The sequence below is a fragment of the Miscanthus floridulus genome, chromosome 19 (assembly GCF_019320115.1).
Source record: "Miscanthus floridulus cultivar M001 chromosome 19, ASM1932011v1, whole genome shotgun sequence".
NCBI lineage: Eukaryota > Viridiplantae > Streptophyta > Magnoliopsida > Poales > Poaceae > Miscanthus > Miscanthus floridulus.
Genome location: NC_089598.1, coordinates 88556103 through 88628191, shown reverse-complemented (window position 1 = coordinate 88628191; position 72089 = coordinate 88556103). Strand labels below are relative to the sequence as shown.

Sequence of the window (72089 nt, the reverse complement as noted above, 5' to 3'; positions counted from 1 at the left end):
TTGTTGGCTTTCAAACATGCTGTATATGGCTCACACTGTTCCAATTTCCACAGCATGCATGTGTATGTCATGAGAGCTATTTTATTCAACAAAAAAAATTCTTTGACTTAAGCATTTTTCATATAGGACAATGGTCATGTTCGCTTCTCTTATAATCCGTACTTTTCAGCTTGTTTTTTCAGTCAGAATAGTATTTCAGCTTATTTTTTCAGCGAAGCGAACGGAGCCAATGTAGTAGTCACGATGCACATTAATTTCTACATGGTCCAAGATGCATTCACCTGAATTTTTTTTTTGTTTGTGATTACCGATTATACGATTTTTTTATGTGTGGCATGAGAATTTGCACTTTGTCTCTTGGGGCTTTTGTGTTGCATATATATACATCATTTTTGTATGGTTCGCGTCCTCTTCTTCCTTTCTTTCTCAAATGCATTAGTTAGTTGTATAAGATACTGCGATGCCATTTTGGAGCCGAATATGTACCAATCTGTACCGTAAACGCAAACCTGTTAATGAAGTGTAGAATGGAGATGATCAACTGGATGATTTGCATTGATCGTATACGACGGGAAGAAGCCCTCACAATTCTGGCGAACGCTGATGCCGAGAAAGTGATGGACTTGTCCCATGTCCTTCACGGCGAATGCGTCGTGAAGCCGCGCGATGACATGCTGAAGTAGGCGTGTCGACGAGGCTGAGAGGATCATGTCATCGACGTAGAGCAGGAGATATGCCGTCTCGCCGTTGCGGTGGTATACGAAGAGCGATGAGTCAGCCTTCGATTGGGCGAAGCCCAGCGATGTCACATGGGCGACGAAGCGCTTGAACCACGCCCGTGGTGCTTGTCGGAGCCCGTAGAGCGACCTGGAGAGGAGGCAGACGTCGTCGGGGCATTGTGGGTCGACGAACCCAGTGGGCTGCTGACTGTACACCTGTTCCTGTAAATTGTCGTGAAGAAAGACGTTGGAAACATCAAGTTGTTCATGGCCACCAGCGTCAGCACTGTACGGATGGTGGCCGGCTTGACCACCGGGGAGAAGGTCTCTCCAAAGTCGACGCCAGGTCGCTGATTGAACCCACGAACAACCCATCGAGCTTTGTAGCGCTCGAGGGTGCCGTCGGGATTCATCTTGTGCTTGAAGACCCATTTGCCGGTGATGATCCGAGCACCTGGAGGTCGCGGCACAAGAGTCCATGTCCGGTTGGTCTGCAACGCATCAAACTCCTGTTTCATTGCAGCGTACCAGTTTGGATCCTTCACGGCGGTGCGGACGCTCCGAGGGATCGGTGAGATGATGGCCACCGCCGCCAGTGCGTATTTTGGATTGGGCTTGTGGATCCTGGCTCGCGCCCGAGTCACCATCGGATGGCTAGTATGGCCGGCGCCGTTGGAGGGCGTGCTGGGCGATGCCACAGCAGGTGAGGATGCAGACAATGTAGAGGGGTCCACGATGTTGTGCGCAACAGATGTTGCTGATGTCGCTGTAGTGCCGGGAGCTGAAGATGTGCGATGCCGACGCACGGTGCGTGCATGTGTCGGGTGAGGCGTGAGCTCGGCGACGAGGCGGGGCGATGACTGCGTCGGCGAGACATGCACGACGCCGTGAGTTGGCGAGGGGGCGGGCAGTTCACACAGCGCGAAGCGCGGTGCGTCGGCGTTGGCCGCGGCGTTGTCGCGGAATGGGAACACTGCTTCATCGAAGACGACGTGCCGTGACGTGATGACATGGCCGGTGGCGAGGTTGTAGCAGCGGTACCCGCGATGATCCGCTGGGTAGCCAATGAAGACGCACATCGTGGAGCGTTCGGCGAGCTTGTGGCTCGAGGTGGCGATCAGGTTGGGGAAGCATCGGCACCCGAACACGCGAAGCTCGCATAGGAGGGCGCCACACTGAACAGCATGGCGTACGGCGTCGTGGAACCGGTGGCTCGGCAGGGACGGCGGTTGATCAGGTACGTTGCCGTAGCAAGCGCCTCAGCCCAGAACGTCAGGGGAGCTGCACTGTGAATGAGCATGGTGTGCAAACAATCGTTAACAGTGCGGAGAATTCTTTTGGCTTTCCCATTTTGCTGCGACGTATACGGGCAGGAGAGACGTAGCTGGGTGCCAAGAGAAGAAAGCAGGAGACGCATGGCGGTGGAGTCATATTCCCATCCATTGTCAGTCTGGAAGGCTAGGATGGGTAGGCAAAATTGAGTATGAACGTAAGAAATAAACGCTCAAATGGTGGGGAAAACATCAGATTTATTGTGAAGTGGAATTGTCCATAGGTAATGTGTGTAATCATCAAGAAAAACAACGTAATATTTATAACCAGAATGACTATGAACGGGTGATGTCCAAACATCTGAATGAACAAGTTGAAAGGGGAAAAAAGTCTGTGAAGTAGATTCAGTAAATGGTAAACGAACATTCTTGCCCAACCGGCAAGAAGAGCATGAGTGAGCATCAGCTTTATTACACTGAAAAGAAAAGCTTTGCAAAACTTGGGAGGTGACTGGATCTCCAGGGTGCCCCAGTCGCTGATGCCACAAGGATGTCGCCGAGGAGGCCGTGAGAGCTTGATGATGAGGAAGACAGAGAGGGTAGAGATCGCCGCTGCTCTCACATCGGAGCATCTCCGCTCTGGTAAGAAGATCCTTGATAGAGAAACCAGATGGATCAAATTCAATGGAAACGTTATTATCACGAGTAAGACGGCGAACAGAGATCAAATTCTTGATGAGTGAAGGTGAAATAAGAACATCATTGAGGTGAAGAGGGGAAGTGGCAGTAGGAATGAGTGTCTGTGCCTGGTGGGTGACGGGCATCCGGGCACCATTCCCTACTGTGATGATGGAGTTAGAATGCCGAAGGGTGGAAGGGGGAAAGTTACCAGGAGAAGACGACATGTGCGACATCGCGCCTGTGTCGAAGTACCAATCCGAGGCACTCATGGGATGGTGCTGGACGCCGATGGATTGGATCGCTGCGTAGAGGGCATTGTTGTCGAAGACGTTGGATGGGCCGGCCGGTGAAGGCGGTGGAAGATGGGTGGCCGCCATCGCTTGTTGTGGCTGGAACGGAGGCCGGGGTCCCAGAACATCGGCACTAGGGGCACGGAATGGCATGGGCCAAGCCTCCACCATGCCTTGCCATGGATTGTAGCCCACGGCCCAAGGTGCGGACGGGTTGTTGGAGGAGCGCGAGGACCCACCGCCATTGCCGCGGCCGTGTCGCCGATCGGAGCGGTTGTTGGATCGGTTGCCGCCGCCGTTATTGGAGCGGTTGTTGGAGCGCGGCACGTTAGACGCTGGAGAGCCGTCGTTGGTGCCGGCTGCGGCAGAACTGGAGGAGCCGTTGGATCGCTCGCCATGGGTCGCGGCGAGAGCTTGTCCAGCTTCGGCGTTAGTGTCGTGCTGGAAACTGAGTTCCTCGAGGAGGAGGAAGGAGCGGGCGCTCATGAAGTTGTGCGGCGGGGACTTGGAGGTGTTCACTGGCTTGACATAGCGGTACCGGGGATTGAGGTCGCAGAGAAGATTAAGCACCTGACTGGGCTCAGAGACAGGGTGGCCGATGTCGCACAGCTGATCGGCGAGCCGCTTCAACTTGGTGCAGTAGTCGTTGATCGACATGTCCCCCTGCTGCAGAGAACGCAGCTCGACTTCTAGGTACACGGCGCGCTGCAGCTCGTTGTCCTGGAAGAGGCCCTCGATGGCGTGCCAGAGGGAGAAGGCGGTGTTCCGGTCGCGGCGAACGATGTTGAAGACGCCCTTGGAGACGGTGGTGAGGATCCAGTTGGTGACGCATGAATCCACCATGCGCCATTCACCATTGCGCTCATCAGACGGGGTGGGCGAGCGAACGTGGCTCTCAAGGCCAAACTTGCCGAGAGTCGAGTCGAAGAAGAGACGCCACTGGCCGTAGTTCCCCTCGTCCATGTCGAGGGTGACTGGAACGTGGTGACGGATGGAGATTGTCTAGATGACAGAGGCAGGGGCGGGGGCGACGATGGAGCTGTCATCAGAGGAAGAGTTAGAGTGAATTGAGGAAGGCGCCATTGGTGCGGAAGGAGAATTCGGCAATGGAGTTCTGGAGGATCGAAGAGGAGGCTGATACCATGTAGAATGGAGATGATGAACTGGATGATTTGCATTGATGGTATACGGCATACATATATATTACAATGGCCTTGCCCATGACTACACACACAACACACGCGTGAGTGGCGCGAGCGCCCAGCGCGGAGAGTGGGCGCCGTGAAGACCGGGCGCGCGTGTGTGCACGGCAGAGCGCGCTCTCCGGAGGCAGTTGGCGCGGCGAGCGATCGGGAGCGCAGGACGTGGGCGACGCAGGAGACCCGGATGAGCTCTAGCCGTTGATCCGCTGACATGAAGGTCTCTTACAATTAATCAACGAAGAAGATGAAGCATAGGTACCATGTTATGTTTCCACATTTGCACTACTTTTGCACAATTATAGTTACTCAATTAGGACCGATTTTAGCTTTCTACTAACCAAAAAAAAGTCTGGATGCTCTCTATACTCGTTTCTTTTCAGGTATGAATCGCAGAAACTTTATGAAAGTTGTCAAGTTGTAGAGCAGCATTCTAAAGTTTCGGCAAAAGACAACCGAACCGAGGATGGTGGCGCTTTGCAAGTTGCTCCGGGAAAAAGCTTGGCATCATAAATTCAGCGTGCACAGAAGCAGACGCTGCAAAAAAAGAGGAGGTAGATTTTTCCACGCACGAGACGCAGTGTGAGTCCGTTTCACGAACCTGGAATTTCGCTCGCTGACCCCCCCGGTTCCTTTTTGCCCGTTGTCAGGCAAGCAAAGGAGGTTAAGTTGAAGCGTCTGGAGCTGCAGTCTGTGCTGCTCAGTGATTTGCATCGATTCCTCGATCCATCTCTAGCAGACTGTTCGGCTGGAGCTGAAACAATCAGATACGATCGTAGATTATTACTACTGTTTGGTTTAGTGTGAGAGAAAAATATTATTCTAATTAAAAATTTAGAATCGTTTACGACCAAACGAATATGCTTTAGATTCTGGTTGATTCGGCACTTCTCTGGTCCACACGTAAATGGCACATAAAAAAGTAATACATCTATTTTGCACTGATGAAGAGGAGTACAGTAGTTGACTCTGCCCATTGCACAAATGGGACGGAAAGGACCATGCCTGACTGACCCTGTTCTGTTCATCGACAGGCAGGCATGTCCCCGCCGCCGGCCGGCCGGAGAAAGCGATGAACCGTCAGGTCAGGCCCTGGACGACGACGAAGCGTCAGGAGGGAGGGTGCGCGCGACGGCGACGGCGACGGTGATGCGATCCGCCTTTTAATCCAGGGCAGGGCAGGGTACCTGCAGCCGTTTAACTCCCGGAAAGTAACGCGTATCCGCCGCCAAATTAAATCGCTCGCTGCTCATTCATGTTGGCTGGGTTCACTTCACCTTCTAGTTCTAGCTAGCTGGGCTCTGAAAGAGACGGGCAGCGACGCAGATGGGCCTGCAATGTGTTGCCTCGCAGGCCCAACAAGACCTCCATCCAAAAGTTTGCAAAGCCCTCTGCGAGACGTGGCCAAGCGTGACGGCGACTTGCGCTCGCTGACTCTTCGCCTCTGAATGAGAGAGAAGGATAGGTGATGAATGAGCATCGATGGTGAAAACGACATTCGATTTGATCTGCGAGGAAGGAAGCCAACGCCGGGCAACTGGCCACCTCGTCACCGTCTCCACCAAGCTTCCTTGAGCAAATGGAAACAAAACCTCGTCTCAGGGGCAGGGGCAAAAAGAAAAGGTCAAACAGAACGCCATCAATTTTCGCAGGCACCAGCTTATTTATCCAGAAAGAAAGCTTTGCTGGGGAATTTGCTGCTGTCGTTGTGATCCAGGTCGCCTAGGCAACGCCGTAATCATGGAAGGAAGCGCGAGCCCCGCCGAATTTTTTATTTTGTAGCTTTTTTTTTTGAAAAAAAATCATAAATATGTCCTTGAAGGTAAGATTTTAAAATCTAGACCATTAGCTAGCTCGGCGCCATTGTTGCTGGCACCAAGGTCTTGGGCTCGACGCATATGTGGTGGTGACTTGGCATGCAGTTTGGCGCCGTAGATCTTGGCGCTAGGATCTATGGCGTCGAGGTGGTGTTTTAACCCCGCCCCTAACCTTCCTGCCCGAGCCTTCTTCCTCTTCTTTCTACTCCCTCTCGGGTTTTCTCTCCCCACTTCGCCTTACCTCACAAATTGGCATATTAGACCTTGAAAACTTTGATTTCATCCATAGATCTTCGAAAGCAAGGTATCCTCACTCCTCTCCTAGTTTTTTTTGTATCGATTCGGTATATATTAGTCGGATTTTTCAACCTAAGAATCGTCATTACTTAGGGTTTCATGCAATTTTTAATATTTGTATTATACAACCGTAGGATGTCAAGGCATGAAAAAGCTAGCAAACCAAGTTAACCGCAACGCATGTTGTTATGTTATGGGTTCATTGTTGTGCATCAAATGGGAAACCCTAGGTTTAGGGTTTAATATTAATTGCTTTCGGTTCTTAGAACGGAATTGGTTGTATTGTAGTTATGGTCGGATGACCAGAAATGCATTCGACCTATTGCCTCTATCTAGTGGTGTTCCAGTGCACATGTGCTTTTGCGACGATCCTTGCAAGGTAGCCAAGTCTGATAAAGAACGTATAGGCAGAGGTATTGGATGTGTTCCAATTTTGCGTTTGAGCCTACACCTCGTCAGCGCCGCATTAACAAGAAGGTGAGAAATTGATGTTTGTGTCATATGACATCTTGCATGATTTTTTTTGTTTTGTAACAATTGTATTTTTTGCAGACCCCTCCACCGCTCTGTGATTTTGAGCAGTGGATCGACACTGAGATCAAGCCTGAAGACAAGGAATGGATGCAAAAACCATTGCGGTGGAAGGCAGAGGACAAGGAGATGGTGGAGAAGAGACGTGGAGAGGAGGCTGTAAAAAAAGAGTACAAGGAAGAGGAGAAAAGGAAGCGTGTTGCTACGTACAGGGAGGAGAGGGAGAAGAAGCTTGAGCGTGCACGCTGAGCGAAAGCAGCAATAGAGGAGAATCCCGATACCCTGAGGAAGAGAAAGTGGCCTCGTTGCACTCAATAGTCTCCATGACTTGCTGGTTCTATGGTTTATTCATGAACGATGTTGTCTAATGTTGGCACGTACTTCTAGTATTATTATATTGTTTAATGTGGTATAGTATTGTACTTTTCATTATGTGGTTGTTTTCATTATTTGTGGTCATAATATTCAGCTTAATTTTACGGACATAGTGAAATGTGATTACGTGTTGTAAACAAAACCTAACGAAGTAGAATATTATATAATTCAACACACAAAACACATGAAATGGCATGTGAAAACATGTACCAAATTAGGGTACAGAGTTTCTTCGACTAAATCTAACATGCCTTAGGTAATTAAACCAAACAACAAACGCATAGATGTGCCATGTGAATAAGATAAAGTCATCCTAGTAGTATGGTCGCATAGCAAATTGTGTTGCACCTTCTCCACAATAGCCTCCCATTGTTGGTGGTGGTGGTGGCGGGGGGTGACGGCGGAGGCCCCTTATTTTTGTGGTTAGGGCAGGTGCAATATGGATCATTACAGAGTGCCTCCTGTGAATCAACAGCATTATTGTTGTTGTCCTGTCCTTCATCCTTGTAACCGCTGTTAACTTTCCTTTCTAGATCGAAGATATGGTTCTACAGGTAGTAGATGTACTCCGCATGCGGATAAATATGTTGAGGATCGACCCACCTAGTGAACCCACAGTTTTCTTCGGCCAAAGAAGACTGCAATAAGTATATTATGTAAGTTGTATAAAAGAGGAACATATTGAAGAAACAAATAGTAATAACAATTACCCATGCTCGTGGGCATTTAAAGAAACGATGACCTTCATCTATTGCCTCGATGAACATCTGCAGTGTACTATGTAAGTGAAGTGATATATCGCTGTTGTCATCGTACTCCTCGTCCTTGTAACTAAAAAGTCTATTTTTATTGTCTGAAGAGCCTAGATTCGTTCGCTATTACTGAAAAGCCTAGATGCTATAGGTGTACTATGTAAGTGAAGTGATAAATCGCTGTTGTCATCGTACTCATGATATATGGTCAACATATCCATAACAATCGCATTCAATGGTGCCTCCATGACATATGGTCTCTAGGTTGTCCATCTAGTTCAAACACATAACGAAACATATGTTATTTAGTCCAAATTAGACGATAGATAGTACCTAACAAGTACTTTCTAACTATAAACTAAGTAAATAAGATAACAGCTACGTATATATATACACAGTGTACTCACAAAATAGATGTCTATGTATCTATGTTTCTATCTATCTACATATCTAACTATATCTATGTACCTATGTATCTATGTTTCTATCTATCTACATATCTATCTCACTAGATCACTAACTAAATTAACTACCTGAGTCATCACATTAACTAGTAAATAACAAATAATCGCACTACTATATTACAATCAAAGCAAACTAAGCACCTATGTTGCATATTCACAATTTTTACCTGGCGCGGACGACCGCCGAGGGCGCAGGCGTGTCCGAGGACGCCCGACGCGGGCACGGGGCCGGCGTGGCCGCGGCTACGGGGGGGGGGGATGGCCGCCGAGGGCCCAGGCGTGGCCGGGGACGGTCGACGCGGGTGTGGGCGCGGGGGCATGGGTCGCCACCGAGGGCGCGGGCGAGGTAGGGGACTACCGGCACGGGCACAGGGCCGGCGCGGCCGAGGGCGCGGGTGGGGACGGCCGCCGAGGATGAGGGCGCGGGCGGGGACGACCACCGAGGGTGAGGGTGTGACCGGGGATGGCCGACGTAGGCGGTGACGGCCGTCGAGGGGCGAGGACGCGGGCGCGGGCAGGGCGGAGCGTGCGCACGGGCGGGGACAATGCGACAGCGGTGACGAGCAGTAGAGAGAAAGAGAGAGGAAGAGAGAAAGGAAGGGAGGCCCCATACGTAAGAGAGGGCTTGGCACCAAGATTGTTGGTGCTGAGCTCGGCGCCAGGATTGTTGGCGCCGAAGATCTACGGCGCCAAGATCCACGGCGCCGCGATGGCTACCATGTCAGCGTCCGTGCCGCTAACGTGGCCCTGAACTCGGTGCCAGCAACGATGGCGCCGAGTTAAGGGTCCAGATTTTGAAATCAAACCTCTAGGGACATATTGATGAAAAAATTTCAAAAAAAGAGCTAAAAAATAAAAATTTCGGTGAGCCCGGCACCTCGGACCAACCTCGCCCTACCTCTGCCACACAAGTGACAATGATGTCTGTCTGATTTCTGAATATGAATCTGTGTAGCAGAATACTGGTGAAGTGAAGTGGGCCACTTTGAATTACTCTATAGCTTGGTAAAAAGACGGATACTTTCTTTTGTCGAGATTATCAACAGCATTGCGTGATTGTGTCACGGCTGACTGTGCCTTCTCCTACGTGGCAAATTATTTCCATGGACTCCATTGCAGGGTTGTCGTTGTGTCAATTCTATTCTCGTGGTCGTGGATAAGTATACTAAATTTGCACATTTTGTTCCACCGTGCCATCCCTTCACGGCAACTTCAGTGGCTCCGGTTGTTTATGGATCACATCTATCGATTGCATGGCCTGCTCAAGTTGATTATCTCTGATTGTGATCGGATCTTTACAAGTCGTTTTGTGGCAACTCTTATTCAAGATGGCTGGCATTCAATTGCGGATGAGTTCTGCGTATCACCCACAGACGCATGGCCAAACAGAACGGGTGAAAGCTCTAGTTTGGTTGTGGTTAATTAATGAAACCCTAAGTGTTAACCTAGTATATCAAAGTGATTATGAGATAGGTAGCACTACTCCAAGTAATGAAGCAATGATGAAGATCATGATGATGGTGATGGCATGGTGATGATCAAATGCTTGAACTTGAAAAAGAAGAAAGAGAAAAACAAAAGGCTCAAGGCAAAGGTACAAATAGTAGGAGACATTTTGTTTTAAGTGATCGAGACACTTAGCGAGTGTGATCACATTTAGGATCGATAGTCGTACTATTAACAGGGGTGAAACTCGTATCGAAATGCAGTTATCAAAGTGCCATTAGATGCTCTAACTCATTGCATATGCATTTAGGATCTAGTGGAGTGCTAACACCCTTGAAAATATTTGTGAAAATATGCTAACACACGTGTACAAGGTGATACACTTGGTGGTTGGCACATTGGAGCAAGGGTTAGGAACTTCACCGGCGGAGTGTTCGCCCGTAGAGTGCGGACAGTCCGATGGTGCCACCAGCGTCCTAGATAGAAAAGGCAGAGGTCACTGTAAGTGACCGGACGCTGGTCTCGGTAGGACCAGCGTGTCCGGTCAGGTGAAGCATGAAGACGCCGGCGTTGGTCTCTGACCGGACGCTGGGTCACTTAGTGACTGGACGCTGGAAGGTTGCATCTGGTCCAGCTGATGTGGTAGCACACAGGGGAGTTGCCGTGTGACCGGATGCTGGGTGTGTCTGGTCGAGCATGACCGGACGCGTCCGGTCATAAAAAGTCATCTATAGATGCTTACTAGAAACGACCGGACACTAGGGTTCAGCGTCCGATCACTTTGAGCTACTGTGTCTGGTCATCACTTGTCCATTGAGATCGTGCGATCAACATTTGAAGAGAGGGGACATTTGGCACGCATCGCGTGACAGGACGCTAGGGTCCAGCGTTCGGTCGATTTGACCGGAGCGTCCGATCACCCCGTGTTGCGCCTAGTGAAGGGGTACAACGGCTCTATTTCGTGAGGGCTTCTATTTAAGCCCCATAGCCTGCTCAAGCTTATACTCTTGGCCATTTGCATTGACATAGCAACCTTGTGAGCTTAGCCAGAGCCCTCCCACTCATCTCCATTATTGATTCATCATCTTTGTGAGATTGGGAGAGAATCCAAGTGCATTGCTTGAGTGATTGCATCTAGAGGCACTTGGTGTTCGTGTTTTTGCTGCGGGATTCGCTTGTTGCTCTTGGTGGTTGCCACCACCTAGACGGCTTGGAGCAGCAAAGGAGGATTGGCATGAGTTGGTGATTATTCGTGACCATCTCCGATGATTGTGAGGGGATTTGTACCTTTCCCAGCGGAGCGCTGAAAGGTAACTCTAGTGGATTGCTCGTGTCATTGAGTTACCTCACTTGTGGGTAGGTTCTTGCAGTGTCCAATTGTGTGGACGAGGTTCGTGCAACACCTCTTAGCCGCTGAACCACCAAGTGTTGGTCGACACAACGGGGATGTAGCGTGTTGGCAAGCACGTGAACCTCGGGAGAAAATTGGTTGTCTCTTGCCCTTTGATATTCTCCCAGTGATTGATAAAGTATTCATCTTGTGATTGGTTCACTCCTCTATACGGCGGTATAATCACCTCACTTACTCATTTATATTCCCACAAACTAGCTATATCAAGCTCTTTAGTGTAGCTAGAATTGAGAGCTTGCTTTGTGGATTAAGTTCATCTAGTGGAGCTCTTTCGTGTAGAAATTGTGAGAGCTCTTAGTGAGTAGTGACCTAGTGGATTGTGTGCCTAGTGATCATAACAACTAGAATTATTGGATAGGTGACTTGCAACCCTTGTAGAGCTAGAGCAAGTTTGTATTTCGCTATTTGTTGTACTAATCAAATTGCTCTAGTTGATTTGTAGATTTTAAATAGGCTATTCACCCTCCTCTAGCCATATTAGGACCTTTCAATGGGTCAACCAATGCCTTAAGACCTTCCTTCGGTGCTTCATTCATGCCTGCCCTTCGCGCTAGATTCACTAGTTACCCTTGGCAGAGTATTGGTACAATACAAGTACTCATTCAGCATTGGGCAGAACTCCTTTTGAGGTTATTTATGGATATCCTCCTCGCCATTTGGGTGTTGATGTTGCTGATGCCGTCCCTGTACCTGACCTACAGAAATGGCTTGAGGACCGCGAGCTCATAAAGTCTGGTGCGCCTTCACCTTCAGCGGGCTCAGAATCGTATGTGCCGTCAAGCTGATAAACACAGGACCGAGAGAACCTTCAACATGGGAGATTTTGTTTACCTCAAGCTCTAGCCTTATGTCCAAGCTTCGGTGGCTCACCGTGCTCATCATAAGTTGTCATTCAAGTTCTTTGGTCCTTTTCCGTATCTTGGAGCGCATCGGGGCAGTGGCTTATAAACTGCAATTGCCATCTTCAGCTTCGGTCCACCCAATATTCCATGTTTCTCAACTGAAGCGTTCCTCGGGCACCAACTAGGTGAGCTCAGCACTTCCCACTGATCTTGTTATGTTCCAGGTTCTAGAACGCATATTGCAACGCCAATGGACTTCTGGAGATCACCCGGTGGAGCAAGTTTTCGTCAAGTGGTCCCACATGCCAGTCTCTCTGGCTACCTGAGAATCTACAGACCACCTAAAGGAGCCGTTTCCGCAGGCGCCGGCATGGGGTCATGCCGCTGCTTAAGGAGGAGGGGGTGTTAGCACTACTGCTAACCCAGGCGACGGCCCATAGCAGCAGCATGGGCCGCCCGAGTCGTCAAGCCCAGGAGTGCGCCAACTCGAGGACGAAGCTTCTGAGTAGGCCGGGTCGTCGAGCCCAAGAGTGCACCGACCCAAGAAGCCCAACCCACGTTTCTTCGGCCCATCGTGGTCCAATGCGAAGTAGCGAGACAAGAGAGGACACTTGAGCGTATATGTATCGGTGAGGGAGGGACTGAGGGGATTATCGAAGAACTTGTAATCACTTTTGTAATATTACCCAAGTACTCTTCCGTCTAAATCTATCCTATGCTTGCTGCCGATTCCCAATTCCACTGATCCCAATTCCCCCATGCTGCTAACAAACCATCTAATTCCCAAGTGAGTGAATGAATGAACGAGTCCCTACCAATACGAGAACTCGGTCGGAGTTGAAATAAAAACCTTTCAACCTGTTTGTTTCGGCTGAATTGGCTTATAAACCATGGCTGACTGGTTTTATGTGAGAAAAAAATACTGTTCGTTGACTGATAAACCAAGACTTATAAGCCGAATACGAGCTGCCGAACAAGGTTCTTATCATAGAGCCGCGATCTAGGGAAGCAGATACGGGTTCCACATGGTCTTTCTTGCCTAGGAGTACGCATTTGTTGTTGGCAGCTCCTAACAATTTCGTCCAGTCATATGCATCTTGTACCAACCCTGAAACCACGTTGCCAAGGTTAAGAAGCAACTGTAGCACCACATCATGCCCTTCTGTAACGAGATGCACAGATGACTGACAAGCAGCAACTGTGCAGCTCCCGGGTCCCGGGACCTCAATCCTCTGAAACACTTGGTCTGACTCTCTGAAAGTCTGGAGTGCTCCTGGCCACGCTCGTACGCAAGCGTAAAAACTCTGTGTTTTTTCAGAGTCAGAAAAAAACACTCAAGTTCCCGGCGCGCTGTTAGTCCACAACGGCTCCCGGCGCCCGTGGATCCCCATGGGCCACGGCCACGGATCACAAGCTGCCTGTCGCCTCGGCTGCGCGTGTGACTTGCCTGCCGCTTGCCGGGTCCTGCTCGCTCCTTTTTGCGTGTGGATGGATAGACAGGTCTCTTTCTCTTCATGTGCTGGAAGCCTGGGCCTGGGAGGCGGGAGCCTGCCTGGAACCGAATCCAGCGCACCGGGTGGACGTCCTACTTTACTCGTACAGTTATTACCGGCGTATCACATGCTATGTTAGTGCTACTTTTCAAAAAAATGAATAGTGTTTTTCTTCAATAACAAATTAACATAAATATCAGCATAAACCAAATTTCAGCTAAACAAGCAAGGCTACGTAGACATAGCACGGAAGAATGTCCTGCTGGATTACATGTGTATAAAGAATATGAGTTTACAGCATGAGATTTCTGAAGAATCTCCCATTTTCCCGTCCGAAACCAAACGTTGCTCTTCAGAAATTTAAGGGGGGTGTTTAGTTCCACCTTCTAAATTTTAGTCGTTGTCTCATCGAATGTTTGGACATATGTATAGAAGATTAAATATAGGTTATTTACGAAACTAAATGCACAGATGAAGACTGTTTTGTGAGACGAATTTTTTAAGCCTAGTTAGTCCATGATTTAACAATATGGTGCCACAGTAAATATGTGCTAATGACAGATTCTGTAATTTATTTTTTTATTAGTATTCGAACACCCTATGCAACACCCACATGTGACACATCCTAAACCTTAATCACTCAATCCAAACATCCCCTAAAACGGGAGTTTACAGCAAGCATGCAACTGTCCCTACTTCTGCAAGAATAAAGGTCATGTTCGCTTGGCTTATCAGCCATATTTTTTCAGCGAAGTAATAGTATTTTTCTCTCACAATAAAACAACAAACGGTATTTTTCAACCTGGTTTTTCAGCCAAACGAACGTAAGAAAAAAAAAACAGTTGTGCTAGTTATCGTGGGGAATGCCTCTTGCCATATACAGAGTACGGAGTACGTGTCACTCTGACCATCTCGTTGCGACTTGTGAGCATAAACTCCCGCATCCTCGAATTGTGATGACAGTACTAAAATAATTTCCAATCTTTCCTAAAAATAATTATTTTCCAATCTTCCAACAGAAGGAATGATCCTAAATCTGAACAGAAAAAGGAGAGAAATTCAACAACTTTGAAGAATCTACAGGTGATTGATAGGACACTAACCAATTAATAATCCACCGCGAAAATGACGACGTGACATCGAACCGAAATGACACAGTGGTTTGAGTTGATCTTATGGAGACCCTTAACAGTCACCCTTAACGCGCCAACAAATGTGGCATGGGGCATTTGGCCCACCAGGCAACGGGCCATGACAAGGAAGGCAGCAGCAGCTCTGCATACCACGGCCTCTTGCAATGGACCAGCAAAAACCAACCTTGCCCAATCATACAACGCTACAGTCCATGACGCCGTGCCCACCCTTTTCTCTCTGCATTTCTAGGCTCTCCTAGCTGCAAGCCTTTATGGCCCCAAGAATTCCAAAACCATCTAGGCCTCTACTACTCCAGATTATTATTCCAGAATGAGCCGCCAGAAAGAAAAAAAAACAGCTGACATCTTAGGCTCTCCATCTTATGGTTCCAATAAAATGACGAAGTTAAAAATAATGCCATAAATAATCATATCTACATTGATGCAGCACGGTTCTGAATGGTTTCTACATTGCTGAAACTTCGAGAAGAGAATACAATGTGCATATTTGAGCAATAAAACAATGGAATTTACACTGATGACATACTATCTGTTTACAAGAACCCTCACCTTCGCCGCATATCAGAGTCGCAGGGCCATCACCGGCACACAATCTGCCATTTTCCCCTTGAGGTTGCAGCTTCGCTTTCGTTGCATCTCTGTCAGCTCAGATAGCCCCAAACCATAGGGTAACCGGCCTGTTCGCCCGACTTATGTTGGCTTATTATGAGAGAAAAATATCATTGGCTAGCTGATAAGCCTTGACTGAAACCAATAAACGAGCAGGCAGAGGAAACATTGTTGGGAGAGGAAAACTGTTGGGTGACTGTTTCTCCTTCGTAACATCCGGAAGGCAGAAATGCAGTCGCCAAGCCCCTCCTGAATGCCTCACAGCAATACATAGTACTGTACTTGGAGATCAGCTCTTTTATCTCTGTGGTCGAAGCCATTAGCGGAGCCAGAAGCTTTTAGAAGCCCGGGCAATTTCTATTAAGCAAAAATATTTAGCTAGAAAATTAGAGGATATAAAGAAAATTTACTTTCGAACATCAACGACGAGCCCGGCCGGCCGCCCGGGGTGGCCGGGCGGTGGCTCCGCCAGTGGTCATAGCCGCACATCGCCAATGGTATCCCTCTCGAATTCACGCACAGCATCGGCGAACCGCTTCATGCTGTCGTCGTAGTACCAGGGCGTCTTCTCGGACCATGTTAGGCCACCCTTTGGCGGGACGGAGACGAACTCACGGCACACCTCGCCGAGGACGTTGATGGTGTTGTGGTAGTGGTAGTATCGGATGAGGTGCTCCGTCTTGTGCGTGGTGTTGCCTATAGCATTCTCAGACATATGAACACCTGTGGCGTATGCGTTCTTGGCCTGAATTGCATACTTCCTGTCTCTCCTCACCCCAGTGATCGAGTTCCGGAAAACCAGCTTCTCAAATCCCCATTGGCTGCACAAGTTTGAGGTGAAGAAGAATCAGTTGCATCACTTGTTTGGTCAATAAAATGGCTTTAATGCAACTAGGATTGCATGGGCGGCAATGTAAGCAGCAATTGCCAATCGAAATGTGACTAGATAACTGAATTGGTGACTCCTAATCATGTAATTTGACTTGTCTATTCTCCGGACAACTTAAAACATGAACTAGACAGGGAAAATGAAGCTGCATTGCATAAATCCGCTTCTATATTGCTTCTATGAGAGTGGCATTGCAAGAAGGCAGCAACTTTAGAAGCAAATCCACAAACAATTGGGCCTTTTAGTCAATCAGTGTTACTCTACACAAGAAGCTACTCCTACACTGCAATTCCATACTTGGAATAGTTCGGCAATTCAAATTCAGATCGATTTGGGGGGGAAATCAAGAGTCACCTACTTGGAATAGTCGGCCTCCGGATTATTGATGCACAACTTGCTCGACATTGGGTTCTGTTCGATGGTGAACTGCGTGTACGGTTCAAGCTCGGCGAGCACATCCTCGAGTGTGCGGCCGTCAGGCAGGAAGATGTACTCGTCGACATCGAAGAAGAAGGTCCACTTGGCGGCGTGCCGGTACCGATGCAGGCAGTCATTGACGACGAGGAACTGGTTGTAGTACCATCCGTCGTACTCGGCCTGCGCGCGCACGTCCTGCAGCGTGGCCCGGCCAGCGCGCACCCAAGGCTGGAGCGCGGCGCGCACGGCGGGGCTGACGCCGCCGGCGTCGTGGAACACGAAGTGGGAGCGGGCGCCGAAGAAGCGCGCGTGGTACGCCATCCACTCCCGCACCCGCGCCGCGCTGAGGTTGCCGTACAGCGAGGAGCCGCAGTAGAGGTAGTCGTACCTGTGCGGCGGCGTCCCCCGGAACGCGGCCTCGTCGTAGGCGCCGGGGCTTTCCTCCAGCGCGACGATCCGCTCGTGGCGGGACGCGGGGGACCGCGACGGCCCGTAGTGCGCGTAGAGGATGAGCTTCCCGCCGGCGTTGTCGGCGTTGGGGACTCGCGGGAACGTGCAGTTGACGACGACGACGGTGTACACGCGGCCGTAGCCCCAGTCCGGAAGCATGTGGTACGTCTTGGCCGCGCGCATCGGCGGCGAGGAGGCGACGTTGGGCTCCCACTCGCAGCGGAACCAGGGCTTGCCGTAGACGTGCGTGGGCTTGGACGCGAGCCCGACGACCGCGAAGGTGTAGGGTCCACCGCGGTACGCGCCCATCTGCACGAACAGCGCCGCCGCGCTGCCCACGGCGCGGAACTCTCGTCGCTCGGGGCCGGGCGGCGGCGAGGAGGAGGAAGCGGTGGAGTTGGTGGTGGCGGAAGAGGAAGCAGGGGAGGCCTTCTTGGCGTGGACGGCGAGCGCGCGGGGGAGCGAGGCGCCGGCGGTGGGTTGCGGGCACGCGGCCGAGAATGGGGAAGCGAGGACGGAGTCGTAGGGGAGGAGCTGCCAGGCGGCGGCGAGGAGCGTGAGCACGGTGAGCGCGGCGAGGAAGGGCTTGAGGTCGAAGCAGAGCAGCGCGGGCGCCGAACCCGGCGCAATGCCGGCGGCGGCAGCGTCCTTCCGCATCGCTGTGTGCGCGTTGCCACCGCGCGCCGGGCTGGGCCTGGGACAGAGAGCAGCGGTGCTCCTGCGAGCATGCTCTCTCACTCTGAGGTTGGGTAAAAGCAGTTTTTTTTATGCACAGTGGGGGTCCACGTATGGGAGATGAATGTCACTGCCACCTAAAGCTTACGCCAGCACATATGCACAGTGGGGGTCCACATATGGGAGATGAAAATCTATTTCTGACCTCGGAGGCCTCCCTTGCTTCCGCCACTCTGCTTACAGACCTCACATAATTATTCTGAGTATACTTATTCATATGCTATGATTGTATCATAGTTCTGTGTCTCTTCGTTAGTGTTGGCCGTTCTTGGGTTATCTAAGTTTTAGGTGCGCTGTTATATTGAATGCATTAGCAAAAGTAGTATTCATCACCTTCATGGTATATACTCAGTGTGTATGGGGCTAAGCAAGCATTTCATCTTCCTCCACTGTCCACCTATTCTTAGCCCCCATACAGTAAGTATATACCACAAATACGAAGAACACTAAATAGTGAACACTACTTTTGCTAATGCGTTTAGCATAACCGTGGACCTAGAGTTTATATAATCTAAGAACGGCCAACACTACCGTAGAAACATAAAACTATGGTAAAACGATTACATATGTAGATAACTACGCTTGAATAACTATGTGAGTTCCGTAAGAAATTGAGCATTCTCGCTAAGAACCGCTCGTCAACTCCGTCCATTAATGTGTCCCGTGCCCTGTCTCCTGCAGTAACGCGGCCTGCCTAACAAGCGCTTTTAAGGTAAACCCAGGAAGCGCCCTGTGTCGCCGATGATGCCAAGCCATACAATGCCGCTAATTATGGAGAGCTAGCGCCGCGCGAACTGGGCAACGGACGCCACTGTGCCGCATCACGACATTTACCACCAGCTCCGGCTCAGAGGCCACACGGCACGCATTCAGTGAGGCAGGGGTGTCCCAACTCGCACGCTGGTGACTGGTCTGTCGGTCAGGATCGACGGGCGCGGAGATGTATAATGGAGTCGAGGACTGAGGAGGGCATGCAGACGCCAACCAACAGCAACAGGCATTCAGGCAAGGTGCCCCCGCATCCCGAATCGTGCCACGCGTGGCGTGCTGACTAACCGGTGCCGGGCCAAACGTGGAAACCAGCCGTGCTACTACCGATGTCAGCACCCCACGTCCCCACCCCTGCCGGGCGTAGTGATCAACCCTTTCTCCATCGCGTGCATGCCGATGCCGGGGGTAGACGCCTTACCGGCAACAGGCAAAAAGAAGTGGTAGTAAGTCGGGGCCCTTTTGGGGTAAAACTCTCATCACCGTGGCAGGCAGGCATTGACCAAACCCCAAAGACTGCCGTCCGGGTCCGGATCCGGAAGGCAGGCATGCATGGTCAGTTGCTTATTGCTTTTGCTTCGCTACGCTTTGGTCGTTTTGGTGCATGAGCTAAATATAAAAGTGTGCCTCTAATTTATCTGCGAAAGAGAGTGCATGGTCGGTCCTCTTTGATTCTGACGACGACGTGCTACGGATATGTGCTTAACTCTCCATTATTACTTTTTCTACCTAACATACTAGTTCCCTCTTTAGCAATTAGCATCCCCTCCTCTTGCATTGACGTTCCACTTTAGGCTTAGCTGAATACTATGTGGTATATACTCACGGTACTACGGCTAAGAGTAGGTGGGCCCTTTTCACCTACTCTTGGTCCATGAAGACGATGAACACTGAACATTACTCTTGCTAATACATTTAGCATCACAGTGGACCCAGAGCCGGTATAATCCAAGAACAGCGAACACTACTGCAGGGATACGAAACTATGATAGAATCACTGTATATATAACTATGCTCGTATAACTATGTGAGACCTATAAGAAATTGAGCATCGCTGGTAAGAATCATCTGTCGACTCCGTCCATTAATGTGAGGCCCGTAACAAAGTGAGTACTACGGCCCCGTTTGGTTTGGCTCCGAGGTGCTTCGGCTTCCACACTGTTCATGACTGTAGCGTGTCAGAACCAGAGCCGGAGGAGCCAGAAATTCGAGTTTCACTAGCTCCGTGAACAGTAACCACGCTACAGTGAGAGAAAATGCGGGGAGCGAAAAACAGCTTCGATGCTACAGTGTTGCTGCAGTGTTCGTTGTAGGGTGCTAGCCGGAGCCGGAGCTGCCGAGAGCCCGGCCAAACAAGGCCTGCATTTGCTGCTCGATCAAGTCTGGTAGAGAACCGAGCTTTACTCCCGGTGGGGAACCCCCTCTAGTCCCGGTTCCCCACCCGGGAGTAAGCATCCGGGACTAAAGGGGGGGTCCTTTAGTCCCGGGTCAGGAACCGGGACTAAAGGAGGACCTTTAGTCCCGGTGGGTAACACCAACCGGGACTAAAGGTGCCTCCTGACATGCCACGATGCCCGGCACCTTTAGTCCCGGTTGGTAATACGAACCGGGACTAAAGGTTTTTTTTCTTTTTTCTTTTCTTTACAATGGTGAAAATGGTCTAACATGCATAAGAAAATGGTCTGACCATGGCCTGACATGCATAAGAAAATGGTGAAAAATGAGAGTATGAGATTGGTAACTTTTACAACTGAAGAATTGACGGAGGAATCGAAGAAATCGACGGAGGAATCGAAGAATGGATGGAGGAACAATGGAGGGAGGGAGGAAGCAAGAACACTACTGCAGTGAGCTTCAAAATATGTTGAGCTCGGGCTCGGGGAGGAAGGAGGAGACGTCCGATTTATAAAGGGAGAACATTTAGTGCCAGTTGATGGATCCAACCGGGACTAAAGGTAACTTTCCAACCCCGGGCGCAGCCACGGCCCGGGAGTAGACCTTTACACCCGGTTGGAGCCACCAACCGGGAGTAAAAGTATACCTTTAGTCCTGGTTGGTGGCTCCAACCGGGACTAAAGGTCCCTGCCACCCTGTCTGGCGCAGTAGCCGTTGGGCAGGGACCTTTAGTCCCGGTTGGAGCCACCAACCGGAACTAAAGGTATCTATAGTCCCAGGCGCAAAAAATTCCGGAACTAGAGCTCATTTTAACCAAGGATCAAATGTCTGTTCTCTACTAGTTCGAGCAATGCCCCGTGCTTTGGCGCCATGACCATGGTCTACTTTCGCAAAGTTTGATCCAGCTCAATCGAGACACTTTAGTCTTCCAAGGATTGCACATATATACTACTACTACTACTAATGAAGGTGAGGTGGATGTGATTGGCCAATAACTGTCCTAGCTTAGCTTGGACAGCTGCAACAAATTCTAGTGGTACCCAGTCAGTATTTACAAGCTGATGAGAAGGAGGTCATGGTGCACCCGTGGCCGTGGTACCGGTTCGGGTACACATTTGCTCACAGCGTGTCCTGCCTCTTGTGATGAGACGCCTCATCTGCGCTAGGCGTGATGTCTGCAGGTCAGTACACATTCCACTTTGGCACCAACGAAAACTTGCCAAATCGCCCATCACCAGTCACCACCACAGCTCCATCCAAGTACCCGCTCTAATCCAAACACGACTTGAGCAAATCACAAAGCAAGACGGGGAGAGTTGAGCAAAGTACCACTCTGCTTGCAGTTGCAGAGCGGAGGGAGAGGACGGCCATGGATCGGAAAGCTAAAGCAACATCTATGAACGATTGAACGGCAACTCCCCTTTACAAAAAGCTAGTTAGACGACCTTCTTGGAGGCCAGGACAGGACTCCATGCAAGCACCTACTAAGACCTAATCAAAGACGACGGTGGCAGTACTGAGATGTTCTCCTATAGTAATTTTATTAACGGCCACTAATAATGAACATTACATGGTAGCTGTACTGCTACCTGCTTCAGCAAGCCTACTAGAACGACGGCAAGTTATGAGGGATCGGATCGAGCTGTACTTCCATTATCTTTTAGTACAAACAAACTGTGTGATCTGCTAGACTTATTAGGCTCTGTTTGGATGACCTACAACTAAAGTTTAGATGAACTAATGTTTAGTTAAGCTAAAATTTAGATGGAGCATTTTTAGTCAAGTGTCTTTCGATACATGGACTGAACTAAAAGTGAAAAGATTCCTGAGGCATAGACTCGTCAGCTTCTTTAAGTTCACTTTAGTCCACATTTGCCAACTAATGGACTAATGGCTAGTTGAGGTGAAAACTAAAGTTTAGTTCACTTTAAGCTTACATGTTTGGATACCTAGGCCTAAAGTTTGGGTGACTAAAATTTAGTATGAGGTATCAAACAGGCCCTTATTAGCTGTGATTAATCACTGTGCAGGGTACGGAGAAGCTTGAGTGCCACTTAAATTCGGACCAGCCAACTTTAACTGCACAGCATACTGCACACGCCTACTCTCCATTCTCAGACCAGTGGCCCGGGAAAAACAAACAGTGTTCGTTCACCTCTTAGGCCTCGTTTGGGAATCCCAAACCACGGGGACAACCTGGCCTTTTTCCTGGGCGTACCCCCCACGCGGAATTCAAGCACTGGAGATTCAGCCCCAACGTTTGGAAGTGCACGCGAGGGGCCGGCGCTGCCCCAACCCCGGACGTTTCCCTGGGCGCTGCTCCCCGACCTTGGATGTCCGGGCGTCGCTCCCCTGCCTCGCCGTGCGAGCAAGCGCTGCGCTCGCGACTCAGCATCTCGCGTCGCGTGGCCGAGCGAGCACCTCCGCTGCTATCGCTCTTTTCTCTCAGCACATCCGCAGTAGGAAGGATCGAGACGGGGGAGGGAAACCAAAGAGCAACATGGGACAGGGGAGGGAAATAGCAGGGATTGGTTGGTCCACCAAAATCCCTGCCGGGGGCAGCCCTACCCTGGGCATGCCTTCCCTTGCTCCCAAAGGAAGCCTTAGTATGTCTAGTACATGACTACATGCAGCAAGGGTTGGTAACTGTTAGGTGGTGAGTTCGTGTCAATGGCCGCACGGACAAGATCACAAGATGCCGGGAGGAATGGGCTCGATGGGTGACGCTTGACGCTTCCAGCTAGCAGGGGATGCAGAGACCGAGTACATACAAACCTCCTCCAAGTCACCTCTAGAAACAACACGGAGCTTGATAACCCTATGATGTTCATGGTCTTGCTTGGCATGGCGTCCGTCAGTAATAGAGAGCCGCGCCATCGAGCACAACAGGCCTTAGCAATAGCAATTACCATGGGAATTCAGAGTACCAGTCCTTCCTGGAACACAAATCCTGAGTTCCATTGGGTGCTCAAATTAGCGAGCACTGTCTCACTTCTTTTTTCCATCAATACACAAGGTGAGCTGACAAGTATAGTTCGACTAACACAATTTACAAAATCGGAACACATAAGAAAGCAGGAACAGTTGTCGTTGCAAACCGGCAAGAAAAGACCATAACAGCAACATAAAGAAACTAGAGACGGCCAAGCTGATACTTACAAAGGGAGGAGCTTTTTTTTTTTTGGCATTTACCTGAAACTCTTGACCTTGTGTACTGGGATTGCTACCAAGTACCCCCAAAATTCGATTGAAGAAGCACGGCCACATTCAAAGTTTGAAACGGTGCAAGTGAAATGGACAGTTCTCTCAGTGTCAGTCTATTGTGCCTGTCTCAATATCTACAACAGTAGCACTATCTTCTCCCTTTTCTATTTTCCTCCTGTTCATAAACACATATTTTCCTAAAACGTTACTTCACTAAAACCTATGCTAATCAGCAATCACCAAAGAATAAAAACAAGTTGAGTAACTAATGAAAGAATATAACCCTCTCACTACTCTACGCTACGAAAATGATAAATCTATTGCCTATATAAACTGTATCTTCTACCTCATTCACATTCCAAACCACAAACCTCTAGAACTGGGCCATCAAACTTGGTGGCGAACGGACTTACACGGACCCACAAAAGAGAGAATATGGATGCTAGTAGCACTGACAATACAACAACAATGGTCGGCACCCTGTTCTGCTTGCCAATCACGCCCTTGAGGAACGGGTGGAGATGGAGGATAACCCAGAAGGAGAAGAACAGCTTGCCAAGCAGTGGACCCCAGGCTTCGTATCCATCCGTTATTGCCTTGGATACACCAGCCAAGACTCCGACAACGTTTAGCAAGAGCAATGTCATTGGAGGGACCAACAGCCAGGTCCACTTGAACTCATACAGCTCTGAGAACTCATTCGTGTCGCCTCCCTTCAGAGTCACCCTGAACTTAGTATTCACACCACCAAGAACCTTAAGAAGCCCTTGGCACAGTGCAAAGAGGTGTGAGGAGACACCGCCAATAACCCAAAACTGTTCATTTCTCCACCAATCATCGATTCTGACTCCTCCCCACTGCATCTCAAGGATGCTGGTAGCTGCTATGGAGACAAATAGAGCTATGAACAATATGCTCGAATAGATATTCATCTGTAAAAGGAAAGAAGAAATAGATATCATCATCTATAATCTATAAACAAAACCCTACAAGCAGAGTAGCATAGAGCGATATTATTGTTTTGTGCAGTACCTCAGGCACCATAAACTTCCCAGATAACAGGCAAAATGCTGGCAGGGAACAGTAAATTAGCAGAGGAATTGATGTCCACGGATAGATGACAGAGTTGATATATGACAATCTCTCCAATGGTTTCAGACCACATCGATACCCATACCATATTGGGCAGTGCTTGCTAAGAAAGATCTCCACAGAGCCAAGTGCCCATCTTAGAACTTGATGGAGACGATCAGTGAGATTGACAGGAGCGGATCCCTTGAATGCTGGTCTCTTGGGCATGCAGTAAACAGATCGCCAACCATGGCAGTGCATCTTGAAGCCCGTGAGGATATCCTCAGTGACAGATCCATAAATCCAACCAACCTAGTTATTTACATCGAGTTAGCTAAAAGGATTCTTGGATGCTACGTTGCAATTTTTCTTTTATTTCTAGGGCACAAACACAATTTCAAGAGTCTGATCTGGAAACTACATTGAAAAAGGAAAAACAAAGACAGGATGGGGCAAAAAGTTACCTCTTTCCCCCATTGTGTCTTATTCTCGTACCCGCAACTTAGCACATGGATGCAATCATCAAGGCTTTTGAGCATGTCAAAGCGACAACCTTCACCATTATCTTGCAATGTCGAAGCCAAAAATGCATCTGACTGCCCAAATCTCTTCTCAAACTTTTCTTGAGGCACAGGGGGTGCAGTTTCTCTTCCTATTTATTTTGAGATATGCAGATCAGGCTCCATAAGTACTTTGGAGAACATAAAATGAAGAATAGGAGCAACGGAACAGAACCAAACTCACCAGCCACTTCGTGAGCATGGACTTGCTTGGACGCATCCCTGCATTTCAGTTTCTTCTGGTGTTCTTGCTTTTTCTTAGCTTTGGAACATTTTCTTTTCGATCCACAACACAAGCAGCATGACTTCGGCCAGCAGTTACATGTCTTGCTAGGAGGTTTTGTTGCAGTTGGGGCATCATATCCATACAAAGCATGTCTTCTGAAAACACAACCAGTCCCAACATATATTGGTCCTTGGATCCCATCAAGACCTTTCATGTTAATCTGTACAGAAAAGTAGATAATGCAGAAACTTGTTCAGAATACTATCTTCTATGTCTTTCGGATAAAGTTAGAATCAATTCATGCCACACATACATCAAAAAACACAACATTGTGGTTTGAATATCTATCGTGTTGATCAATGCCATCAAATCTCTGAGGAAATTGAACGTAACAAATCTTCTCTCCCAATACTGGGTCCATCAGAAAACACATTGCCTCCCGTAGTGCTTTGCTATTGTTCATATAGTGGTCACAATCCACATTCAGGACAAAAGGTGCGTTGGACAGAATTGCTGAAGTTCGCAGCTAAAATAAAAAGGGAGATTGTTACTTGGAGGAAGTGACTGATGTAACAGCTTCATATGATTGCTCTTGCTCAAAGAAAAGACATACCAATGCATTCAAGGCACCAGCCTTTTTATGATGATCATAACCAGGCCTTTTCTCTCGTGAAACATAGACCAACCAAGGCAACTTATTTCCAGCATCATCCAGGACACAATCATGGCCAGTGATGACCTGGTGAAATCACAAGATATGTAAGAAGAACAATTCAAAATTACAAAACAAAACAGCATGAATCACATTTTGCATATTACTTTTTCTATGGAAATTCAAGGCTCAACAAAGTTTGACAAAGAAAAAGCATAACAAAGTGCATCAAGCAATAAAAAAAAGTAAATGCAGTATTAAAAAAAGCTGGCTTTTAGAGACAAATAAAGCACCCAACCTGGACCATCCCGGCATGGTCTCGAACATTATTTCCATGCCATGGAGCTCCTTCTGGTAGGGACCATCCTCCCTCGGGAACTTTGCGTGAATTAGCAACTACTGCATTTATACGAACCTTAAATTCTTCATATTCTCTCTGTATGAAAACCAAAATGCAGGTTAAAAATAGTCTAATTAGTTGCAAACACACATCAACAAGTATAATGTGTATTAAACCAAGGTGAGATCAGAATGCAAAAACAATCTTGTAAGCAGGCACTTAGGCACGCAAGCATGCTTGTACAGATATTGCATCATTGTCAGTAGCAGAACAGAGAATGTGAAAGTAAAATTGCATCATTTAATGTTCTTATTCTTGCAAATCTCATCCCCCCCCCCCCCCCCCACCCACCCTCATTAATAGGCCGTATGAATGCTATGGATGATGTTAAGTACAGTTTCATTTTAGCAAAGGTCTAGTGAGTCATGAACAAACAAAAAGCCTATTAAATGAAGTCCAAATAGTCTTTACTTCCCTAGTCTGCCATATGAACTAACCTTAATTGCACGTCGTTCTCGAACAAACTCTGGGTGAACCTTTTCTCTTAGATAGTCAATTTTCTGAGCAAAATACCATTCAGGAGCCCGAGGCTCGATTTTGTGCTTCTTACAGAAGGGAACCCATTTTCGTGCAAATAGACATGTTTCTGTAAGTGCTTCAAAAGTAAGCATTGCAGCACCATCATCCGACACATAGCAGCAAACTTTATCATCAGGATAATCCACAGCCAGTATAGACAAAACTGTGTTTGCAATAATTAAAGGATGTTCCTTCATTGGATCAACTGTACTGACAAATACATCGATCGGAGCCAGTTCTGGTGGTTTTCCTTCCTTCTCGTACCTAAGGGGGGCAAAATTTCATAAAATTATACAAAAATGTAACTGATTCTATGCCTATATTTAGTTTAGGTAGATAATTTACCTTAATGATAATCGATCCAAGTATGTTTCTCTCTGTACTGGGTGCCACTTGGGAAATTGGTCTAAAATCCAAGAAAAAGCGAACCAAATTTCACAAATAACTGAAGTCAACCACAACCAGTGAGCATCATGTACAGGATTGAGAATCCGATAGTGGAAAAATAAGGCAAGAATGGCTAGCCGCAAACTGATTACAATCCTGTAAGGGTTTATTTTGCTAGATGGAATAGGTAATTTCCTTGACAGTTGCTGCTTGCTTTCAGCACACCTAGAATGTATTAGACACTTGTCAGTGAGAAAGCAAGTACTTGCTTTATACAAACCAAAAGATGTAGGATAGAACAAAACATTTCAAAAGCCAATATTTCTATTGATTCAAAAGGCACCAAAATGATTTATGACTTAATTCTAAAATTTCCTCTAGGTGAAAGCATGATGACTACCAATAGTGACATGATATAACTATGCTTACTTTAGGTAGGGAAATTATGCCCTTACAAGGTCCAAAGCAGAGAGTTTCTTGAGAAAACTAACAGAACATTTTTTTGCACAATCAATTGCACAAGGCGTTCTTTCACATTTGCTGATACTACTGATAAAATATAATGTGCTCACCTGGGAATATCGTGATCACTGTCAAAATCATTTAAATCAGATCCTTCACCATCAGATGAGACCTTTTGCATTTTATGCTGTTGTTTTCTTTTCCACTCAACTCTGTTCTTCCAGGCAACCGATCCATAGCCATACAATGCTAGGTCTCTATTGGGATTTATTGGTCTCGTTTGCACTAAAACAACAGCAAAACCAAATCGTAAGCTACCAATGCAGTAGCACAAGAAAAATAAATTAAGACTATCTGAAAGGGAAACGTACAGGGATTATATCGCATAATTTCTCCGGTGTTAGGGTGAACAACAAGAGCATGATGATTTGTTGGAGTTCCAACATGCTGCAAAAGCAAACATGTGACCTTATCACCAGTACTACTAGAATCAGTGGTAGATAGATTGGGATTTCAAAGTTCATTACCTCTTCATAGAAATGGACACTTGTTCCACTGTTTGTGATACTGACACTATCAATGTCCCATGAGTTGATGGAGCTTTCTGCGACAGAGACACGGTATGGATGCACTATATTTGATCTTCCAGCTATACTGGAAGCAAACTCACTCTCAATGTCATCAGAACCTTCTTCTTCCTCATCCCCATGGACTCGAGGACTACCTAACAGATGAAATACTCTTTAATCTCTCATTTTGGATATAACAAAGCTGAAAAACTGATACAAGCGCAAGGAGCAAAAGCCATACCTTTGTGGCGTTTGTACCGGGTCTTGCAGCGAGGGCACGCTTGTGTGCCCTCCTGACGCTCGTACTCATAACAAGTGCGGCAAACAGGGAAAGCGCAATCATTACATGCGACGAAATACTCATTTTCTTCCTGGAGTATGTCAATGTCATCTCCGCATATCTGACAAATATAGTCTGGACAGCCCTGTGAAGATCCTTGCTGCAATGTGACGCCAATACAAATATTAGTAACAGTGAGAGCTCAAGGAAAGTTTGATAACAAAATATGATTTGTTAGCCATATACTAAGCAAGAGCCTACACACTAACATGCTCAAGTAACAAAAGTGATATTAAAGCAACATGATATGCAGTGAAACAAGCCTGCTGCTCCATTTATTTCACCAATCACCACGAGGGTTTCCTCCAACTATGGTACAATGCTTCTCCATTTCTTTCACCCCCTAACATTTCTTCCAAGTACAACCACCTAAACCCTCCAAACCAAAACATCCGCGAAATTTACCAACGAGGGAAAACCAGGAAATGGTATGCCAAATCTAACATCAAAACAAGAAAAATAAGATAAATGAGCCCAACAGTGGGCAGTGGCACTGGGGAATATCCACAAAGCGATCAAGCTTAGTTTATGTTTTTCGTGTAAAAGTAATGGAAAATTAGTGTTCAAAATTGGCACCATCCCACAATCCGTTTAGGCTGGAAAGAAGCCAAAATGGGGAAAAAGTTAACCGGCTCGACGTCCGGCGGCTTACCTTGGAGAAGTCGTCGACGTTGAGGACGACGAACTCGCGCCGGGAGCCCGCGACGAGGAAACCGAGCCCTCCAGCGTCCATCCGTCCGATGCGCCTCCGCCTCTACGCTGCGGTCCACTGCGCAACCAACCAAGCTCCCCCCCATCTTCGCGCCAACCCCAAGTTAGAACCCCTCCCCCGTGAATCCCGCGCCGCCGCACGCGCATCACAGGGTACACTCCACCTCTCCTTCCCGCTCTCACTCTCCCTGTTACGACCTCCGCGTCCATCGGCACCTCCGCCACCCGTCTCCCCCGCGTCCGCCTCCGCCTCCGCCACCATCGGGCGGTCTCGGACTCTCTCGGTGCCTCGCGGCAGCCTGATAAATGAGAGCACACGCTGTCGTTTCAGTCTGATAACCAGACACAATACGCCAATGCGGCAACCATGGAGGTCGAGGAGGGGGACGACGGCGCCATTGCGGCGCAGCGAGGAGACATGTCACAGGTGAGACCCGAGCTCTGGCCATCTCTTCATTTCTCTCCCTAATTTCACGACCATTCAACTGCCACACGGGGGAATCAGCTCATGGGCACTTCCTCCATCGGGGCGACCAAGTTTCAGTACTAGGAATCTGTTCGAATCTGTTTGGATCCGTCATCATTTCAAGGAGCAGAATCCTGGTGGGTAAAGCCTTGGGGCGTTCGTTAGCTGAACGTTAAATCCAGCAACTCCTGCATTCTTAAGATTTGGATTTAGTCACGAAATGAAAATTTTACAACAATCATCAGGGGAAAAAGAATCTTGGTCTGGGGTGGTTGCATTCTATCCAAGACATTTACAAATCAAATACCAATATGATATTATAACAAATTGATTGTGGTTAGCTTCTCATCTATTCCGTTCTACCACTTTACACTACATTCGTAGCCTAATCTAGCATTCTAGCAACCTCTTTCAAGCATCTTTCCAGGGGATCAACTTCAATCAGGCCTTGTCAGAAGTCTGTACTTTCACTACCAACGGCATCGTCAGGCGAGCACCTCTTCCATTTCCATGCCAAGATAAAGAGCCAAAAACATAACCTCGAGGAGGCACATCCACATGTAAGCTAACTGTGAACGTCCTCTTTGCACCATAGTTCTCGAAAGTTATAACTTCTGGTGTCACTCTCACGCTGATGCCTCGCGGAGCTGACACCACAGCATGGTAAGTGCTCCTTGGATTACCCACATTGGTCATAGTTCGCATGACTGAATAGCTCTGCTTCAGATATGGAATGGTGATTGATGGGTAGTTCAGAGCAGTGGCAGAAGAGGAGGCTCTGTGGGTGCAGCTACTGTTGTCTCCGGTAATTAGATGCAAGGAGTGATCATTGCGGCTTGTAGGCACATAAGAATGACTTGTAGTCTTGAGGTTGTGCATCAAAGATGATCCCTGGGTTCAGAGCTTTGATGGGATCCATAAAACCCGAGCCAAAGTCAAACGGCGTTGCAGTCCTCCCGTTAGGGTCCCTTGCTATGGTTTTCCTTTTAGTGTCCAGGACAGTTGCTGCAAATAAGATTCATGAGATTGATTGCAACACTAGTTTATCTTCAGAGTTTCAGGTTATCCACTAATACCTACCTGTTGTCATGATTGCTGATTTGATGGCTGAAGGAGGCCACGATGGATATACGCTTTGCACAAGAGCTGCTATTCCTGTAACATGTGGACATGCCATGGAAGCCCCAGACAGAATGTTGAAGTGCATATCATTCTTAGCAGGAGACCATGCCGCCAAGATGTTCAGCCCAGGAGCAGCGACGTCCGGCTACAAAAATGCACACATGGAGAAGAAACTAAGGAGGATGTCAATCAATTTGTCACCTATATTAGTCTTCAGTTTAGTGCTGGTTACCTTCAGAATCTCAGGTGTCAATGAACTTGGACCTCTTGAAGAGAATGCCGCTACCCGTGGGGCGTCTCGCAACCCTAAGATCGTCTTTGCTGGCAAGATCATTGTACTGGCGTGCCTGTAGAATTGACTTTAGATAAAAGATTGGCATGCCAATAAAATGCACTTCCTATAGTAAGTTTAGACAACCTTGTACGTTTGACATAAGAAAGAATTTTGTCACCCATGGCTTTCCCAACAGTGACTCCAGGAACAGCAAAGTGATTAGCAACATGATCCTCCATCTCATCAATCAGAATCATCCCAATTGCACCAGCTTCCTTTACAATCATACTCGTTGATAAACGTGATTCAGAGGAGCCTTCATTACGGCGGCAAATAAGAATCTTTCCCTTGGCCTTGGTACTATTTAAAGAGCTATCCAGACACAAGCTAACAACAAGTCCACAAGAAATTCAGTTGGTTGATAATTGAAATCATGATTGTCTTTTGAGATAGTTGTTTGTTTACCTGGATTGATAAGGGGTGAAATAGCCTGCATTGACTTCCGAAGCTGAAATAGTTCTAATGGAAGTTTTCATGTGGTATGTACTCAAGCTCTCACCCTTCATGAAAGGCACATTGTTCAAAAGTATTCTTAAGACTGCATAAGTAATAAAGACTGAAGGTGTCATTTTTAAGAATGAAAATTACCATTATGAAGGTACCATTTGCCAGTCTGATATATGAAGAAAATGATCTATCAGTTGTTCCTGCAGCTACTGTGAGCATCCATAGCGCAAGGTTAGTTGCTGAGCCCTGTCTCCCAGCATTTCCTGCTGAAGAAACGACCAGTATTCCATTGATTGTCGAATGGAATGACCCAATGGATATGGCATCGCTGAGATAGTCACCTTGAGGATAGTCTGGACCTAGAGACACAGATATAATGTCGACGCCATCTCTGATGGCATCATCAACTGCTGCGAGAATGTCAACATCATAACAACCAGAATCCCAGCAGGCCTTATAGGCTGCAATCCTTGCCATCGGGGCTCCTCCCCGACCTCCTCCAGTGCCCAAACCTCCGTAGTTCATGTTTCTGACAAATCTTCCAGCTGCTATTGAGGCAGTATGGCTGCCATGCCCTGAGCTCTCTCTTGGAGATATGAACTTGATGGCATTTTTACTTGAACCACTCTCTTCTGTTTGGTATCCATTGAGGTAATATCTACCTCCTACTTATCTTCCTATTGTATTTGGGTAAATGGGTGACTTTATAAAATCAATACTGGATACTGTGCGTTAATTTTAAAGCATGTACCTGTTACAGGTGAAATTTGATGGTGAATTTGCCTCTCTGCTTTGGCATTGCCCTCTCCATCTTTTAGGAACCAGATGCATCCCATGATCACTGAAACTAGGGGATTCTGGCCAAATTCCTGTGAAGGTAAACAGTTAACTAGAATTTCATGATTTTGATGGACAGGTTTATATCAATCTGATGCCATCCTTTTTGTTTCTAAACTTTATGGCCAAACAATCATTTGATGCGTAATTTAAACATGACAATACAAACATCATGTGGAAGGAAAGGTGCATACTGCCCGTTGCAACGCTGACATGTCTTGGTAGTTTGTAAGCTAGAGTACAACTGGAATTATTGATGGAAAGAACATAACAAATATTCACACTGACTGAAAAATGTCAGTACAATTTGAACTGAGTATGCTATTGCAATTCTACTCACCTGTGTCAATGAATCCAACAATGACGTTCTCCTGGTTCTTGGTGGACAATCCAGGGACCTCACCCTCTGCATTGGTGGACAAGCCCATGAAATCCCAAGAATGGGTGGTGCACAATCTCCTTTTTGTGTTTGGGAACACCGAGACGACACCAGGCATCTCTGAAGAAACGCACATCAGAGTTAGCTTTTTGGCATCACTGCCGTCACAGCTGGACTCATTTCATGGCTTGCCTTTTGTTCAGTGTGCTACGTGTTAAAACCATTCTAATCACAAGGTCATAGATCTAGCCGGATACTTCTTGTAAATGAATTGCATGTCCTAGGACATGAACTAGACAGAGATTAGAGGGAGGAGTAGTGCTAGGTTACCAACCATCGTAAGCCTTCGATCCAGAGGCATCTGCCATGGACGTTGCGTCGGTGTCTGCGCTAGGACAGTGACGGTTGGTGAAGACGGTGTCGGTAATGAGCAGTGGCGACCGGCAGTGAAGACCGATGGCGGCGCAGTGCAGTGGAGGTGCTTCCCGTCACTGGCTACGCCCCTCACTAGATCGGGTTTAGGGTTTGTCGGTGGGGAGCTCGGCTCAGGCGAACCTCGTGCGTAGAGCCGTCGGCCCCCACCTCTATTTATTGCGCAGTGTGACAGGGGCCCTCCAGCCATAGTAGGCTGGACGCCCCCGATCAGGGCGCGGATCAAAGGCCCAACTGAACCGTTGGGCCCAGTTTAGGATTAGAGATCAATCTAACACTCTCCCCCTTGATCTCCTACCATCTTTCAATTTCATATCATTTACTTTTGTTCATTTCATTACAGATTAGCGCATAGAGCATGTTTCATCGTCATGGTCAATTGCCGATAGATTTAACAGCTACAACACACCACTCTGTTCTGAAATAGATACTTAACTTTGGGCCTTCCTTTGTCCAGAAATTATAGGCTTTCCCTTAAACCCATGCCAGCTACATGTTCTCTAAATACGTTGGGTGGTAAGCCTTTTGTAAGCGGATCCACGAGCATATTTTCGGTAATTATATGCTCAAGACTTATGACATGATTCCGGACTTTATCTTTCACAACATAATACTTTATGTCAATATGTTTGGCAGTACCACTTGACTTATTGTTGTGAGCATACTGTACTACCGGATTATTATCGCAGTATAACTTAAGTGGTCTATAGATGTCGTCAACCACCTTCAAACCGGGTATGAACTTCTTTAGCCAGTTCACCTGCCCCATTGCCTCATAACACGCTACAAACTCGGCATACATTGTAGACGATGTAGTGACGATTTGCTTTGAGCTTTTCATGAAATAGCTCCCCCTGCGAGAGTGAATACATATCCAGACGTGGATTTTCTATCATCTCCCGCATAATCAGAATCTGAATATCCCACTATATGGAGTGAATCAGACCTTCTATATGTCATCATGAGGCTTTTCGTTCCTTACAAATAACGCAAGACTTTCTTTACTAATTTCCAGTGTTCTATTCTAGGATTGCTCTGGAATCTGTCAAGTAACCCGGCAACAAATGCCAAGTAGGGCGCGTACATACTTGAGCATATTGTAAGCTTCCGACAGCTGAAGCATATGGAACCGCTTTCATTTGATCGATCTCATATTGGTTCCTGGGGCATTGAAAATCCACATATCTGTCGCCCTTGACTATAGGAGCAGGTGAGGGACTATATTTGTGCATACTAAATTTCTTTAAGATCCTTTCTATATATGCCTTTTGTGACAGTCCTAATACCCTTTTACTTCTATCTCGGTGAATCTCGATTCCTAGAACAAATGAGGCTTCACCAAGATCTTTCATATTAAATTTTGAGGACAAAAACTTCTTTGTCTCTAGTAGTAGACTGGCATCACTACTAGCAAGTAAGATATCGTCCACATACAGGACAAGGAAGATAATCTTCCCATTCTTAAACTTTGCATTGACACAATTGTCCTCAACATTCTCTTTAAACCCAAAATTCCTTATTATCTGATCAAACTTCAAGTACCACTGTCTTGAAGTTTGTTTTAATCCACAAATGGACTTCTTTAGGCGGCATCCCATTCGTTATTTTCCTTCCATGACAAAACCTTTCGATTGTGCTATGTAAACATTTTCCTCTAAGTTCCCGTTGAGAAATGTCGTCTTTACATCCATCTGATGTAATTCTAAATCATAATATGCCACTAATGCCATTATGATTCTGAAGGAATCTTTACATGAGACTGAAGAAAATGTCTCATTGTAATCAATCCCTTCTCTTTACGTAAAGCTTTTTGCCATAAGTCACGCTTTATATCTCTCTATATTCTCTTGAGAGTCAAGTTTTGTTTTGTAGACCCATTTATAGCCTACTGTTTTAGCTCCTTTAGAAATTATTTCCAAGTCCTAAAGTTTATTGGCATTCATTTATTTTATTTCATCTTCCATGACCTCAAGCCACTTTGATGAATGATCACTTCTCATGGCTTCTTCAAATAAGGTGGGATCATCCTCTATTTGAAATTTTTCAGTGTTGTATACTTCATAGTCAGCAGGAATAGCTGATTTTCTAACTCTTTAAGACCTTCTAGGGGCCTCCACATTTGGCACATCTTCTGTTTGAGGCTGTTGTTGCTCCCCCTCATGTGTGGCAATAGGTTCTACAGGATCCTAAAGAACAGGTTCCTCATCATCATTCATTGTTGCCACAGGCGGAATAACAATAGGTGCTGGCACCACAGTATCTTGCACTGTTGGTGTAGCGACAGCAAGTAGTGAAAAAATAGCTCATGAATCATCGGAGTGGGCGCATACACCCACCTCTCTTCAAGGTCAATTTCTCGAGCTACCATGCTCTCCCTCATCATTTCATCCTCTAGGAAGACAGCGTGTCTCGTTTCCACAAACTTTGTATGTCTGTTCGGACAGTAGAAACGAAAATCTTTTGACTTTTCTGGGTAGCCAATGAAATGACAACTTACTATTTTGGGATCTAACTTCTCAATATTTGGGTTAAATACTTTAGCCTCAGCAGGACTCCCCCACACACGTAAGTGGTGGTTTAGTGAGGGTACTCTTCCTGTCCACAACTCATACGGTGTTTTGGGCACCGACTTAGTTGGTACTCTATTGAGAATATAAATGGCGGTTTTTAACGCCTCTATCCACAGGCACAACGGTAAGGTGGAGTAACTTATCATACTACACATCATATCCATCAGGATACGATTGCGTCTTTCAGCTACTCCATTCTGCTGAGGTTCACCCGGTGTAGAATACTGGGCTACTATGCCATTCTCCTATAAGAATCTTGCAAAAGGTCTAGGAACTTGGTCATATAGAGTATGTCGACTGTAGTACTCCTCCCACGGTCGGACCTGACTATCTTAATCTTTAAATTGTGTTAGTTTTTAACTTCTGCCTTAAATATCTTAAATTTATCTAATGCTTCTGTTCTTTCTTTGATAGGATAAATATAGCCATAATAGGAGTAATCATCTGTGAATGTTATGAACGAATCATAACCATCCACACTCTTTACAGGAAATGGATCACAGATGTTTGTGTGAATAATCTGTAAAATTCCTACGCTTCATTTGGCATCTTTCTTAATTTTCTTTACATACTTTTCTTTTATGCATTCTCTGCATTATTCTAAATCTGAGAACTCTAATGGAGGAAGAATATTATTCTTAACTAGTCTTTCTATTCTCCCCCTTGAAATATGGTCTAAAAGACAGTGCCATAATTTCAACAACACATCGTGAGCTCTCTTTCGTTTTCTGTTTACATCCGCAGATGAGGATACATTCTCATTGTCGCACGCAACGTTTCCATTATTGCATACAACATTCACATCATCACGTAGTGATAACAAATAAAGCTCATTTTGTAAGATAGCAAGACCAATGCATGTATTATTAAATGTTATCTTACATTTGCCATTTTCAAAATAGCAATCATATCCATCATTATCTAAGCTTGAAACACTAATCAAGTTTCTCTATAAAGAGAGAACATAAAGTATATCTCTAAGTAAAAGTGGAAGCCATCAGCATGCTCTAGAGAAAGATCGCCAATGGCTTTGACATCTGCTCGAACTCTATTTGCAACTTTAACGTGTCTTTCTCTTCTTTGCGTAGTCCTCGTCGAACGAAATCCCTATAAGAAATTAGCAACATGAACAGTTGCACCTGAGTCAATCCACCAAGTAGATTTCGAATATTGTACATACAGAAATCCATTTATAAACGTAATAATGTTCTCACCTTTATTTACCATGATCATCTTTAAGTAATCGGGACAGTCTTTCTTATAATGTCCCGTCTTCTTGCAATAGAGACACTGGTCTTTCTCTACTGTGAACTTGTTCTACTAAGGCTGATGCAGCATGGGACCCTTTCCCTTTGGCTTTGAGGAGTTAGCATTATTATTTTTTTTCTTGTTATCTTTCACATAATTAATAGTGCCACCATTGGCAGCTTTCATTCTCTCCTCCTCTTACACACACATAGCCATGAGCCTCTCTAAGTCCCACTTCTTGGGCTGTATGTTGTAGTTGACAACAAAAGTTTCAAACTCCTTAGGCAAGGAAGCAAAAATTAGATGGATAAGAAACTCTTCCTTAAGAGCCAGATTCATTGATTTTAGCTTGGATGCCAAATTACTCATCATTGGTATGTGCTCTCTTATGCCACCATTTCTAGAGTACCTCTCCGTCATCAGGTGCTTTATCAGCTGGGTAGCATATGTCTTTGAAGAGCCAGTGAACTGACTCTTTATTCTATCGAGGTACTCAGTGATGGTGTCACACTCTGGGATTGAGCCCACAATTGCAGACTCAATCATGTTCTTTATCACAGCCATATATTTCTTGTTAGCAGTGACCCACTTCCTATGCTCAAGGTCATAGGACATCTTTTGAGATGCAAAATCCCTCTCTTTAGTTGCCCAAGTGGCATCAGCCTCGTTTGTCTCCCTCATCGGTGCCACAGGCTCAGTGGGACACAGTGAGATGACTACCTAGTCCACCTCAGCCAAGATAAAGGCCAGTTCAATCTTTTTCTTTCACTCCGTGTAGTTATCATCTTTGAGAGTGGGGATCTCTTTGATACAACCCATCAAGTTGTATCCGCCTGAAAACACAATTCATATAGAGTAAGAACATAAACATAATAATAACAAATTGTATGCCTTAGTTCCAACGTTGGTCAAAATTAAAACATACAATTGTCCTCTACACTAATTCTACATCACCGTTGGGCAGAAATAGAATTAATGCATGACATAATATCATAGTATTACCATTAATCAATGTTGGTCAGAATAATAATAATATTATAATAAACTAAAAACATACCATTTTTTAAAATTAAATTCTCCCGTTGGTTCGAATTTAATAATGAAAATAACAACTTTAAATACGCAGTGGAAAATTAATTCAATTTAATGAATTTTACCCATAGGCAAAAAACTCTTTTCTATTTTCTTTGAGCCATTTATCCATTTTCTAGAAAAAAACTTTTACTGGAAAATAAAAAAGTAAAAAATGACTCAATTTTAGCACTGTTCATTGGCCCAGCAAGGAAAACTAGCTCGGCCCACTTCTCAGCGCGTGCACTGCCCGCACCCAGGCCGCAACCTGGGCCTAGGCCGGCAAAGCCATGCGGCGTGCTCGCACGCCTAGGCCACAAGTCGGCCCGATCAACCGGGGCCGTCTGTTTTGATCCGACGGCCGAGCGTCAATGTCGCAGTATCAAAACCCCCCTAGCCGCGGCTGACCCTGAAACCCTAGACCATTCGGTTCTCTTCTCTCTCTTTGCCACGCTCCGTTCTCTCCTCAGCGCAGCAGCAGCGAGCAGCCGAGCGAAACGCAAGCAATGAGCGGCAGCCATGGCACCGTCGCCGGCCCCCTCGCCAGTGTGCGTGCTCCCCAACGGGTGAGCATGCCGCCGTTGAGCGGTCTTGGCAGTGGTGCCCTGACCCCCTCCAAAACCCTAGATCTGACCCTGATCTCTTCTCCTCCTCCTCTGTCTTGGTCCCGCGATGGTACGGAGACGATGATGGCGCCATCACCGGCCCTCTCACCGACGCGCGCTCCCCAGCGGGTGAGCGCGTCACCGTCGAGCGGCCTGGCTGCGGCACCCTTTGCCCGAGCACCCGCCCATGCGCCGACGAGGCAGCGGCGAGGTAGGTCTCTTCCACTTTCCCTTTTCTTTTCCTTTGATTTTTCTTTCTTCTTTTCTCGGATCTATCCGATTTAGGGTTGGGGATGGGTTTAGGATTGAGATTAGGGTTTGGCTAGGGTTAGGGTTTCACTGTTCTTCTTCCTCGTGATTGATTCGTGGGTTAGGTTTCGGCTTTGAGATCCGAGACCCTTTCTTTTCTCTGTTCTTCACCCGATTAGGATTAGGGTTCGGTGACCCTCTTCTTTTCTCAGATCCGAACGGATCTACTCTGTGTTTTATCGTTCACCCGTTCTAGATCTAAAACCCTAGAAAAACTTGGCTCTGATACCATTGTTAAAACCATTCTAATCACAAGGTCATAGATCTAGTCGGGTACTTCTTGTAAATGAATTGCATGTCCCAGTACATGAACTAGACAGAGATTAGAGGGAGGAGTAGTGCTAGGTTACCAACCATCATAGGCCTTCGATCCAGAGGCGTCTGCCATGGGCATTGCGTCGGTGTCTGCGCTAGGGCAGCGACAGTCGGTGAAGACGGTGTCGGTGATGAGCAGTGGCGACCGGCGGTGAAGACCGATGGCGGCGCAGTACAGTGGAGGTGCTTCTCGTCACTGGCTACGCCCCTCACTAGATCGGGTTTAGGGTTTGTCGGTGGGGAGCTCGGCTCAGGTGAACCTCGTTGAAAGGACCTAGGATGCCACCTAGAGGGGGGGGTGAATAGGCATTTCTAAAAATTAACACCTTTAAATACGGAAATGGAAACTCCAAATAAAGAGTAGTACCACCCCTCACAAGTTAGCCACAGAGTATACAAGGTATAAATAATGTATCTCGAAGCTATAACCCTGCAACACAAAGTTAGAACTGAAAATAAATATTTTCAGCATAGAGCTCTAATACCGGACATGTCCGGTATGAATACCGGACGTGTCCAGTATGCACGGTTTCTGTAGAACAGCCCCGAACTTGCTCCTTTCGATTTCTATCTTCAAACCAAACTACAGGTACCTACTAAAGATATCAATATACAAGAGAACCTGCACAAGAGCTGGAGCAACACAAATATCAAATGAAATGCGAATTGAGACACGATATTTGTTTTACCAAAGTTTGGACTCGTTCGAGTCCTACTCTCCGTTGAGGGGGCTGCGGGCGACCCAGCAAAGGTCAGCCCTAGAGGGTACCACGAAGGTCACTCTAGCCAGAGTCTTTTCCAACTCCTTTTCCTCCTTCCACTAGATGATTCCGAGGCGGCGGAATCGACCGTTACAAACTTTTTGAGGCACACCATAATCTCTCGGGTGCTCTTTGGCGACGCCTAATCGTCTAGGACCAAAGAGTCCAAGAGTAACAAATGCGAATCACGAGATTGACAATATGCACAAGTGCTCAAGTGGTTGGATTTCTCTCTTTTTGAATTTCACTCAACCCACAATTTGATTTGTCAAATTTGATCAATCACTCACTAAGAGAGGGTTGGGAGAGTTAGCAAGGCTCAAAAACGTGTGTGTATGTCAGTAGAATCAGCAGCCTCCAAAGGTGGAGGCTTGGGGGTATTTATAGCCCCCTTGAAAAACTAGCCGTTTTATAGCCGTTGCCATACCGAACACGTCCGGTATGACTCACACTGCGCCAACGGTAACTAAGTTATAGTGATGTTATGAGGCGTCAGAACATCCGATGAATGCCGGGACTTCCGACCATTGGACTCTCGACTTACGTCAGAACTCCCGACCCTCAGCAAATTTGAAAAACATGTAACTGAGTTAAAGTTAGTGAGGTGTCGGAACTCCCAACGCATGTCGGAACTCCCGACCGTCGGAACTCCCAACTCACGTCAGAACTCTCGACCCTCAAGGCTTTTGAAAACTAGCCATTGGCTTCTGGTAATGCATACCGGACACGTCCGGTATGACCAGGACAGTGAACGCTCCAAGTCAGTTAAAGTGTGAGACGTCGGAACTCCCAATCCTTGCCGGGACTCCCGACCGTCGGAACTCCTGACTTACGTCGAAACTCCCGACGAACCAACCCGAGAACAACAATTTTACAGCTGCTGGGCAAATACCGGACACGTCCGGTATCAATACCGGACACGTCTGGTATTGCCAGACCAGCAAAGATAAAGTTAGCTCTTTTGTCACTCAAATACTCAAAACTCACATGGGTTGGCTTGAGCACTTATGAAACATTATCTATCAACATGATGCATCCCTCTTAATAGTATGGCATACCTAATAAACTCAAGATCAAAGGAAAAATAAATTTATACCACTTGAGTTAATTTCTTTTGAATTGGTGCCGTCCCTTCCAATCTCCATCGAGTAAGGGTGCTAACATGTTGATGTTGATCTTTTCACTTGAGCATAGCCATCTTGAGCATGTGACTTGATTCCATTCATCAAATTTGAATAATCCCAAATATATCAAGTCACTTCCATCAAACACTCCAATAGTGATTTGATCCTCCACATAAACATGAACATCATAGCTTGATTAGTACCTCAACTAAATGCAAGTACTTCCTTCTTCACCCTAGCTAGGTTCTTCGGCCACCAAGCCGTCGCTTGCCCTTCACCCTTGCTTAGTACCTCGAAGCCTTTCCTTGCTATCTTCACCATCTCAAGCCATCAAGTCACATCTTGTGTTGAATCATCCATTCATGTATTGCTATCTTTTTCATTTCAATTTAGCAAGCTTCAAATATGAGACCAATCCATATGCAATCCCTTATGTCTCATTAATTAATTCTTACAAGCTTGCTTTCACATAGTACATGGAAATCCCACAATAATTAAGTCTTTGCATGAATTCTATTTGCATTGTTGTCTTGTGCTTGAACTAGATTGTTTACACAACAACACATCATTTTGGCTTTCATTAAGTACCTGTGAGATAACCTATTACATGTCCACACTTAGCAAACGGGTTAGTCCTTTAATCACGTTGTCATTCAATCAACCAAAACCCACTAAAGGGCTAGATGCACTTTTAATCTCCCCCTTTTTGGTGATTAATGACAACTTGATTAAAGCTTACACAAGGATATAAACATTTATGTTTTTGGGTTCAATGATTTATGAGAAGCTCCCTCTTAATATGTGCTTATGAGTAGAATTTACAAAATGACCTCAAATGTCAATTGCACATACTAAAACATATAGGAGACTCCCCCTAAATCATTGCATCCGTGGGGTGCATGTGTGTGTGACAAAGCGAAACCACGATGCATATGACAAGATATATCACACAAGAATAAATATAGAGACATCACATCAAATATTTTCATTCTAGCATACATAGTCCTTATGAAAATAAATATAACACATGTAATTCACACATAGCACTCATTATAAATTTTCTCAAGTCCAGAAACCACTGATATATAAATAAAGATCATGTCTCAAGAGATACATAGATAAAGCATAAGTAAGTCTCATCTCTCATATGATACAAACTGTCTCAAACTCAAGATACATCAATGAAGCTCAAAAAATGAAAACCACTACAGCCTACAGTACATATCTTCAGGTACAAAGATAAGCAAATAAAACTATCCTGAAGCTTTAATCAGTCTCTCTCCCCCTTTGTCATCTATCACCACAAAGGTCCAACAATGACATACTAAGGACAAAGGGGCTACAAGCTATCACTGAAAGCTGAGATCACTCATCATCATCATCATCACCAGCATCCTCGTCATCTGAGCGTGCAACACCGGCTAGACGAGAACCACCCGCACCAGACGGGTCATAGCCACCAGACCCGTAGTAGCCACCACCACCTGTCAGGTCACTCCACCAATCTGTGGCATAGTCATCTACAGTGCTGGGATGTGGCTGAGAGTGAGTAGGCACACGAGCCTGAAGTGGTAGAGTGTTAGGGTGCTCAGGTGCCTGCTGCTGCTGTCTTTGAAGGAACTCAACATACTCTCTGTCATATCTGGCCTGCTGCTGCTCCTCAGTCTCCTGCTCACTAGCTGCCTCATCTGGTAGTGGAGACCTAGGAGGATCAAGCTTAAGCCTAGAAGTAATTTGCTTCAAGGTTCGAGTATCCTTCTTCCTAGCCTCCCTCTCCTTTTGCTGCCTGGTCTGGATGTCTTGCCTGGTCTAGATGTCTCGACACATCCCAAATATGGAGCTGAAAAGCCTGCGGATAGGCGAGGGAGGACTGCCACGGCATGAAGTAGAACGTGAAGGAGCATGTGGTGAAGGTGAAGCTCCTGCTGGTGCATCACTCCCAGGTGCATCTGCCTCTAGTGCTGCTGCTCCTCCTGGTCCTGCTAGAGGTAACCCTGTCTTAGGCAGATCTGTAACAATCTTCAGGGCCTTGTGAATCTTATCATACTCGAATGTGTGCCCTGTCACCTGCTCAATCATATGCATGATATAAGGAGCAAAACCATAGCCCTTGAGGGGCCTCTCTCCAACACTCCTGATCTCGGACCAAATAAAGTCAAACACGCTGAAGGGCCGAGCATCAGGTGTCATCCTATGGAGTAGGTTCCTAGAGTAATCAGCAATGTTGCCCTTGTCTCCACCCTTACAGTCAATAGTCTTCCTGAACATCCTGTCCAGGTATCTATAGGTAGGGTGAAGACCTAGAACCTTCCCCATAGCTCCTCTCTCACCACCAGGAGGATACATATATGCGAGCTACTCAGGAGGTAACACCTACTCGGTGTGGATCATGTCCCTCTAGAGATCATCCTCTGAGAAGCCAAGGCAAGCGGCAAAAACATCATAGTCAACACTGTACCACTGACCCTCAAGCATCTAGTGCATCCACCTCTCATCCTCCTCAACGAACAGAGTAGCATAAAACTGAGCTACTACCTCTGTGTTCTAGTCATGCTGGAACTCCATGATCTCATAAACCCCAGTGCACTGGTAAATAGCAATGGCATGATCAACTGAGGTCTTCTACAACTCTCTAATGTACTGCTAGTCAATCCACTGAGACCTGGCAATCACTGGGTTCCTAGTGAGAATCACACTGGAGTAGTAGTCCAAGTGAAAGGCTATCTGGAAACGGTGATCAAACTGAACCTTAGGTAAGCCTCTCGGATCAATTCTTTGCTCATCTCTAGCTTTCCTAGTCATACCTTTTCCCCTGTAGTCAACTCTAAAAACATAGGAGGGCACATTGGGTAGACGTGTCTCAAGGAGACCATAATGCATCCCCTGACCAGGCTGGTGCTGAACTGGAGGAACTGGCTCCTCCTCCTCAATCTCCTGCTCCTCATCTGAGCTGTCACCATCTGATCCTCTGTGAGTGCTCTTCCTCTTTCTTTCTTCTCTAGACTTCACCCTGAACTCATCAGTGTTAGTGTCAGAAGAAGGGCTCCCTGACCCTTCTGCATACTGAGTTGTTGCACTAGAGGCAGCCCTAGTAGACCTCTTGCTGGTTGGCTTGAATCTAGGATGCATCTCCTGTCTCGCCATCTTGTACTTCTCAAGTGCTGGATCATGCCTGTGCTTGGACCTCGGCTCCTGTTGTCCACTCATGGCTGTTGTCCTGTATCCAAAGATTTTCATAGAATTTTAGATACATACCCATAGCTTATTCTCGAATTGCGATTAGACATAGAATCTTTTATCCATGGTTTTACAATCATCTTGACATACAACTGTCAAAAAGTTTGCAAAACGTAGATACAAAAGAAGCTAAGCCTAACAAACAATTCTAGGATAGGATTGAATCAAAGGAGAGCAGAGAGCCTGCTCTACTGGGCCGTACCGGACACATCCGGTAGCATACCGGACATGTCCGGTATGGGCGACCAGCAACCCTAACTAGGGTTCCTTGATTCAAACCATCACGGATCAATTCCAAGCTTTGGACATTGCTTCTATATCACCAATGCAGCATATTGACTGAAGGAATTTCAAAATCATGCATGGACCATGTAGATCGGACGAGGTCCGTGATTAGGGTACCTTGAGAGAAGAGATGAGAAGACGATGAGAAATCCAAATCCCTAGGCCTTCAATCTTGATGCAAGCCTTCTCCAATGCGATCTCCTTCTCTCCTTTTCCTTGGTGAAATCCTTAGTCGCCCTAGGTGGGGAAGAAGGGCGTCGGCTAGTTGGTTTGGAGGAGACAAGTCTGTTTGGGCCGAAGGGGTATGCTCGGTTTTATAGCCCCGCTCATACCGGACACGTCCGGTATACGCGGGCTGGCCCAATTTATTCCAAAATGTGTTTTCTCTCTTTCAATCCCCTTTTCTGTTATTTCTCAGTCCAAAAAGGTATATAATCTTGATCCATACTGAGTATCATCACTTTCCTTATCCAATGTCATAAATTGATTTTCTCTTTTCCAAATATTTGGCATATACAAGATTTTGCTTACTTGAGAGAGATAGAGTGAGACATAGTAGATTGTGGACTTAAGAAAGCCATGTCATGTGTGATTAGCCAATCAAACAATCAAGGAGAGCTATAATCATCACATGACAAGGCTAGGTCACAAAGACTAAGATTCAAATAGTTTTTCAAATTCACACCACCTACACATGCTAGTTATGGGTTTTGAAAAATATCTCTCCTATGTCACACAAATGCACATTCTAACATATAAAGGGCCTTAGATGCACTTACAATGTATGTATGTAAACACATACCTTTGCCTTGAGCCCACAAGAATACCACTAAGAAGATAAACAACATGATGAACTTTATGTTGACCTCAATTGCCAAATAATCATGCTAGATATATTTTCATCCAAAGAACTACAAAGAATGCTAGATAAATTTGTTAGTCCACAATGGTGCAAAATAGAAATTTAGCTCCCCCTAAATAAGTGCTTCAAGTAATTTGAATGACTTTCAACAAGCACTTTTATTCTATTAAGAAATTGAGAGCCAAGTTTCCATTTTGACCATAAACCAAATAAAATTGCCATATTTACAATTGAGTTCAAGAAATGCTCACAATCCACTTAGTTTTGATAAATCACAAGCTTTTGAGTAAGTTAAGGATATATGAAAATATACGGATCAAAGACTCAGTTGTAATTCAAATTGTGTTCTGGTTGCTGCAATACCGGACACGTCCAGAATACAAAGAACAGAAAACACTTACTTTCTGTCCCTGGCCATACCAGACACGTCTGGTAGGCATACCGGACACGTCCGGTAGGTGCAGGACAGACACAATTAATTTGCTGCTTGTGATTCTTTGTTTAGCTTTATTATTTATTGTGTACTAGCATCTCAACAAATAAATTACTCAACTAGAGAGCGATCAAAAGCATCATATGGCAAAGTAAAATTTCTTTTAATTGAATCTAATTAGCCACTTTCATTATTTCACAAATGTACCTATTTGTGAACTATAGAACACAAAACGAACAAAGTGACTATCTTAAAAGGTTTAGGTACTTATTACCAATGATGAGGATGAAATATATGATATGTTTATTGAATTATCTTTGGGTCAACCATATAAGGGATTATGATAAGAATTGGTTAATAGATTGAGTGAATATTGTCAAATTGCTTGCTCAACCACCCCGAAGGTTTCATCTCATCACCAAGTACCTACATCATTAACCTAAGCACACTTTGGTACCCAACTCTTGTTGGGTCCTTTTGAGTTAGTCAACAAGTGCTTAGGCACCCAAATGGCTTTAGCACTAGTTTGTGGTGAACACATCACCTTACTAATGCTAACTCTATTTGTGGTCTTCCTAAGCATATCATGATAAACAAATGTGTTCAGCTTAGGTGAGTTACCATTTGGGCATTCATAGCATAGATGCCCTTTTCTTTTACAAGCATATCATATGCGGCCTTTGTTTTCTCTATGCTTGTTTTGCTTGTATGGACATCTATCAACCTTGTGGCCCATCTCATTGCATCCATAGCATCTTCTTATTGCAACTTGGGCTTCCTTTCTTGCCTCTTTGTACATTGGACATTTCTTGGTAGAAGCCTTTAGATTTATGGCTTCAACCTTGTCGGCTAACTCTTGTGTGGACACATAGTCCACTCATGTCCATACAATCCACAACTATAGCATATTCTTTTTCCATGTTTCTTGCTCTTGGTTGGGTTGGCCTTGCTTGAGATGTGATTCTTTTGTTAGGCTTTGGAGGAAGCAAGGTTTGAACCCTTCTCAAGCTTCTTCACCATGTTATCACGATTATCTTGATAAGGTTGTGCTTTCTCCTTACCCTTCAACCGAATCACATCTTTCTTTAATCTTTTCACCTCTTCTTTAAGCTCTAAGTTTTCTATGAGATTTGGCTCAATCAAAGATGGGCTTGCTTGAGGAGCACACTCATTAGTATAAGAAATATTTAATTGAGATGGTGTACTAGTGAGTGAATGTGTGAGAGGTTGAGAGAATTTTACCGATGTGATCACAACCTCATGAGCTACCTCAAGCATGATGCTTGATTCTACTACTTCATCATGAGAGCACTTTAGATGAACATAGTTTGCTTGTAGCACATCATACTTGCTTGATAGTTCATCTAGCCTTGCCTTGAGCTCCAAGTTTTCCTTCTCTAGTTGTGAAACACTAGAAGAGGATTTAGTAACTAAAGCATGCTCAATTGACAATTTTTCATACCTTTCACTTAGAGCCTTTAGTTCTTCCATCTTGGAGATGAGAAACAATTCTTGCTTTTGAAGTGATTGCTCTTGCTTCTCAATCTCTTCTTCAAGCTCATCATTCTTTTCAACTATCTTTATGATGATGAACTTGTCTTTGCGGTTGAGATGATCAAGGTTGTAGTTGTCTTCAACTTCAACATCACTCTCATCTTGATCATCTACTTATGCTTTCTCCTTTTCTTAATCTTTCTTGTTACTCTTTTTCTTGCTTTTCTTGGCCATGAGACACAAATGTTGAGTATCATGAGATACTGAGGTTGACTCATCACTTGGTTGCCACCGGGTTTGAGCATCGTTGCAAACAGCTACTTGCTAGTCTGCTCTCTCGGCCATACCGGACACGTCCGGTTCATGCAGGCAGATAGCAGGTCATGCACTGCTAGCACTTCTTGCTCCGGCTCAGCGCTCTTGAGGTCTTGTGAGGCTTCTTCGCTGTATGATGACACAATGGACAAACTTTCCATTGACTCGATCTCAAGTACATCATCACATTTGTATTTTCCATATAAATCAAAAAATCTAGTCCAAATGAGATGAGCACTCTCCGGAGGTGGTTGTCCATTGAAGATTGCCTCATCTTGAACCTCTACACTCAATGTACTCAAAATAATATTAATAGCTTGAGCATTGAGTTGCACGCATATCTCTTTCTCTTTTGACAAATTTTTATAGTTGCTCCAATCAACTATGGGAAGAGGTATGCTTGCATCCACAATATGCTCAACAAGAGGACTAATATCTCTAAAAGAATTAAGTACATGTATTGACCAAGTTAGAAAGTTTGAACCATTATTTTGGAGAAGCACCGGCTCCAACTCGATAGACGTCGACATCCTTTTCTCACGGCGGTGAAGCTTTAGGTGAGAACCTTGCTCTGATACCAATTGAAAGGACCAAAGATGCCATCTAGAGGGGGGGTGAATAGGTATTTCTAAAAATTAACACCATTAAATACGAAAACGATTAGAAAAGGGAGTTTCCAAAATGGAAACTCCAAATAAAGAGTAGTACCACTCCTCACAAGTTAGCCACAGAGTATACAAGGTATAAATAATGTATCTAGAAGCTATAATCCTGCAACACAAAGTTAGAACTGAAAATAAATATTTTCAGCACAGAGCTCTAATACCGGACATGTCCGGTATGCACGGTTTCTGCAGAACAGCCTCGAACTTGCTCCTTTCGATTTCTATCTTCAAACCAAACTACAGGTACCTACTAGAGATATCAATATACAAGAGAACCTGCACAAGAGCTGGAGCAACACAAATATCAAATAAAATACGAATTGAGACACGATATTTGTTTTACCGAAGTTCGGACTCGTTCGAGTCCTACTCTCCGTTGAGGGGGCTACGGGCGACCCAGCAAAGGTCAGCCCTAGAGGGTACCACAAAGGTCACTCTAGCCAGAGTCTTTCCAACTCCTTTTCCTCCTTCCACTAGATGATTCCGAGGCGGCGGAATCGACCGTTACAAACTTTTCGAGGCACACCACAATCTCTCGGGTGCTCTCTGGCGACGCCTAACCGTCTAGGACCGAAGAGTCCAAGAGTAACAAATGCGAATCACGAGATTGACAATATGCACAAGTGCTCAAGTGGTTGGATTTCTCTCTTTTTTAATTTCACTCAACCCATAATTTGATTTGGTAAATTTGATCAATCACTCACTAAGAGAGGGTTAGGAGAGTTAGCAAGGCTCAAAAATATGTGTGTATGTCAGCAGAATCAGCAGCCTCCAAAGGTGGAGGCTTGGAGGTATTTATAGCCCCCTTGAAAAACTAGCCGTTTTATAGCCGTTGCCATACCGGACACGCATATCGGACACGTCCGGTATGACTCACACTGCGCCAACGGTAACTAAGTTACAGTGATGTTGTGAGGCGTCGGAACTCCCGATGAATGCCGGGACTTCCGACCGTCGGAACTCCCGACCCTCAGCAAATTTGAAAAACATGTAACTGAGTTAAAGTTAGTGAGGTGTCGGAACTCCCGACCATCGGAACTCCTGACTCACGTCGGAACTCCCGACCCTCAAGGCTTTTGAAAACTAGCCGTTGGCTTCTGGTCATGCATACTGGACACGTCTGGTATGACCAGGACAGTGAACCCTCCAAGTCAGTTAAAGTGCGAGACGTCGGAACTCCCGATCATTGCCGGGACTCTCGACCGTCGGAACTCCCGACTTACGTCGGAACTCCCGACGAACCAACCTGAGAACAACAATTTTACAGCTGCTGGGCAAATACCGGACACGTCCGGTATTGCCAGACCAGCAAAGATAAAGTTAGCTCTTTTGTCGCTCAAATACTCAAAACTCACATGGGTTGGCTTGAGCACTTATGAAACATTATCTATCAACATGATGCATCCTTCTTAATAGTATAGTATACCTAATAAACTCAAGATCAAAGGAAAAATAAATTTATACCACTTGAGTTAATTTCTTTTGAATTGATGCCGTCCCTTCCAATCTCCATCTAGTAAGGGTGCTAACATGTTGATGTTGATCTTTTCACTTGAGCATAGTCATCTTGAGCATGTGACTTGATTTCATTCATCAAATTTGAATAATCCCAAATATATCAAGTCACTTCCATCAAACACTTCAATAGTGATTTGATCCTCCACATAAATATGAACATCATAGCTTGATTAGTACCTCAACTAAATACAAGTACTTCCTTCTTCACCCTAGCTAGGTTCTTCGGCCGCCAAGCCGTCGCTTGCCCTTAACCCTTGCTTAGTACCTCGAAGCCTTTCCTTGCTATCTTCACCATCTCAAGCCATCAAGTCACATCTTGTGTTGAATCATCCATTCATGTATTGCTATCTTTTTTATTTTAATTTAGCAAGCTTTAAATATGATACCAATCCATATGCAATCTCTTATGTCTCATTAATTAATTCTTACAAGCTTGCTTTCACATAGTACATGGAAATCCCACAATAATTAAGTCTTTGCATGAATTCCATTTGCATTGTTGTCTTGTGCTTGAACTAGATTGTTTACACAACAACACATCATTTTGGCTTTCATTAAGTACCTGTGAGATAACCTATTACATGTCCACACTTAACAAACGAGTTAGTCCTTTAATCACGTTGTCATTCAATAAACTAAAACCCACTAAAGGGCTAGATGCACTTTCACTCGTGCGTAGAGCCGCCAGCTCCCACCCCTATTTATTGTGTAGTGTGGCAGGGGCCCTCCAGCCATAGTGAGCTGGACGCCCCCGATCAGAACGTGGATGAAAGGCCCAACTAGGCCGTTAGGCCTAGTTTAGGATTATAGATCAATCTAACACTACGTACCTATAATAACATACTCTAGAAAGTAGAAACCATGTGTTGTGAAATTACCGGCTAATTTCATGGCTTGCCTTTTGTTCAGTTTGGCCGCGAATCCTTGGAAACCGCTGCTGTAACTGTAGACGTGTGATGCCTGCGCCTTCTCTGAGCTGTGGAGAGGAAGCATCCACTCAAGATACATGATACAGCACTGGAAGCTAGAGGGGTATCGACAGCCAAGGAATGGAAACGAATTTGTTATGGACCTTCCATCGTGAACAGCAGCCAGCATCTGGTGGTGAAGCCTCAAGATGTCATGCTGGCCATCACTGTTTCCCTGCGGCCCTTTGCCCATGTAAACCACATACACCTGAAGTTGGCATCCATTTGGAAAGTGTTACAACCACTGGAAAACCTCAAGAAAGAAGTGGCAGCTCATGAAGTGCAGAAGAGTTAACTACAGTGGAGATAATCCAACAAAGCAGTGGTGTGCATTGGAGTTGGTAGAGTACTGATTGTACCGAAACAAACCTGAGAACTGCTGGAATTGGCTTATAAGCCATGGCTGAAAGTACTGCTGGCTGGTTTGGTGTGAGAGAAAAACACTATTCAAGTCGTGGATTATAAGCCAGATACGAGCGAATAAGTCGAAACGAACGGGGCCGAAGAACTGCAGCGAAGGTCTCCTAGTAGCACCAGGGATAGCCCGAGGAAGAACATAGCTCTGCCTGGAGAAGAAGCCATGACAGACACGCAGCCACACACAGGGATGCGCAGCGCAGATACAAAGGGAAGGACTGCGGTTTGGATGGCAAGTGTGTATAGGAGATCTGTTGTATGAAAGCAGCAGCTTCCTGAAACTGCTGCTAAGTTACTGGATGCGTGGGAAAATAAAGCCTGTACTGGTACTGGAATCCCGGAGGAATGGAACGGGTGGCCGTTAACTGCACTTTTCCTCGTCCCTGCCACTCGCAATCGTAAGCAAGATGGCAACAAGAGTTCATAAATAAATGCAGACAAAGATGTCCAAAGCGTCATGATGCGGTATGGGAACCAAGAAAGCTCAGCTAGTGAGAGCATGACAAATAGGGTATCCGATCTCGGAGATACAAAGAACATGTAGAATGGCTGCTTTCGTGGATAATACCTGTACATATGAAGTATAATAGGAGTATTATTATAGTAGATCTAATATATGGGTGTGCCACTGTGCCTCAAGGGGTATCTTTCTGTCAGAGCTGGATCTGTTTTCCCCTCCCTCTTGCAAAAGAGGAATTAAAATAACTACTGTACATGTTGTATTTTATTCTCTGTATGTATACATCTTGTCAAGTGATGAAGCTACAATAATACAATCTAGATGCTGAGGGTCATGGTTCCTCGGTATCCTGAAGAACGCAAGCAGCATCAATCCGGACAGGCACGGTTGCTTTCCGGAAAGGCATGGATGCCTCAGACCAGCCGTTACCTATGTCCTCATCCTCTGCTCACATAGTTATCTATATACAGTGATTCTATCGTATATCTGCGGTAGTATTCACAGTTCTTGAGTTATATAAGTTCTAGATCCACTGTTATACTAAATGTATTTAGCATCGCAATGGATCTAGAGTAGGTGGACAGTGAATTGCCTAATGCATTTAGCATCATAGTTGATCTAGAGCTTATATAGCCCAACAGCGGCGAACATTACCACAAAGACATGAAACGGATAGAATCACGGCTAGGGACGGAGTCAGGAAGTTGATTTTTTGAACTTTAGGAGGGGCCAGTACTATTAAGTTTTCAAAATTTATTTGAATTAAAAAAATAAATGGAAAATTTACATTCATAGGGGGGCATGTGCTCCTTGCTCGCCCCGCTTCTCCGCCCCTGATCACTGCATATGGATAATTATGCTCGAATAACTATACGAGGCCTGTAAGAAATTGAACATCCCTGGTAAGAATCACCTATCGACTTAGTAAACAGGTAGATCAATTTACTAAGAAAACAATCAAAGCCATTTTTCCTGTTCTAGATCTTACACCAAATACTATTCATCTTGGGCACCCCTCATTTTCAACCACAATGATCGTGCCCAGGCGTATGAGTTCAACAATACTGCACACGTTTCGTTGTTTCGCAAAGCTCGCGTCGCCTCACTCGTTTGGGCAAGCTTTGCCTTGCCAGAGCCATTTCAGTCTGCTTGAACTTAACAGAAAAAAGCTAAAAAAGTTCGCCTGCACGGGCATCGGAGTATTCTAACCGGAGTACCAAACGAGCCGCCTTGCTCTCTGCTCTGCATATTTATTCGACGAGGCAACACATGCCAAGCTAATGAACAAAACTTCCCCAGTGCATGTGTATCCACCGCTCTTTGCTGTGGATTAGCGTAGGCGTAGCCCCGCACTTCGTTAATCGCCTTGGATCGCACTTGTGGCGGCCGCGTAAGTAATACACGCAGTACGCCAGTACCCATTCTTTTTACCTTTTCTGTAGCGGCAACTTTGCTCCAGACCAGATTGTTTATCCAATTAACCATCTTTTACTTACTCGTACCACTGGCTCTGCAAAGTGCACAGGAGAGGGGGGCAGCTGAGCTGATTATGACGCGATTGCACTCTGGCCCTGAGAGGCAAACTCGTTTTGGTTTCTGACATGTCTGCTTAAATCTCCTACTTCGCGTCACTAGATTAAATCTTACTATTACAGTAATATACCTCTACGTTATTATTCACAAGACAAGCTATAAAAAAAAGATTAATCATAAAAATTCCTTAAAAAATCAGAAAACATCCAGCCATATATTTGTCAGCGCTATTCATCATTGACAATAATAGCCATTAGATGGAATAAAATGAAGGCCATCTCAACAGGAAAAAAAATGAAGGCCATCAAGGGCCTCATGCATCCATGTTTCCTTTACTACAGGCCACTATTTTAGTACTGTCTAATACTATTCATTGAATCATTCCTCTATTCAACACTATTTAGCGTTGTTGATTACTATTCTGGCGGTGCTAGCATCCAAACGCCAGGACCCGGACGCTCGCGACCGTTTCGCGCGCCCACATGGGGGCCTGCGCCCGTCCAAACGTCGACCGCGCCTCCCGACCCCACACAGAGACCGCTCGTGCCCCCTCTACTTCCCTGTTCGGACGGACACCTGCTGCGGCAGGTGGGTTCCAGTAGCAACACCCGATCAATTTTTTAAACATCCAAATGAAACATTTGCAACATATGTCTGAAGACAGATGAAACACTTGAAACAAGTGTCTAAAACACTTACAAAACACATCTAAAAAACACTTGAAAAGCCATTGAAAAACATATGCAACATCTAGATAAACCACTTGCAACATATGTGTGAAACATATATGCAATATTCAGATAAACACACTTGCAACATATGTTTGAAAAACGGATGAAACATATCGAACAGACGCTTGCAAAATACTTATACATCCATTGCAACATATGAAACATTCCGATCTACTTTTGCAACATCCATATGAAACACTTACAACATACCTCTAAAAAATCTGAAACATTCGAAACATACGCTTGCAACATTCGCTTCCAGGCACAACATCTACTTGCTGCTTGGATGAATGGAGGCTTAGTGTAGGGCCGACCGCGTATACCAGCAGGCGATGTGCTGGCAGATATCCACCCCGACGAACGCGTGTAGGAGATGGAGGGAGGCAAGGCGGACGTGGAGGTAGCGTGGCTAGCTGGGTGGAGGGTCACCAGGGACGACTCACCACGATTCCTGTCCTAGAGCCACAACGAGCAGGAAAAGGGGTGGCGGCGAGATTTGCTCGGCGAGCATGCACAGAGGGAACTACGAGCCTGATGCGGCGTTGGTGGAGCTAGGAGTGCGGCGCGAGAGGCCAGAAGGAAGGGAGGAATGATGACCGGGGAAGGGAGAGAGAGAGTGGCGCAACGAGAGAAGAGGGGCTAGCGCCGCATCTAGATCTAGTCGAGCAGTTTCTTGTTCTCCCTTGTTTATTCGTGGGGTCCACCAGAATAGGAGCGTGTAAGAGAAGGGAGCGGGCATATTGGTCTCCGTAAGCCTAGGAAGGCGTGTCCGGAGCGATGGACGCTACGAGGAGAGCATTACCGTTAGTGCACATCTGGAGCGATGGACGCTTCGAGGAGAGCATTACCGTTACTATTCACTTTGTTCATGCTTTTTTTGTTTGCACTGTTCATTAGGCCGTGCAGCGGAGCGCGTGTTATGTGCTACTGTAACCTAATGCAAGTAGAGTAGTCCTATATAAGAAGCGGTGGATAATTTTAGATCGTTGGCGGTGGCTTTTGTTTCCTTTTAGGGCACGTTTGTTTTGCAGGGAATGGAGTGCCGGAACCGATCCGGATCGGAAGGTAGCTATATTTTATACGGCCAACCATCGTCGGGAAGCGTTCTGGCCGGAAATCAGCCTAAACGAACGGGCCCTTAGAGTGAACGCTATGGCCTGCTTTGTGCTCCCTTGTGCTTGTGCTTGTGCGCTTCACGATGGTAATAACAGGCTGGTTTATGCGAGAACCAACAGTCCGGTGGTGTCGCTCCCACGGTTCACAGCTATGGGTGAAAATGGTACGGATATTTTCCGACCGTATTCGATACCGAATTCGTTTAGAGGGGTTTAAATCTGTCCGTATCCGAGTCCGGATATTCAACACCCGATATCATATCCATATCCGAATCCTCAAATCACATATTTATGATGTCGATATCCAATCGTATTTTATCCAGCATGGTTGATACTATCCGTATTCGAATCCAAATACAAACAGAAATATAAAAACAAATATAATATAAATAATATTAGTTCGTATCCGGTTCGTTTTCATTCCTATTCACAGCACACCGCGCCACGCCATGGTGCGGCGCTGTACTGCCGCCCGCCGCACGGACGGCTGCCGTGGCGCACGTGAAGCGGAAAAGGTCTGCCGCGCCCAGGACACAGGCCGGGAGCCTGCTGTGTGCTGTCCTGGCTGGCGCTCGCGCCTGGAGCGGGCCAGGGCCAGCTGAGCCCAGCGACCTCGGCCAGTCGGCCTCGTGGGCTCGGTGCCGGGCTGTTGGTCCTCTGCTAACGGACATCACGCCCCGGATTAGGGATGGGGTCTATGGGCTGGATTTTTTTTCGAATTACATCGTAGACATTCACACATACACATACTTATCACTATGAACATACACATATACCCTTTCACTACGAGCACATTCGAAAAACAAAGATTAAGCCAGCGATCTCAAGATTAATGAAGACACTGAATAAATCCAACAAGCGCCCTGTTCATTTGGGCTTGCTTGGCTTATAAACCATATTTTTTCAGCCAACGAACAATATTTTTTCTCTCACACCAAATCAGCTAACAGTACTTTCAGCTATGGCTTATCAGCCAAATAAGTCCAAACGAACAAGGCGAAGCTACGAGTGCCCTTTCACTATGAGCACATTTGAAGTTGCTACGAGTTCTTCTTAAAAGAACAACACCTTTAAAGCCTACATTAATTTTAGAAAAATGCGAGCGCCCACATCAAATCGAGAGTTTAAACCCGTTGGACATGTTTTACCACAAAGAACCCAAACCATCCGAGCTGCGGTGACACATTCAGAATAATGAAAGGGCTAAACATTAGTCAAGAATCACAATATAGACGTAGACACTCATACACACGCTATGCCTATGAGCATCTGTCAATGGGCACATCACCTATGGCTGAAAGAAAAACGCCGAAAATTCTTAGAAAAAATTCAGAAAAATACGAACACCCGTGTCGAGTTGAGTGCTTGAAAGAAAAACGTCAAAAAAATTTAGAAAAATACAAACACTCGTGTCAAGTTGAGAACTTAAACCCAAGTGGACAAATTTCACATTAAAATCCACAACCAGCTAAGCTACACTCAGTTTGCAATAACTAATTCATCACTTGAGGAAACTACATATATAATGGGTTAATAAATGTTCATAAAAGATAGTTAAGATCTAAACCTCATCTAACTAAATTTTATTAGTTAACTAAATTTTAAATAACTTTTTTAATTTTGAAATAGCAACTAGTCAATCCAAACAAAACAAGTCCGGAGACAGACGTGTTGTTTTGCTGTGACCGCACGCCGCTGTGAGATTTGTCCAGAGAAGGTTAAGCGGACGCCGGCTGAATTATTAGCGTTAGGTTAGAAAAATAATTAACACGCCTCCCGTTGATTGCCGCTCTTCACGCCGCGGAATATACGGAGTATTGTACATCATCAGCCTACGGCTACTGCGATCCTGCCTAGTGCCTACGTACGCCACAGTCCACAGGACGAAGACAACATGGCATTTTCAGATTTTTCTAGTCCTTTGAGGACATCCTATGTTATTATTCCACCTACCTAGCTACTCCTACCTGAGAGATCTAGCGGCTGCCAAACACTACCTAGAAAACAATTTTAGGGGCGGCCGGCGACCCACTGTAGGCTTTATGAAAGGGTGGCTATAAATTATTGATTTATAGGAGTGGTTCCTAAATCGTTTCTACAAATCAATTTGTAGAGGCGGCTGGTGTTACCAGCCGTCCCTAGAAATAGATTTATAAGGGCGGTTGGTACTATAGCCGCCCCTACAAATCGATTTATAGGGGTGGTCTGGGAACACCAGCCGCCCCTACAAATCGATTTGTAGGGGCGGCTATAGTACCAACCGCTCCTACAAACCATTTTTCCGCCAAAAAAATTAAATTTGCAATTCAAATTCGACCAGAACATTAAACGACGTAAGAATTTAAACATTGGTACAAGAGGAGAGAGGTGAGGTCAACAGGCAGCAACTTGCATGCTTTCAGTTTACAGGAATGGTAGGTAAGTTGAAGAATTCTAATGATATACTCACCCAAAGAATCTCAGCTCAAGTCTTCACAGTTGCAGGTTCCCAAACAATTGTTGTACTCCACTGTCATCATTGTAGAAGTAATAGTTCTGGCACACAAAAGATAATCAGTTAGTGGTTTATACTTTATATAGGAGCATCAACAGTATGAAAAACTTCAAAATCTACCCTGAATGCATCAAAGCAATATCTAGAGAAGGATGTAGTGAATTGTGTTGAACTGCTGATTAACAAGGATGGCATTTAGCATATTGGGTGCATGGACAAGATTAGATGAACTGTCCAGACTAATGTGTTACATCTGGGATAAGCCGTGCTGATAAGTTCAAGCGCATTGTAGGGGTGGCTACCCTGAATGCATCAAAGCAATATCTAGAGAAGGATGCAGTGAATTGTGTTGAACTGCTGATTAACAAGAATGGCATTTAGCATACTGGGTGCATGGACAAGATCAGATGAATTGTCCAGACTAATGTGTTACATCTGGGATAAGATTCATCATAGTTTTAGTAGAGTGGATTACAGACAACATCAACTATGACAAGACAACCTCAGGCATGAACAATGTATTAAACGGTTATAAGAACCAACAATGTGAATCTGGCATGTGCGCCGTGAGGCCACATGTCATAAACTCATTGGTTGGTCCCTTAATCAAATCAGTGTTGCGTCAATGAGCAACAAGGATCAATCCAGTTTTGAAGCTCTTTTATTTCCCAAGGGCAATTAAGAAGGATTCTCCATGACACAGGAGGACTCTTTGTTTACATTCCAAGGTGGGAATGGGTGAGAGGTAGTCTATCTCTGTCTGGGATGAGAGTCTAAAGTATTCTTCTTCTTCTTCTTATGTGGAAGGCTCCGAGAATCCCTCTTTTAGTTGGCAAGATCAATCTAGCAGATGATAGGTTTAGAGAGAGTTGGCTTTAGGAGTTATAGGGCAAATGAGCAAACATCTGTCTTATAGTCATACCTGCAGTTCAGAGAGCTACCATCCCATATCATGCAAAATGCTATGTAACGACATCTAAACAAATAGATAGCATGACATCTAAACCTTTATAACAATCCAAAATTCCAAATACATGATACAAGCAGTTGGTGAACTAAAATTCATTGAATCACAATATAAACATAAATTGGCTTCCTAGCAAACTTTTGCATCTTCAAGCATCTAGGTTCGGTACCAAGCTCTTAAAAACTATTATTCTAAGGTTCTCTCAACAATGATTGATCAAGCTTCCAGTTCAATATGGCAGTTGTAGGTTAAAACCGATAGTGATATACTTATTATAGAAACAAAAAAATGCTCTGCATGATCTATAGTACAGGGCACATACATACGTACATCACCCCTCTCTGGTATTAATCGCAATTAGTTCAAAGAAAGCAATCAAAAGTGAAATGGAATAGTAACAATCGCAGCAAGTATTGTATAACTAAATTCGCAAGTAAACAGATAAATTCATCCATCAATCAGAAAAGAATGTGCAGATCCATACATAGGGTCGATGCATAGGGCCTCTAACTAATAACTAGTACTATATCATTACTGCTTATGCTAGTGATGTATAGAGCCTAAAGAGATAAACTAGCAGCTGCACTTTTCACCTGAGAATTCAAGCCACACAATTTAATACCTTGCTGTTGCTACACTTGTCGCTGAACAGCTGCCACTAGTAGAGAAACTACTTTTACTCCCGGTTCGCAACCCCCTTTAGTCCCGGTTTTGGAACCGGGAGCACGAATTCGGGACTAAAGGGCCCCTCCTTTAGTCCCGGTTTCGCGCCCGGGACTAAAGGTGGACCTTTAGTCCCGGTTGGTAATACCAACCGGGGCTAAACCCTTTAGTCCCGGTTGATAATACCAACCGGGACTAAAGGTTTTTTTTTTCTTTTTTTTGTTTCTATTTCTATTTTCACGCTGCTACCAGGTTTTTTTGTTTCTATTTCTATTTTCCTTTTTTTTCTATTTTCACGCTGCTACCGAACTAAAGGTTTTCTTTTTTTTGTTTCTATTTCTATTTTCTTTTTTTTCTTTTTTTAATTGATGATTCATTTTGGTTTTTGAATACGCATTCTACGCTGCTAGAATATACGTACGTTTATAATGTTCAACATTTTGTATAAACTATAGTACGAAGGACCTTTAGTCAAGGATCAGCGGTACAATCCCATAGAGCAGATCCTGTTCAAGTTCGTGCTGCATGGTTCGAGAGCTGAGCTTTTAAGTTAGCTTTCACTTTTCTGAACAAGCGAGGTGGTGCTAATAGGTGGGACTAGCCAGCAATTCCAGTATATTGCGTACTGGGCCGGCCCATCGAAGCTCCTATAAAAACCCGGGACTAAAAGACCTTTAGTCCCGGCTGGTAATACTAGCCGGAACTAAAAGTATATCTTTAGTCCCGGCTCGTAATACCAGCCGGGACTAATTGATTTCCTACGTACGTAGCAGCAAGCTAGCAAAGAGACACGTACTGACATGTTCTGATGGTGAACAGCTACGTACTAGTCTCGGACATGTCAGTACTGACGGTGAACAAAATGTACTAGCTAGCTAGTTCCTACGTACTAGCCGGGATCAGCTAGCTATCAGTACGTACTATGTAGCAGCTACTCTACGTACTAGTCCCGGTTGAACAAAACGTCGCTCCCGTATTCGGTTGGAGACCTTTAGTCCCGGTTGGAGACAGCAACCGGGACTAAAGGTTCATTTCTAATCTCGGACGGAGCCTAACCGGGAGTAGACTTTTACTCTCGGTTGGAGGAACCAGCCGGGAGTAAAAGTTAACATTTAGTCCCGGTTGGTAGCTTCAACCGGGACTAAAGGTCCCCTGCAACAAAAGGCTGCCACAGTAGCCGTTGGGCAGGACCTTTAGTCCCGGTTAGAGCTATCAACCGGTACTAAAGGTTTCTCTAGTCCCGGGCACGAAAAATACCGGGACTAAAGCCAAATTTCGAAGTGGATCAAAAGTCGTTTCTCTACTAGTGTGCTAGCTACTGTTGTCGTCCACAATAGAAAAAAGCCAGGCTCGAGCTGTTGCTGCTGAAAAAGACAGTAGGGAAACCCATAAAAAAAGAACATAGTGTTGCTGAAACTGCAAAGCTGCACTAAAATGCCTTTCCTGTCGAACTGATATTGCTGAACAAAGATAAGCCACTTATATTACTGATATTGCTGAACAGAGATAAGCCACTCACATTACTACCCTGCAGTTGCAGTGCTTTAGTGCTGCACTTGCCAACGGGATTCGCCAACCCCGCACTTGCTGTTGTGATGCCGCACTTGCAGTCTCCCTAGAAGTGCTAACGTAACTTAATTATTATGTGACGTAAACCAAAACTGATAGCAAGTAGAATGCCATGCTAATTAACCGAAAAGCAAGGAAAAAATAAAAACAAAGAATGCGAGGCAACTGATTACTCAAATTAACTACGTACTGCACTACTGAGTTGCAACTTGCGAGTACTTGGTTCTGCAGCCGATTGCACTTGTCATTCAACAAACTAGACTAGATAAGTATGGAACAGTTCAACAACCGATAAACTTCAGGCTGCGCTAAAATAGTACATGATACAGTTGTGTATACAGCAAAAACAGTATCATTTGTTCATCTGAAACTTGGTTCAAAAACATATTCTGTGATCCACCAAATTAATCAAGCTATAAGGCACAACAGACAATCCACAAAATGCTCTGCCTACTACATTCAATCGACATCTAGTAGACTATCTAAGTATTTTTGGTGCTTTCTAATTAGCCTGATAAGCTGAATCCCTAGTAAAATTTTACGAAACCCTAGTCAAATTTTACACATTACAATTCCAGATCTGTGCTGATCCAAAGCATTCCCCATCAAATCAATCGTTCATTCTACTATGTACGCATGGAGTTATCAGATTTTTAGCAAAAGAAAAAGGAGAGGGAGGGCATACCATACCTGCTCATGCTGAGCTATGCTCGTGCGGAGGCAAGGCGTCTGATCAAGTTCAGGCAGCAGATTACCTAACAAAAGTGACAGCATGGATATGATGCAATTTGCTAAACCTATAGAGCACAGTATGGATCAAGGCAGGACTAGCAGCAGGCATCTAAGCTCCAGATCCGTGAGCAGCTGCCGCACGATCCCATCTGCAGGTCCGGCGTTGGCTCACAGCCGCTCCTCGAAACCCCACCCCTTCAGCACCTAGAAAGCACGGCGGCGAGGCGCGTGGAGAGAGCAAATCAGGAAGCCATGATGCACGGGTGGAGGAAGGAAGAAGAAGCGGAGATGGGGATAGCTCGAGCGACTCACCTCGCGCAGCTGGTAGGACGGAAGGGGGCTGGCTGCTGCTGCGTGCGGCCTGGCGTTGGCTGGCCGAGGGAGGACGGCGCTCGTAGTATTGCCTCCCCGCGACCCGCATCGAGCTCATCCTCACCGTCGCACCCGCTTGCCAGATCCAGGCTCGTCCTCGCCGGATCAGGCTTCTCCTCGCCGGACCTGGTGGGGGAGAGGGAGGGGTGGTGTGGGGGAGAGACGGAGGGGCTCGGAGGAGAGGGAGAGAGAGATGGAGTCGAGATGGAGAGAGAGAGAGAGGAGGACAACATATATTTTAGATGGTTCACTTAGTTAGTGTACAGGGGCATTTGTAGGGGTGGCTCAATCACCAGCCGCCCCTACAAATAGCAACTTCAGGGGCGGCTGGTTATTGAGCAGCCCCTACAAATCAGACCCTATTTGTAGGGGTGGCTCGTATCACCAGCCGCCCCTGCTGTTCCATTTGTAGGGACGGCTAGTGTCTGGACATCCGATCACGCCACTGTAGGTGCGGCTCCATCACCAGCCACCCCTACAAAAAAAATTAAAACCGTTGCTAAAAATTATTTTTTACGTAGTGAAATAGATGAGCTTAGGATCACGTCACTGATGCTACCGAGCACCGAGCAGGCGAGCTGTCCGAGCACATGCGCTCAGCGCTCTGCATGCGCCGAAAAGAGAAGGCCTTGGATGGATGGGACCGGCCATATTAAAATTAATTAAACTTAAACTTTATATTGCATACAATTTGTAATATTAAAATTTATATCACTTATATTGGTAATTAGTCATAGATATAAGTTTTAGATGGTTTCATTGGTAGTTTGTTCTTCATGGATATAGATGATGTAAGATATTTCACATTTTTTTAATATAGATCTGGAACTGGATAGAGAATAGTAGTGAAAAATGGATTCAGATACATTCATTTAGAATCCCACAATATAACTGGATACAAATACGCATATATGTATTAACGCTTTATTGAATACGTTATCGGATGATTCAGATATCTAAATCCAAAACATTAGTAACGAGGAGTGGATTTGCAAAAGGATCTACCATTTAACTACTCAAAACAATTTGATTTGTCTGTCTAACCCTAAAAATATTCTATTCACTATCACAAACAATCCAACACGGCAACAACAAAACAATTGCTAGTTGGCAAAAACCAATCAGAACTATCGCACACAAGTTGCTCATCAGCAAGGTAGGCCAAGTAAGCTTTTCCCTCGCCCCTTTACAAACTTTGGAAATAAATATGAGTTAATTATTTGTTAGGATTATATCGCACAATAGAGTGTGCTTAGTTTTAGGGCTCCGTTCCGCAACTAAGGACTATATTATAGCGTGCCATTTGCTAAGGACATGTTTAGTATGATGATGACCATAAGAACTTGATGTTATTGTGAATCTTTTTGTCCTTAGGCAAGAGCTACAATGGGGTGTGATAGAATTGCATAGGCTAAGGTTGTCGTGGTTAAATTTTTAGATCTCTGATTCACCTCTCTCTTGGGGTCATTTGGTGCTTACAACAATCCAAGTAAATATTGAGAATGAGCCTTGAGTGCTACCGGTGTTTTTGGTTGGATTTCATTGAGATACCATTGAAGATTTGTTGCATAGGCTAAAGTTATTGCTTTAAATTTTTAGGGTCCAATTTACTTCCGTCTTGGGCCAGTCAGTCCTTATGATAATGGGATCTAAACACCCTAGCTAGCTAATTTTTAGCTATGCCTATTAGCCAGGGCGCTTAATTACATTTGGAGACATAGGAAGTAGCTGAGGTTCAAGGTAGGGTCACCGCAGCAATTTCCCCTTTAATTTGGAATTTGTCCCGATATACACACACATCCATGAGTCATTAAGGACAAGATGACCAAACCATGTGCTACATGACAGTGCTCTCTCCATTTCAAAATAATTACAAGGCCAATTTTGTTTTGCTAGAACAAAACTTTGATCAACATTTTTTTACTAATATATAATATTCCATTTTTTAAATCATACAAATGAAACGGTAGTAAAGTAAACACGGTCAAAAGTCTTATCCTAACGAAGTAAGCATCCTCCAATTGAACATGGAATTGTAAATTGATACACAAACGGAAAGAATCACATATGTCAGGACAGGGCATCCATCACTCACTTCGGCCCTGTTTGGATATCCCTCTGATTATAATAATCGAATTATATAATCAAATTTTGATTCGAAAAAGATTGACTATACGATGGATCATTATAATCAAAACTCTTGATTACCGTAATATCCTGGTGAGACCATGACCAGCTGAAATCAGCGTCATATCCTCCGGTTGTTTTCGCACGCTAGACATATGCAGTACTGCTCCGTGCCCTAAGGTGGCAAAAAATGACATGTTTGACATGACTTGCCACCAAATATTCCACACCTACACTGCACACATAAGAGTAGAGCCTTTTTTTTTTTTCACTAGCACTCTACTAGCAGAGGTCAGGAATCCCTGCTGAGACATCATCGTTTACATCACGCTTAATACCGTAACTTTTTTAAGTTGCTCGTGCGAACTGGTGCACCGTCTCGTCTCCAATCGATGATGAATCGGCGACGTACGACCTGGGAACCGGGACAACGGGGCAAGTTCACCGTGCGGCCGTGTGGAAACGTCTCGCGCGCGGCTGCGTCGCGCAGGTCCGGTACGGTGCCGCGGCGGCAGCGCGCACCGACGCGATGGCGAGAGCTCGTGTTTGCTCCCAACACTCGCAGACGGTACTCTTGCCGCCGCACCGCCGCACGCAGCCATCGACAGGGGGACAGAATGCATGCATTGTGCGCGCGCGGCAAGGGGCCGTGGGCACCTGCGCTTGTCCGGCGGCATCTCTCTCTTGCCGGGCGTCCGTTCCCGGTGAAATTGGCCGGATCGGCGCGCGCGGGAGCGGGGCTCTACTAGCTACTAGCTACGACCGGCCGATGCGGCGTCGCCGTCGCGCGAGCTGCCGCGCGCCGTGCCCTACCTGTCGAGCTAGCTCGCGGCCAAAGCTCCTGTACGTATGTTTCCCATGGCTAAATGTCTACTAGTATATGCTAGTACACATCTCATGCCAAAATTCAGCAGGTGCCAGCTTGGCAACTTGCATTGCATGGCGATTTCATTCATTTTGTTGTTGGTTGTGGACTTCAAAGTTTGATTGCTAATGAGTAGTACTAGATCTTATTGATCCCACTTTTGCTGTTCAGCCAGCTGCTTAACCTGTTGTCACGTACAACAAACTTAACACCTTGAGACTGCAACCAAACACATCCATAAATCGATCGCGGTTAGAAGAGAAAAGGTCACTATTCCAACACCAAGGTACCAGATGAATACTATATCCGTCCATAAAAGAATGTAATTCTTGTTTTTTGAGAAATCAAATCATATGAACTTTAACTAAATTTATATAAAAAACTACTAGCATTTATGGTATAAAATTAGTTATAAAATATATTTTTATAATAAATTTATTTAAAGACAAAAATTCTAATACTATTTACTATAAATTTAGTTAAACTTAAGCCAGTTTGATCGGCACGGATCCTATAATTATATTCTTTTGTCGACGGGGTGAGTATTACATATCGACATCCGTAAACATGGCATTGACGATCCATCGTTCTAACTAAACTGTGCTGAATAGTCTTCAATTTTTTCTTGTATCGTTGAAGTGAGTCACCGTACATCGCTACATTGAGTTTACATAGCTCCAAATGCAAGGCGACATTGTTTTTGAAACGGTGATTACGTGCGTGGGTCCATCTGCTGTGTGTACGTCCGGCATCACACCCTGGCCTACTACCACCTGCACCTGGCCACCTACTCTCCTGACCTAACACTGCAGCTACCCATGGCGGTCCGGTGCCACTGTATATAAGCAAAGCAAATAAAGCATGGTTCGATCGCCTCCAAGCAAACGCATGTACTACTGCTCTATCTGATCACCAGCGCGCTGTAGTGGCTCTGCAGAAACGGCAACAATCCATGATCCGTCAACAGGCGAGCTGCCATGGCCGAAGGATAGGCGGCCGCTGGGGGCTGCGAGTGCGCCATGGCGGCGTCCGGCTGCGCCTGCTGCTCCGGGTACGCCTGCGCTTCTCCGGCATCGTCGGACTGCTCCTCCGGAGCGTGGAGGAACTCAGGTGCCGCCCCGGAGGCAGGGCCTGCAGGTGGTCGGCGCCGAGAGCGTCATCAGGGCCTGCGCCGTGTCGCCGCGCCCGGATACCCGAGAGGGACCAGAGCTCCTTCTACGCGGAGGCCATCGCCGACTGCCTCGAGTTCATCAAGAGCAGGTCGTCCTACCGTCCTGTGAATGATGGTAGGGTTTAGTCTCTGTCACTTCATTTGTCTATCTTGGTTGGTATAGCCTTACTAATTGGTGTGATAATTGTACCTAGATTTCTATTATTGATATGAAACAACAATCATTTCATATGTCAGCCAATGAAGTTTAGGCTGTGATTGCCCCTGATGCGTGTATATAAAACAACAATGTGTGATGTCCTTGCCTTTAATCCTTTCTATTGTTTTCTCTAACCTAATGGTTTCTTAAGGGTGGTAAAATGAATACATTTTTAAAACAAATTCCAAAACCAAGGTAGAAGCTCTGCTATACATTTTAACAATCAGAGATCCTTTCATGATGTTATATCTAACAGAGGCGAAGTCAGACAACAAAGCCATTGCGGTCAACTCCACTAATCATCACCTAAATACGTACACTAGCTAACAGTACATAAGGTTTGTCAAACTTTATAGGGGGTCAGCTAACCCTGATAAGACCCCTAGCCCCGCCCTTGATATATAATACTATCCTAATTTGACTAGCATAGCATTAAATATATTTGTCAAACCAACTTATACACAATATATTGAATTGTATTATTGTTTCCTAGGTCACTCAAGACAATTATCTGTTCTATATCATGTCTACGAGAGTAGATCCAATATGTGAGCACGATTTAGTCTTGGATTTTGAGTCCAAGCTATATCTCCACATTTTTCTCGTCTCTCTCTCTTCCAAGTCACTAAAAGAATCTATGTCCAGTTTGGAATTTTTGACCTTGATCGGGGCATGGACCCTAGCTAATTTCTAGTCTTGAGAGCGACAGAAATCAACCAATCCACAAATTTGACCAATGAAACTTAGATCTAGGGTTACCACAAGTGTAGAGGGGTGTGATAAGCATATTCCACAGGTTGAAACACCTTTGCAACTTCACAACACGTAGATCGAGCAAGAACAAGTGAAGAACAAACACAAACACAAACACAAGAACACCCGATTTAATATGAGATTCGGCCACACCACCAAGGCGTGCCTATGTCCTCCTTGTTTGAGGAGACGACAAAGGTCTTGAGTCTCTCTAAAGTCCCTTCTTGTCAAAACGACCACGAAGATCGAGCTCAGCAAAACCCACTAGAAATATTGAGTGATACAAACTTCATGGAACTACACCACACGAGTTGTTGGGAGTTTTAGGACAACACCTAGCCATCTAGGATCCGAGAAATCCAAGAGTAACAAATTAAATCAAAACCCAAGACTTAGCTATGAGAGTGCTCAAAGATTAGATGAAGTCCACGATCACCACGGCTCAAACCATCTCAAAAGTCAACAAATCCAAGCACTAACTGAGATTGGAGAGGAAATGAGGAGCTCTAAATGTTTTGATATGAATTAGATCTATTGGTGGGTGAAGAGTGAATGAGGGAGAGGGTGTGGGCATATAAATACTTCACCTCTCAACTAGTCATTACAATGAGCAACAGTTCTGGACTGAACATTTCGACGGTCACCAAAATTTCTGACTCCTGGGAATATTATAGTGTATGTGCAAAGACACACGTGAACAAAACAGTCCCAACATCTCTTTTTTTTAGTTCGTTTCTTTTGAGAAATTATACAAATAAGTGGTTAGATTTCGATTCCTCTTTATTATAGCTTTTCAAGTAAATTAAAAAAGAATCTATAAAAATTCCCTTATCGTCGTACCTTTATCATATATGAATTTTGGGGTCCTTTTTTCCATTTGCACTTTTCACCATGACAAACACTTAAATACTTCATAAATCTTATTAGACCTTTATTTATATTATTGTTAATTCACCAAAGCTCATGATAGGATTAGGTGCACTTTCACTATGCTTCTATATCACGGTTTACGCCATTTGGTGCTTTAACCTTGTAATACAACTTGTTATGTTTTTTCAACATGTTTGAAACTCAGGTAAAAACACAACAAGGTGAGGCTTTTCTGGCACAAGCAAGAAAAAAGACCGCGAAGGCTCGCATATTTAGAGAATTTACTAGAAGTGACCGAGCCAGGCCACAACGTGGCTTCCAGGAGAGTTGTAACGACCAAATGGACCAAGAGGCGGCGGCTCGGGCGTGGGGTGGCGGGAGGTTTGCTAGAGGGGCCACAGCCCGGGCGTGGGGCGGCGAGAGCCTTGCTAGAGCAGAGGTGGCTCGAGCATGGGGGTAGTGGCAGCCGGTGGCTCGACGGGTGCTAGAGCAACGACAGCGACGAGCAGGCTTAAAAAAAACTCGGGCTGCGAGGGGTAGATACCCCCGAGCTATTTTAGCTTAAGGTAGAGGATTTCTCAGCTTAGATCCATGTTGTTTTTCTTTTTCTTTTTTAAGTCCCATCACTGCTCGTTGTAGGATCAGCAGTGCTAGCCCTCACCATCTTTGCTGATTTGAGCACACAATAGAGCATCTCCAAGAGTACCCCACATGTTGTTTCCCAAAACATGGTGTTTGTCAACTCCTAAGTAAAGTATGGGGAGGAATAAAAGAGACCATCTCCAAGAGTACCCTATATTTGACTTCCAAATTATCAAAATTGTAGACCCACACACTAATTTACTGCGTGTTTTTTTTCCGTCACGAGGTCGTGACCCCCGTCGCATCTAGGTCACCACCGCTCGCCTTCACCCTTCTGCTATACAAGAAAATTAGACCACGCTCTGAATGTCTCATGGTTGTTCCAACTCACCCTGGTCGATATGGATGCTGAGCGAGTGCACGATGTGGGACGCAAGGCCACTGCCTCTTCGCGGAGAGCTGGAGCTGTTGCCCCAGAGGCGCACCACCTCCGCATGTTCTAGCTCACCACCGCCCTCGGCGCCGCGCTCTTCTCTGCCTCGGCGGTGGTTCACGGCGCGGACGGCTAGCTGCTCTTCCCCGATGACATCCTCGCCTTCGCTGGTCTGCTCGTCTCGCTGCCTCTAGCATACGTATGGCAGAACCGCTCGAAATAACACACCTTCAGAGGCGCTCGTCTTCTACCAGACACTGAGCATCCCGAGAGCGAGATACTTCAAGCAGTTTTGTCGAGCACACCCCAAGGGAGAACTCGAATAATCCACGTTTTCCTCCAGGATCCAATAATGAGAACGAGTTTATAACACTTAGTCCATTTTATACAACTAGAGTTCTTAAAAATATATTATTATAGTACCAAGTTCAGAGTGCAAAAATTAAACAGCGGAATTAAAATAAACATCTAATGGTAGAATACAAGGATATGTCTGTGCCCACCAAAAGAATCCTCCACACAACAGCTACTCTTCAAGCTGCACCTGCAATAGGGGTAAATAAACCCTGAGTACATAATGTACTCGCAAGATTTATCCGACTAGTGGGAATAATTTCCCGACTCCAAAGGATATGATAAGCTTTATGGTTTGCTGGATTTCCTTTTTAGCGGAAAGCAATACTAGTAGTGAATCCTTATGTATGTTTCTTATTAGCAGTCATGATTAGTTCATTATCTAGCCATTCTAGGTAAGCACCTGTTATACTTTCAAGCAAGAGTTGAGCAAACAGATCCATTTCACCATCTTTCATCTTCCAGTTCTTACTACGGTGCTAGATTATAGACAAGTCGTACCGGATTACCCGACGATTCATGAATCAATGTGCCCAGCTAGGTACCCCGAAACATATGCTCCTCTTGTACCCCAGGCACAAGCAGGACCAACCCATCACTCTCCTATCAAGGGGTCTAGGTCCCCATCCAAACTTGGACTCCAAGCCCCCACACTTGAGTCTTAGACTCAGTGTGGTGCTTAGACCTCCACCATCCCCACCTCCAATCAGTCGGTCTGGAAAGAGCCGGAACCCACGATAAGAGAGCAATGAGCCATACCTGCTCCCATAAACAAGTATATGCTCAGGATAATAAATCTGTGACCTAACTAGAATCCAATGCAACGGCCGGTCCTTAACCGACACGGATAGAGAAAATAGTGTAACCAAGCTATGCCCCATTAGCCGCAGGACATAACCTCTTACACCCACCTAAACCCATACCATATCCCTATCTGGTCTCTATTTTCCTTTCACCATTTTATCATAAGAGTGATAATAATAATCACCTATTGTGAGTAACGACACGTTACTCACGCTACCGAAAACCCTAAGCATAGCAGCTACTCGACCTATGCTAGTAGGACTCATTGGTAGGTATATCTATGCATGTAGTTTCAATATAAATCCTGTAACGTAATGCACATCATATATATATCTCCAGTAATTGTTTAAAATAATGGTTATGCACTGGAGCTTGCCTTGGGCAGGTGTGGTGTTAGCAAAGTCAGTAGCTGTTGGCTTCGGGGCTCCCTCCTGGATGAGGATCTTCACCTCGTACTCTTCAATTACCTCCTTGTACTCCTACTTGCCTGCATCACGAACTCTATCAACTCGTTATCTACATGCATGAAATGATGATGCAACACTTACTAATACGGCAACAACAACTCTTAAAATAAGAATACATCTACCAAGCTAACTCTAATGACTAAGATGCTAAGCTACCCATCCTTTCCACTAAACATGTATGAAATATTCGAGTATTATCTTAGCAATCAAAAATGCATTCCTTACTTTATTTGTGATTTCATATATACTAAAACAAGGAGTACTTGACTACCCTATTTATCAACCGATTCTACAGCTACAAAAATTACAGTGAGCGCATAACAATAGAATGAACCTACTGTAAAAATTTCATGGTCAAAGCTATTACCAATTTAACATAAAAATTCCTACAAATATTAAACTAAATAATGCTAAGCTTTCCTAAATGAATTAATGATCCTAACATCCTCATAGATAACTGTAAACTAACTACACCAACAGATAGCTCATATTTTTGTGCACCTAACAAATTTTGTTTCGCTATTTTTGGACACCAACATAATTTACTATAATTTTCCAAAGATCGGCTCAAAACTAAATTAGAAAAGCATTTGCTAATTTGTTGGAAAAAGAAAAACCAATCCTTGCTCAGCCCACACGCGCGTAGCGTGAGCACAAGCGCGACTCGTAGATATGGCCCACGCGTGCAAATGGCCTGCGACGGGGGAGCCCACGTGCGCGCCGACCAACTTGCAAAAACACCCCTAAACTCTGGACAAACTAACCCACAGTCCATGTCGCTATTCTATGGCAGAACCGATCGGAATAGCATACTTACGCAGGCGCTCGTCTTCCACCAGACACTAAGCACCCCGAAAGCAAACTACAGCGGGCGGTATCCGTCGGGCACACCCCAAAAAAGAACCCGAAAGATCCATATTTTCCCAAGGATCCAATAATAAAAACGAGTTACAATACTTGTCTATTTTATACATCAGAGTTTCTTAAAAAGTACATTATTACAATACCAAATATCAGAGTGCGGAATGATAAACAGCGGAATTTAAAAATAAACATCTAGCGATAGGGACGAGAATCCGTCTGAGCCCACCAGAAGCATCCTCCACACAAGGTACATCTCATGCATCACCTGCAATAGGGGTAAATAAACCCTGAGTACACAATGTACTCGCAAGACTTACCCGACTAGTGGGAATAATTTCCCGACTCCAAGGAATATGAGAAGCTTTATGACTTGCTGGTTTAATTTAGCAGAAAGCAATACTAATAGTGAGTCCTTATTTAGGTTATTATTATTGGCCACATTCATTTATTATCTATGCAGTCTATATAAGCACCTATTCTACTTTCAAGCAAGAGTTGAGCAATCAGTTCTATTTCATCACCTTTTGTCTTTTAGTTCTTACTACGAAGCTAGAGTTAAGACAAGTCGTACCGACTCGGCGGCGATTCACGAACCAATGTGGCCAACTGAGTGCTCTGAAAACACACGCTCTGCTTGTACCCCA

The 72089-nt window shown here is 45.3% G+C and overlaps 2 protein-coding genes, 1 long non-coding RNA gene and 1 pseudogene across 6 annotated transcripts; 1 reads left to right on the top strand and 3 right to left on the bottom strand.

The window, feature by feature from the left end:
• Positions 1-15135: 15135 nt before the first annotated feature.
• LOC136528424 (galactan beta-1,4-galactosyltransferase GALS1-like) lies at positions 15136-17826 on the bottom strand. 2 transcript variants are annotated; one of them, XR_010777080.1, is made up of 3 exons: positions 16599-17826; positions 15762-16172; positions 15136-15655 (listed from the first exon to the last, which is right to left on the bottom strand). XR_010777080.1 is itself a non-coding variant. In XM_066521379.1 (2 exons), the coding sequence occupies exons 1-2, from the start codon at positions 17762-17764 to the stop codon at positions 15827-15829; spliced, it is 1512 nt and encodes a 503-aa protein (XP_066377476.1). In that variant the 5' UTR covers positions 17765-17826; the 3' UTR covers positions 15136-15826. The 2 variants fall into 2 exon arrangements, 1 of the variants encoding a protein (XP_066377476.1); XM_066521379.1 differs by having other exon boundaries at positions 15136-16172.
• Positions 17827-23049: 5223 nt separating this feature from the next.
• On the bottom strand, positions 23050-29819 carry LOC136528549 (cellulose synthase A catalytic subunit 5 [UDP-forming]-like). 3 transcript variants are annotated; one of them, XM_066521524.1, is made up of 14 exons: positions 29048-29415; positions 28297-28495; positions 28014-28210; positions 27858-27933; positions 27597-27771; positions 26983-27249; positions 26556-26901; positions 26017-26154; positions 25680-25805; positions 25380-25592; positions 25025-25286; positions 24745-24932; positions 24242-24592; positions 23050-24141 (listed from the first exon to the last, which is right to left on the bottom strand). In XM_066521524.1, the coding sequence occupies exons 1-14, from the start codon at positions 29126-29128 to the stop codon at positions 23557-23559; spliced, it is 3204 nt and encodes a 1067-aa protein (XP_066377621.1). In that variant the 5' UTR covers positions 29129-29415; the 3' UTR covers positions 23050-23556. The 3 variants fall into 3 exon arrangements, with proteins under 3 accessions (XP_066377621.1, XP_066377622.1, XP_066377623.1); XM_066521525.1 differs by having other exon boundaries at positions 23798-24092; positions 29048-29418; XM_066521526.1 differs by lacking the exon at positions 23050-24141 and having other exon boundaries at positions 24312-24592; positions 24776-24932; positions 29048-29819.
• On the top strand, positions 29458-32831 carry LOC136528551 (uncharacterized). Its single transcript, XR_010777105.1, has 3 exons — positions 29458-29533; positions 32236-32352; positions 32707-32831. It is a non-coding gene; the product is annotated as an uncharacterized lncRNA (long non-coding RNA).
• LOC136528550 (subtilisin-like serine-protease S) lies at positions 30014-51896 on the bottom strand (annotated as a pseudogene).
• Between the last annotated feature and the right edge of the window lie 20193 nt (positions 51897-72089).

Coding starts and splice junctions, on each gene's coding strand:
- LOC136528424 (XM_066521379.1), bottom strand. CDS start 17,764: ATGCGGAAGGACGCTGCCGCCGCCGGCATTGCGCCGGGTTCGGCGCCC. Junction 16,173..16,598: donor CCGGAGGCCGACTATTCCAA/GTAGGTGACTCT, acceptor AAACTTGTGCAG/CCAATGGGGATTTGAGAAGC.
- LOC136528549 (XM_066521524.1), bottom strand. CDS start 29,128: ATGGACGCTGGAGGGCTCGGTTTCCTCGTCGCGGGCTCCCGGCGCGAG. Junction 26,155..26,555: donor GAGAACGACGTGCAATTAAG/GTTAGTTCATAT, acceptor GTTTTCATACAG/AGAGAATATGAAGAATTTAA. Junction 25,806..26,016: donor ACCATGCCGGGATGGTCCAG/GTTGGGTGCTTT, acceptor TGATTTCACCAG/GTCATCACTGGCCATGATTG.